General features: G+C 44.7%; 1 long non-coding RNA gene across 1 annotated transcript; it reads right to left on the reverse strand.

Moving 5' to 3' along the window:
* Nucleotides 1-3,960: 3,960 nt before the first annotated feature.
* Nucleotides 3,961-59,603, reverse strand: LOC137434648 (uncharacterized). The gene is made up of 3 exons (XR_010985898.1): nucleotides 59,508-59,603; nucleotides 37,611-37,692; nucleotides 3,961-4,111 (listed from the first exon to the last, which is right to left on the reverse strand). It is a non-coding gene; the product is annotated as an uncharacterized LOC137434648 (long non-coding RNA).
* Between the last annotated feature and the right edge of the window lie 12,486 nt (nucleotides 59,604-72,089).

Here is a 72,089-nt window from a genome sequence, read left to right on the forward strand (position 1 = left end):
TCTATATATTTTCAATTCAGTGGGTCAAAGGGGAAAATCTGAACTTCGTGATAAGTATTTCCGGTTCATCGAAGAAAAACAAATACGATCTCTGCAGCAATAGTAATAGAAGGCAATGCGCATTCATATTATAGTCTAGAATTCTAGTCGACTGGACCAGGTACGTAGGTCCGACTGGCAGGGACGTACTGAAATCGGTGTACCTGGCTTAAATGAAGTCGGTGTAGCTGGCGGAAAACTGAAGTCGGTGTCGATGGTGGAAAATTGAAATCGGTGTACTCACGGACGTATATAAAAAAAACCTGGAGCCGCAATGCGTCTATCGCTCCCACGCGAGCTAATGAAGTCACCGGAAGCAGTCTGGCGGCCATGTTGGTGTGACTCTCCCGCTGCCCCACGAAACTTGAAACGAGTCAGTTCGTTCATCAGGTGTTCAACGTACTTTGACATATTTTATACCATCTTTTCGCCAGAAGTGTGATTTTTTCAAGGATGCCACTGTGTGCAGCATTTAGTTGCACCAATATCTCGGGAAAAGGATCAAAATTTACATTTCATCGGTAAGTAGTTTGGCTGAAGTCAAGTTCATGATAGGCCCCTGTTTGATTTTTACTTCAATACCTGCACCGGCATAAAAGATCCGGAATAGAAAAAAAATGTCAAAATAAGTACTCTCTCTTGGTCATAACCGATAACTGTTTAACCACACGGCACAGCCTCTTGATCTTGGATCAGATCGGGATGGACATGTTCATTTGTTCATCATGTGAAGGTACTCTATATTGTCTCTTTCATCCTTAGACGGGAGTGGGACAACTTTTTGGTTCCGGAAGACTGTCCAGGATGCTGTATTCCTCAAGGTTTGGTCACCTCATGTGCTCCGAGCAGTGTGATTTGAGCATCAGTGTTGTCTACGTAATCATTGGACGGATTTTTCGTTTGTCCTGGAAGCCTGGATTTTGGAAGAGCATGTGTTGGGATTGTGCATGCGGTGAAACTATCCCAATGTTGAATATCCTTGATTCTAGATCCCATTTTTTTATGTTGTGAATGATTACCTGATTATCCAGAGTTGTTGTGCTCTGCATTGTTAACATATGAACTTTGCTTTATGCTGAGTAAATGTCATTTCAGCAAAAGGCTCACTTTTGCTCACTTCCTTTCCACTTCCTTTTTGGCTCACTTCCTTTCCACTTTTGATATTCCATTTGTCAACATGTGCATGTTGTAAAGATCCGTTCTGATACAGGGTAGACCTCCACTCCACAGCAAAAGGCAGCAAAAGGCATGGGCCCTCCTTTGCACTTTTGAGATTCCATTTGTCAACTTGTGCATGTTTCATCGATGTAGTCAACGTGCTGTGTGACATGGCATGGGACAAAGAGTGGATGTATTTGGCCGACGTTCAAATATGATGGCAGTGTCTGGGTTTGGAGAAACTACAAGAACATGTACTCTCTAATCATCAGTCATTAGCAGTTCTCATCCACACAAGATGATCAGCCGATGCTTAGCGGACCTAGCTGTTCTCGTGGATGGTTGTAAAGATCCGTTCTTCGCACACTGCCACACTGCCACAGTGTTCAAAATGTAGTGTAGGTATGTGTGTTCTCTGTCAGTGTTTGTGTTGTTTTTAACTGTCTTCACTGTATTGTCCTGACTGAACTACTGGCTTGCTACAGAACCACCTTGCTAAAGGAGGAAACCTCCACTGTTCGCGACTACCTTGTGTTACATGCTCCTCCCTGACCCCCTGGTCACGGGGGTACCTCTGAGCCCCGAAAGGAGTCACGGCAGAAAAATATGTTATCCTGTGTCAAAAATCAATGGTGAAACCACACCAATTGCAAATAATACAAACACCAATAATACAAACAAATGTTGTATTAAAAATCACACAAGATTAACAGCACAAAAATAATAGGAATCAAGAGTACAATCAATATATCTCCTATGATGGTACCATTAGCTAGTACAAGGTAACTCACTGTGCTTGAGTGGAAAAAGAACATTCCCCAATGTCTCTATACTCCCGACTTTGAGCTCGGAGCCGATCCCCTCCAGTGATCATCGGAACGATGTTGAATCGAAACCAGAATCTCGTTCAGATGACAGGCACAGTCACGCCGCCCAAAACGGCACAAAGGCGCACGCGGCCAAAGTGGAGAAAAGGGTCACGCGGTTAAAGCGGACAAAGGCACACTCTCGGCAACTGGGAAATCCAAAGGCGCCCTCCAGGTATGAACCTTCACTGTTCACAGTCGGCGAGCCACAAAGTAATCGTCAAAAGCCTCGGTGCACACACACACCACAGATACGTCTGAAAGCGGTGGAAACGGCTGACGAAGCAAGGAAAGTTTGCTCGACGTGCGAAGCGCGTGAGTCAAAGTGGCCGACGGCTCACCCTCGAGTCGCAACGACCCGGCGATGATTCTTCGGAATCTAACGCCAAACCTGACACACAGGATGATCAGTCACAGCGATAACAACTTTATCGCAGGAATCCTTTTTCCCAGGAAACCCAAAGTACGTGACTCTTGCTCGACAACGTTCGATCCAGAACGCAATGCAACCCGCTTCTTCTCCGACTTTCTCCCTCCACCTCCTTTCTCCTCCTTCTGCTTCGTCGTCTAGTTCCGGTTTCATTTAAAACTTTAACCTTTTTGCCTTTTGACAACAATAACCGTCATTTCCCTCAAACCACCATAATAATAATACATGGAACCAGAAATGTTTCAAGTGGATGAAAACCACAACAACGGAAGTGATGAATCCGTAACACTTGGTGTAGGACAAACCTCCACTGTTGGTGATTACCTTGATACAGGGTAGACCTCCACTGATAGCAATTACCTTGGTGTAGGTTAGACCTCCACTGATTGCGATTACCTTGGTGTAGGGTGGACCTCCACTGATAGTGATTACCTTGGTGTAGGGTAGACCTCCACTGATAGCGATTACATTGGTGTAGGGTGGACCTCCACTGATATCGATTACGTTGGTGTAGGGTGGACCTCCACTGATATCTATTACCTTGGTGTAGGGTAGACCTCCACTGATGTCTTACCTTGGTGTAGGGTAGACCTCCACTAATAGCAATTACCTTGGTGTAGGGTAGACCTCCACTGATAGCAATTACCTTGGTGTAGGGTGGACCTCCACTGTTGGTGATTACCTTGATACAGGGTAGACCTCCACTGATATCGATTACGTTGGTGTAGGGTGGACCTCCACTGATATCTATTACCTTGGTGTAGGGTAGACCTCCACTGATAGCAATTACCTTGGTGTAGAGTGGACCTCCACTGTTGGTGATTACTTTGATACAGGGCAGACCTCCACTGATATATATTACCTTGGTGTACAGCAAATCTCCACTGATATATATTACCTTGATACAGGGTAGACCTCCACTGATAGCAATTACCTTGGTGTAGGGTAGACCTCCACTGATATATATTACCTTGGTGAACAGCAAACCTCCACTGTTGGTGATTACCCTGAAACAGGGTAGACCTCCACTGATAGCAATTACCTTGGTGTAGGGTAGACCTCCACTGACAGCGATTACCTTGGTGTAGAGTGGACCTCTACTGTTGGTGATTACCTTGATACAGGGTAGACCTCCACTGATAGCAATTACCTTGGTGTAGGGTAGACCTCCACTGACAGCGATTACCTTGGTGTAGTGTAGACCTCAACGTTTGGATGTCTGAATGAGCACATGTTTGATAAGGAGGCAGAAAACAACCACTTCTTCAGTTTAATACGCAGCATATCGGAATGTTACAGCAAAGTGCGCCTGCATCATAGTCAGACTTAGGAATGATGACCTCAGAAGCAACCCAATCCGGAAAAAACTGAGCAAACTAATCCTATTTTCAAGTCAGTAGTGCTACCATACCTTGACTGAGCCTCACGGACTGGCCCCAACACCGAGCTGGACAGGTGGAGCTGGAGTGTACGTACAGTATCGGTAAATATGATTCAGGTTCTGTTGGTTTTGTTGTTTCGTTCAGGTTTTGTTGGATGTTAAAGATTATCTCTTTATAACCGCTCTTTGGTCGGTCCCAGGCCCAGATGAGGCAGCAGGAGTGGAGACCTGATTCACCTGCAAGCATACATCACAGCCCACTAGTCATATTTTGTATGTTTTTTTACGCTTAATGTTTTATTCTAACAACTGACACTTACACAGTGACAGAGCATTATACTTATCTTGACTTCAAAATTCCCTCAAAATGTCCATTCACAAAATGAATTTCATATCTCGTCTCCACTTTTTTTTCTTAATAGGACTTCACAACTTAACTACCAGGTATAAATCTGATGAACAAACACTACTTTCTGATTATTCTTTGCACATAACCTTATAAATGAAAAATTAAGGGACAGCACAAAAATTATGCAATAGGCTTATAATAATCAGAGTAAACCAAAATAAAGTGAGTGTCAGTGATACAAATTGGATGCAATAATTAATTAGATTATAATTTATTCAGCCAACTCATATGATTCGAGAACCAAACCATTTAAAATGAGAAAGTAGCAGTATCTACCAACATACATGTACTTTTAAAGTTGACGAAGTCAAGTTCAAGTTCGACCTGTGTCAGATCAGCACTCGTTTCGAGCGTAATCATCCACAAAATCACCGTTTTTTTTGAATAATTCACTTGGAAATGGAATAAATCTCACCTCAACGATTTTGCATTACTCACGATGTCTGACTCCCGGGCAGGAAACTGATTAATTTGCTCGAAATCGTCGAACATTTTGAAGAAAATATGCTTCCCTGACCTATGCATCCATGTTATCACGTTGGTTTGTTTACAAGCGAGTGTCACACAAACATGGCCGCCGACCTACTCGCTCTGACTTCAGCCAATCAGGCGCATTGCGGGTCCAGGTTTTTTATATACGTCCGTGGGTGTACCTGGCTTAAATGAAGTCGGTGTAGCTGGCGTAAATGATAAGCCGTTTTGAAATCAAAATCCGTTCTGTACAGTACTGCATTGTAATTTATTGATTTTAATCACCAGGTGAAAATAATTTATAGGTCGCGCCAGACCAAAGCAAGATTACGTGAGCAAGATGGCGGATCATGGAAGGGACAAGATGGCGGATCATAGAAGGTACAAGATGGCGGATCAATGGAAGGGACATTTCAAATGACAACATGAAATTTTGTTCCCAAGGGAATGGGAATTTTTTTTTTTTTTTGTGAAATTTTCAATGGTTTTGCATATACATATATACATGCAATTGGCATAGAGGTTCGCTTACGAAGCTCTCTAAAATGAATGAATAAATAAATAAATAAATAAATAAAATGAAGGAAAAAGAAAAAGAAAAATCGAGCTCCGTGGGGCTAGACACATGACATTGGCCTAACCAAATACCGAAACCCTTGTCAGATTCCACCAAACCCCTCAGAGAAGATGTAGCTTGAACTCGATCACCCCCTAAAAAGACATCTTTTTCGGGCGTGGCTCCGCCTACAATGGGCGCAATACGCCCACTCTAGGCAGGACACAACTAGATCATGGTATCAACCTCCCACCCAAGTTTCATCAAGATCGGATGATATCATCGGGTAGTTATGCTGCGGACAGACAGACACACACACAGACAGACGCACACACATGACGAATATAGTGGTCACTTGACAACTCGTGAACCAATAACTAGAAAGCATCTCAAAATGCAAAGCCCATCAGCGTCTGGCTTGTACTCAAACTAAACTTGACAAAAATGACAGTTAAAAAAAATTGGTACATTAATTTGTGTTCTCCATATTCTCATAATTAATAGTGTTTAGAAGATTTTATGACAAAAGCTCAATTGGTAAAAATGTTATGGCCTGGAAAGACAAAAATTAAGGCTCGATGGTAAATTAACAAATGAAGACAGAAGCGATTTTAAAAACAAAACGAGGGTCTCACGCTTGATGGCGGATATTTATAGTCACTATGACTTTGCCCTTTCACGTTTTGACCTAATTTTTAATTATTTTCTGCATATTCTCATAATATGGGTTTGTTTCATAATATATATTCACATAAACACCCAAGTCTGAGGCCTGCCGACCTCTGCTGCTTCATGGAATGGCGGTGCATGGTTTTAATTGGGGTGGAGTCAGGCACGCTGTCCAGCCAATTGGTGTAAAGCAGTGGGTGGAGTCACGACAGCTGAAACTAAGGCATGTATAATATGTGATATTTTCTAAGTTCAAAAGGGGCATAACTCCGTAAAAAATTGAGGAAATGCCTCGAAACTCCGTCCTGTTCTGTAACTTGTCATACTAAAGCTATGTACCAAGTTTCAGTTGGATATATTAAAGGGTAAGGGGAAAAAATAACGAAAACCATAGGTGGGACGGACAGATAGAGAGCAAACCTTTAGTGCCCTCCGAAGAGTGGACTAATAATGACTCCCCTTCAGATACACAGACAAGGACACACAAGGAACTTTGGTGCAGAGGAGGTAATTTGGCCCATCATGCTCCCACTGCACCAACTCCAGTATCGCCACCTATCTACACACATGCTGCCTAAAGTCCTGCCAATATCCCCATACCACTCCATCTCCAATGCATCCAGGTACTTATCTAATTCCCATTTAAAACTATCTAGTATCCACTCCTGCCACTGCCTTTCAGGGAAGAAAATACCATGCATTAACCACTCTCCGACTGAAGGAGCCCTGCCTTAAAACTGTCCTATCATCTTTACCCTAAAGGTATGGTCCCTGATCCTAACATTGTACACAAGGGTGAAAAGCTCTTTCTCACCTGTCTGGTCCACAACCTTCATTGCCATAAACATGTCTATCAGACCCCTTGCAATCGCCTCATTTCTTATGTATAAATACCTGTCTCCTTCAGATGGTCCTCATAACTTAATCTAGCTAGGCCCAGAATCAATCTAGTAGGCTGACGCTGCACCCTCTCTATGGTAATGATGTCCTTCCTCAGACTGGATCTGGTGATTAAAACTGAACGCAATAGTCAAGATGACACTTCACTAGATATACGAGGGAATGTTGAAAAGTAATGCCTCCTATTCTTTTTCTCCAAAACAGGAAAATATATTTGAATGAAACTAACATTGATACTAGCATCAATCTTTATTCTACCATGGTGCACATTTATTTATCAGCATAATCTCCACTGTGGTTTCTGTCAATGTTCACGCAGTTTTGTGATACTGTCACGATAGTACTGGGCATTCTGCTGACTTAACCAGTGCTCAACAGCGGCCTTGACGTCATCGTTTCCAGCGACATTGACAGTTTAGGGAAGAGATGAAAATCTGACTGAGCCAATTCAGGGCTGGTGATCATTTATGCTGTACTCCATCAACCGTCTCTTACTCTCAGCGTTGTAATGGTGCATCCAACTCTCATCTCCATTAAGTCATCCCAACTCTCATCTCCATGAAGTCATCCCAACTCTCATCTCCATTAAGTCATCCCAACTCTCATCTCCATTAAGTCATCCCAACTCTCATCTCCATTAAGTCATCCCAACTCTCATCTGCATTAAGTCATCCCAACTCTCATCTCCAGTCATCTCATTTCCATTCAGTCATACCAAGTCTCATCTCCATTAAGTCATCCCAACTCTCATCTCCATTAAGTCATCCCAACTCTCATCTCCATTAAGTCATCCCAACTCATCTCCATTAAGTCATCCCAACTCTCATCTCCAGTAAGTCATCCCAACTCTCATCTCCATTAAGTCATCCCAACTCTTATCTCCATTAAGTCATCCCAACTCTCATCTCCATGAAGTCATCCCAACTCTCATCTCCATTAAGTCATCCCAACTCTCATCTCCATGAAGTCATCCCAACTCTCATCTCCATAAAGTCATCCCAACTCTCATCTCCATTAAGTCATCCCAACTCTCATCTCCATTAAGTCATCACAACTCTCATCTCCATTAAATCATTCTAACTCTCATCTCCAGTCATCTCATTTCCATTCAGTCATACCAAGTCTCATCTCCATGAAGTCATCCCAACTCTCATCTCCATCAAGTCATCCCAACTCTCATCTCCATTAAGTCATCCCAACTCTCATCTCCAGTCATCTCATTTCCATTCAGTCATACCAAGTCTCATCTCCAGTCATCTCATTTCCATTCAGTCACACCAAGTCTCATCTCCAGTCATCTCATTTCCATTCAGTCACACCAAGTCTCATCTCCAGTCATCTCATTTCCATTCAGTCATACCAAGTCTCATCTCCAGTCATCTCATCTCCATTCAGTCATACCAAGTCTCATCTCCATTAAGTCATCCCAACTCTCATCTCCATTAAGTCATCCCAACTCTCATCTCCATTAAGTCATCCCAACTCTCATCTCCAGTCATCTCATTTCCATTCAGTCACACCAAGTCTCATCTCCAGTCATCTCATTTCCATTCAGTCACACCAAGTCTCATCTCCAGTCATCTCATTTCCATTCAGTCATACCAAGTCTCATCTCCAGTCATCTCATCTCCATTCAGTCATACCAAGTCTCATCTCCATTAAGTCATCCCAACTCTCATCTCCATTAAGTCATCCCAACTCTCATCTCCATTAAGTCATCCCAACTCTCATCTCCAGTCATCTCATTTCCATTCAGTCATCCCAACTCTCATCTCCATTAAGTCATCCCAACTCTCATCTCCATTAAGTCATCCCAACTCTCATCTCCATTAAGTCATTCTAACTCTCATCTCCAGTCATCTCATTTCCATTCAGTCATACCAAGTCTCATCTCCATTAAGTCATCCCAACTCTCATCTCCATTAAGTCATCCCAACTCTCATCTCCATTAAGTCATCCCAACTCTCATCTCCATTAAGTCATCCCAACTCTCATCTCCAGTCATCTCATTTCCATTCAGTCATACCAAGTCTAATCTCCAGTCATCTCATTTCCATTCAGTCACACCAAGTCTCATCTCCAGTCATCTCATTTCCATTCAGTCATACCAAGTCTCATCTCCAGTCATCTCATTTCCATTCAGTCACACCAAGTCTCATCTCCAGTCATCTCATTTCCATTCAGTCACACCAAGTCTCATCTCCAGTCATCTCATCTCCATTCAGTCATACCAAGTCTCATCTCCATTAAGTCATCCCAACTCTCATCTCCATTAAGTCATCCCAACTCTCATCTCCAGTCATCTCATTTCCATTCAGTCATCCCAACTCTCATCTCCATTAAGTCATCCCAACTCTCATCTCCATAAAGTCATCCCAACTCTCATCTCCATTAAGTCATTCTAACTCTCATCTCCAGTCATCTCATTTCCATTCAGTCATACCAAGTCTCATCTCCATTAAGTCATCCCAACTCTCATCTCCATTAAGTCATCCCAACTCTCATCTCCAGTCATCTCATTTCCATTCAGTCGTACCAAGTCTCATCTCCAGTCATCTCATTTCCATTCAGTCACACCAAGTCTCATCTCCAGTCATCTCATTTCCATTCAGTCATACCAAGTCTCATCTCCAGTCATCTCATTTCCATTCAGTCACACCAAGTCTCATCTCCAGTCATCTCATTTCCATTCAGTCACACCAAGTCTCATCTCCAGTCATCTCATTTCCATTCAGTCATACCAAGTCTCATCTCCAGTCATCTCATTTCCATTCAGTCACACCAAGTCTCATCTCCAGTCATCTCATTTCCATTCAGTCATACCAAGTCTCATCTCCAGTCATCTCATCTCCATTCAGTCATCCCAACTCTCATCTCCATTCAGTCATCCCAACTCTCATCTCCATTGTCATCCCAACTCTCATCTCCATTAAGTCATCCCAACTCTCATCTCCAGTCATCTCATTTCCATTCAGTCATACCAAGTCTCATCTCCAGTCATCTCATCTCCATTCAGTCATACCAAGTCTCATCTCCAGTCATCTCATTTCCATTTAGTCATACCTAGTCTCATCTCCAGTCATCTCATTTCCATTCAGTCATACCAAGTCTCATCTCCAGTCATCTCATTTCCATTCAGTCATACCAAGTCTCATCTCCAGTCATCTCATTTCCATTCAGTCATACCAAGTCTCATCTCCATTAAGTCATCCCAATTCTCATCTCCAGTCATCTCATTTCCATTCAGTCATACCAAGTCTCATCTTCAGTCATCTCATCTCCATTCAGTCATACCAAGTCTCATCTCCAGTCATCTCATTTCCATTCAGTCATACCAAGTCTCATCTCCAGTCATCTCATCTCCATTAAGTCATCCCAATTCTCATCTCCAGTCATCTCATTTCCATTCAGTCATACCAAGTCTCATCACCAGCACTGACAACGTCATGCTGCCTTCTACCATCTTGACTGACGTAGCTCCGAGACATTGTCAGAATCACGAAACTTCCCACCCAGTGGCAGGAAGACGTAATATGTGGAATGCACTTTGTTTCCTTCAAATATCTTTACCTGTTTTTGAGAAAAATAATAGGAGGCATTACTTTTGAACACGCCCTCATATTCTGCCCACTGCCCTTCTCTCATCCACCCAATCAGAAATTACTTCATAAAACCCCAAGAAATTTGTTGAACATAATCTCCCTTCACCCATTAAGTCATCTAATTAAGATGATCTAATTAAGTCAGCAAATCAATGCTGACTGCCTTTAGTTTGTATTTGTTGAAATGTTCCCCCATCCATTCCTTAATTAATGCCCCCATCATCTTCCCGAAACTGAAGTCAAGCTTACTGATATCAGCTGTTAAAGACTCCAACAAGCAGGTAATGATAGATGTTAACATCTCGCTTATCTGCTCCCCACCTCCCTCAAAACTCTAGGATGCATTTTGTTATGTGGAAAGGGGGATCCTTAGCTAGATTGTGGTAAGTGTAGTATTAGGCTAGTGGCCAAATTTAAAAAGGGGCCTAAAATCTGAGAAACCCCTACCCACGGTAGAACAAGTCACAACCTATTTTTTCTTGAAGAGGGATGTTTGGGGAGTTAGAAAATCATGGTTGTGAACCTGAGATCATTGCACAACATTTTGAAAATCACGTTTACATGTGTACGTACCACTGCAGACTGCAAAAATGGATTTAATCGCCACAGATTTTGGCTCATATATTTGTTAATACTGGTGCTACAAACACAAATTTGGTACCAAAATGTGCGGAATGATGACATATATATGTGTAAAAACCATTTGTGATGTAACAAAGGCTTTTGTGTGACCTACAGGCAAAAATAGTGGAATTTTGCGCAATAAATCAGCTTCGGGTTTACCAATAAATATCAACTAAACAATTAATTTCTTCATAAGTATTTGAGTTGTATTACTACATATTACATCAAAATAACCCTCTATCATTCTCCTTTTTAGAAATATAACTCATAAAGATAAATCAGTTGAATTAATAGAGTTATTACCGAAACCATATGTCACCCCCCCTAAAAGTAACCGACATTGATTAATTTATAATACATGTATATGCATTAACCAAACAAGAATGATTTTAAATCCAGTTGCAGAAAATCAATTTTGAGCTTGATTGCCTTTTTCTAAAACGACTGATATATACTTATCTTTAATTATTTCATTTCAGATGCTTGTGCTGACAATTGATCTGCAATTATGGATCTGGAACCACCTGTTGCGAAGCGTCGTAAAATTGACACTGACCACTGCATCATATGCTTTAAACCCCTCGACCCTAAAAAGCAAGAAGTTGTAAAGAACCCAACATTTAATGGTTTGAGTGCAATCTTCAAAGCAAGTCAAATCAGAAAAGATGACGTTTATGAAAGTATCTGGCCTTTGCAACAAGACATATTGAGTCTTGATTTGAAAGTATCATTCCACAAATCGTGTCGGGCCAAGTATACCAGCAAGTCAAATATCTCCACATCCAACCCCAGTGAGAGTGACCAGCAACCATGCGCGTCTGCGGCAACAGAACACACAAGAAGCAGCAGAAATGAAACAGCTGGGTCTGACATCAGGGCTAACTGCTTCATTTGTGGAAAATCCAACACTTCCAGAAACAAGCTTACACCGGTATCTACAGGAACTGGACAGTCCACCAGAGAAAAAGTTCTGGCAGCAGCTGACAAAAGACAAGACAATAAAATACACGTGCGCATGCTTGCCTTTCCAGATTTGTTCGCCTATGATGCCAAGTACCACAGGTTATGCTATTCACACTATATTTCAGAACGGAACATCACTGCTGCAATTCGTAAATCAGGAGAGGAAACAATGGGCACATTACATGATGAAGCTTTTGATGATCTGAAATGTTATCTGGAACAAACTGTGTTCTCCAAAACTAAGACAGTGACACCCCTCGTTCATCTGAAAGATGAATACGTTGGATATTTGGTTTCACTGGGTACCACGAATGCAGAACAGTATAAAACTTGGAAGTTGAAGGAGCGATTAACTAAATATTATGGTGACCAAATAGTCTGTGTAACATTTGATGGCCACACTGACATCATATGCTCTTCTTCTGTGACCTTAGGTGATGCCCTGAGAAAAGCCACGATTCTGCAGAGCATGACTGATGAACCAGAATATGAAGACATCCCGTCTGATGTACCATCAGCCATAGATAGTGAAATGCATACTTTGCATGCTGCAGCTGGTATCCTGAGGAAGCACATGGCTGATATCGAGCATGTTGGAAATATGTATGCACCTGTCGAGGAAACAGATATTCAGCACTGTGCAGAATTCGTTCCTAATACACTCTACGACTTTATTCAGTGGTGCACCAGTGAGAAATCACACACGAATGTAACCAGCTGTAGTGATGAAGGTGTTATGAAGAACAACCTGAGGACGATCGCCATTTGTCACAATATAATATCACAGAGCCGTCGAGTGTACTCCACAATAACGCTTGGTTTAGCCTTGCAGGTGCATCATGAATTGGGAAGCAAGCATCTCATTGACATGCTTCATTAATTAGGACACTGTGTGTCCTATGATGAGGTGAGACGTTTCCTCACGTCTGTGGCTGTTGATCAAACTGCCTCGGAGGGTATTTACATGTCAAAACCCATGAAAACCAACAAACGAGATAAATTGATGGTGGATTCAGAAGTACTTTTCCGGCGGCTGCTTGCTGTCTCAAAGAAACGCGATGTCAGTCTGGAACAAGTCCTGACACATGAACTGGCTCCTGTGCCACCGTCCCTCTTCAACAATGATGGGACAATGCGAAAAACCAACAAGGAGGATCTGGCAAAGAAGTTAGAAGCTAATTGCGAGGATGTCCAGGTGCTCGAACCCTCTGACCAACATGATACTGCTTATGTCATTGATGGGATGGCACTACTTCAGGCACTTGATGAAGCCCAGTTTGACACATTTGACGATCTCGGACGTACCATAATGCAGAAGATTCGGTCACTGCTTGCTAGTAACCAAGGTGTGACATCAGTTACATTGGTTTTTGACAGGTATGATGTACCACTCTCTATCAAGCAGCTGGAAAGAGAACGTCGCACTGGTGGAGAGTCAACACCCAGATATGTCATCGATGGACAACGCACAGTTCCAAACTACAGGAAGTTCCTGAAGAACACCACAAACAAATCAGCGCTTGCCGATTTCCTCTGCAGTTACTTGACAGTAGCCGCCCAATTGCAGCTTGAGGAAAACCAATCTGTCACACTGGCAGGAGGCTTTAACGATGGCCTGCTAGTTAAAGTTGTGGATCATAGAGGCATCCGGGAACTACCTGAATTGTTCAGCACACATGAGGAGGCTGACACACGGCTCCTGCTACATGCTATCCATCTCGCCAGAGCACACTCAAGGGTCATTGTACGATGTGATGACACTGACGTGTTGGTCCTACTCATCTATTACTGTGGGAAAGGCATGTTTGGGGACACCAAAGTGTACATGAATGCGGGTCACTGTACAAAAACAACGAATCGTCAGAGATTCATTCCTGTCAACAGAATAACGGACGACATCGGTCAGGATACGTCAAGTTGCTTGCCAGCATCACATGCTATAAGTGGCTGTGACACAACCTCCTCGCTGTTCAAAGTCGGGAAACGCACTGCATATTCGAAACTCAAGCAAAACATTGCACACTTGGCACCACTGTCACGGTTAGGCCAAACCAGAGATACAACCAATGTCGGCAGCACTGCCACAAAATATGCTCCGTCGTTGTATGGTTCAAAGTCAAGTCACACACTCGACCAACTTCGTTATGTTTATGCCTGCACAAGTGACAAACCAGCATCTCTCTTCCCACCAACAGACGATGCTTTCGAACAACATCTGAAGCGAGCAAATTACCAGGTGGCGATATGGACCCACAGCCATGTAGCGAAGCCTGTACTTTGGAACCCCGATGGTAATGGATGGCAGGTCAGAGACAACAAACTTGAGCCTGTCATGTTCCAAAAGGATGCAGCCCCAAGGGAGGTTCGAGATCTCACGCATCTCTACTGCACCGACGATGACTGTAGGCAGAGCAGAACATGTCATTGTATCTCTGCAGGACTGACCTGCACTGAATTCTGCTCGTGTAGTGCAAACGATTGTCCAAATGTTGATGATTCTGTTGTCTTTGACGACGGCACCGATGAAGAGCGTGACTGAACTTTTAAATGTATTACATGTATTACTTCATGTAATAGATGTACATAAGTTACAGTGCATGTTATGAATTCATTATCGTCATATGTGAAATAGCTTATATCAACATGATGTCTATAAAAGTCACTTTCACAATTGTGTCAGAATCTTAAGTCCATTCTTCATGTTGCATATCTGCTTCGGGATTTCTATCGGTCAGCATCAGTGGGGCGACATATGATTTCAGTTATAACTATATCATTTCAGTGACAATTATATCATTAGATATATTTTTCAAAGGGTAAATAAACTTGGATTATGTTGATGTAACAAGTATGACTGCAAGTCCAATATTTTTGAAGTAATTAATGTTTTTGTTGATATTTATTGGTAAACCCGAAGCTGATTTGTTGCGCAAAATTCCACTATTTTTGCCTGTAGGTCACACAAAAGCCTTTGTTACATCACAAATGGTTTTTACACATATATATGTCATCATTCCGCACATTTTGGTACCAAATTTGTGTTTGTAGCACCAGTATTAACAAATATATGAGCCAATATGAGCCAAAATCTGTAGCGATTAAATCCATTTTTGCAGTCTGCAGTGGTACACATGTAAACGTGATTTTCAAAATGTTGTGCAATGATCTCAGGTTCACAACCATGATTTTCTAACTCCCCAAACATCCCTCTTCAAGAAAAAATAGGTTGTGACTTGTTCTACCTTGGGTAGGGGTATGCCACCCAAAACCTCATTTGGCCACTAGCCTATATGGTGGGCCTTGTGTTTCGAGTACGTTAGATTGCCATGTAACAGGGCCCTGTCGGAGTATGTTGTTTGTTACACGTGATGCTGAGGATGTGGTGTATGCAATTTACAGACAGGTTAGGCATTAATTTTGTGGGTGTAAACACCTCATGTTTGTAGGCAAGGCTAGTAGGTGAGAACTTCCCATGAGAGAGGCACACATGTCATGTGTGAGAAAGGCCATCACAATCTCTCTAGCCTGTATGTGTTTGCCATGGCAGTGTAATGTGCTGTGGAACCGGAAGTGCCATCGCGCATTTATTTTTACTCGTACATCCATTCCATATGGGAGTGGCAGGAAGGGTCATTTCTCTCTGGGGTATGTAGATTACAATAAATAGATCTATGATCGGGCCTCAGGAATATTTACCAAGTATTTGGTTTTGCCAAGGTTTGTTCATTTACCAAGTTTCTTGTAGAGCGCTCGCCATGTGGTTTAAGCATTCGAGCAAGCACTCCATTCAAAACCATTAATAAAGAACAGCTGGCTTGGCAAACACCAGCTAGCTGCTTAGTAACTGAACACCCTGGGTTTCCTCCCTTTCAATTTATTGTTAAACTGCAGGAGCGACTGTTTCAAAAGGTAATCATCTGTGCTTGGTCAAGGAGGAAAAACCCCTTGGGGAGATGGGATATTATTAGTATTAATATTGTTTTGTGGTGCTGTGCACACACAACTCGTTTGCCAAGAAGGTAGGCCACCACGCGTTGTACAAACTGAAAGACTTTATTATCAGCTCGCACGTAAGCACTGGGCGGGCTCGACCTTCGAGCCCGCATATATGTCCCGAGGCCACGCCTTGCCCCGGGGCGTGGCCGGTCGGCCGAAAGGCGGGGCATGTATCTCAGTTCCACCCTGTGCCTCGTGACGCCTTTGCTCCGGGCGTGGCCCGAGCTGCACTTCCACGCCCGGGCGCTCGCGCCACCCACTGGTGCGCGGAATTATTGCCCACTGACATTGTGCCCGCCACAGTTTTGTAATAACATTAATGTTAAACTATTATATTTTGTGTTGTTGTTACTTTTGTTATTAGAAGCAGCTTTGGAAAAACGCTTCAACAAAGCTATTTTAGCACGGATATACAGCTTAACACAGAACCCCCTTGGCCAGGAAAACCTCCTTGGGATGGGGGGGGGGGGGGGGGGAGTTAAATCGCCGCAACCTCCATCGTGTGACCCTTCGTCCTCCTTTCAAATTTTGTTGAGATTGGATAAGAAACGACCGAATGTATCATGGACAAAAATCGTCACACGGACAGATAGACACAAAATTGTATATTTTAGTATGACGAGTACACTCGTTCACCACGGCAGCGGCAGGAAGTGTCATTCCTCTCTGGGATATATAGATTACAGTAGATCTAAGGTCAGGCCTCAATAACATTGGGGGGGGGGGGGGGATTGTTCATTCCTTTACCAAGTTTATTGTAAAGCGCTGCTCCCAAGTGGCTTAAGCATTCAAGCAAGCACTCCATTCAAAACTATTGATAAGGAACGGCTGGCTTGGCAAGCGCTAGCTAGCTGCTTGGAAACTGAACACACCCCGGGTTTCCTCCCTTTCAGTTTTTAAACAGCAGAAGCGACTGTTTCGAAAGGTATTTAAACATGCTTGTGGTTTATAATATTTCTACTTCTCGTAAGGGTGCTCCTATGAAAACGGCACGATAAGATGTTTATACACGTTAACACGGTGCTTGTTAAAGGAGGACACACCCCTTGCGGAGGGGGGCAAATCAATTCGCTACAACATTCATGGTGTGACCCTTATTCCTCCTGTCAAATTTTGTTGAGATTGGATAAGTAACGACCGAATGTATCGCGGTCAAAAATCGTCAGACAGACAGAAACCAAATTGCGTATTTTAGTATGATTGGCGCCACCCCATGGGCAGAACTGATAGAGGAGAACTTCACCCACGAGGAAGAAGAAGAGAACAAGAGAGACTGGAGGATGGAGAAGAAAGGGCCTTGGTGTGAGAGAGATGAGAAAGCCTCATGCGAAAGGAGGACAAACAAGTTCTCACGGAGGAGTTTTGTGAGGAGACTTATCATGGTTCTCTTGAGCTTTGCGTCACCGTCACCATCATCTGGAGTTAGGAAGAATATGAAGGGCAGAGCAGTCGCCTCGATCGCTTGGAGGACAAAAGGGTCCACGAGGGCCTGGTGGAGGCTGATTGTCACTGTTCTTCCTCTGTTTTTCATCATGCTCATTTTGGCTTTTGACATCTTGGGAGCTGCTCGTCACTGGTTTCCGAAATGGGCTGCTTTGAGTCCGGCGGCCACCATGTGTATCAGAGAAAAGGTAAGTCTCACCTGCTTTATGGTCTTGTTGTGCGAGTGTGATCCGTGGCACCTAGTGGGTTAGGAATTGCTTTATTTCCAGTCATTGTGCATATGTTTGAGTGTTTCCATTTACCTGTTTGTGTCAATTTGACCCAATTGGTTAATTCCGTTTTTTTTGTTTATAGCAGCTTGTTTACCCTCTTCCCTGTTTACTTTACAAATAAATCCTTTAAAAGGTAAAGAAACGTGTTGGAGACATGTCTGCTTTTCGTGTGCGTTTGCCGTCAATTTCGGCCCAATTAAAAAATCTTTGGATAACGGTAAAGTTATAATTCATTGAGCGCAGTGCAATAAAAGATCGTTTGGTCTATCTCCCGAGACTAAAGGTCTTGGCGCTGAGGTTTCTGTCTTAACAGGAGCCTCAGACATCTACCCTTTTACATCATCTTTTACATCTACCCTTTGTCTAACGTTTAAAATAAAAATAAGAAATTATTATTATTTCCTTCTCTCCTTGCCCCGCCCCCTTTATCTCCTTTTCTTCCACGTCTTCCTTCCATCTCCAGCCGTCTCGCCTTTCCAATTCTAGTTTCATCCATCTCATTTAACCCTTTCTCCTTTCTCTGATCCACGCCCTCACTTCAGGGACTTTTCCCAGATTGTTTTTTCACGGTTTTGTTTAAATATGTTTAAACTTTCCCCTGCAGTGATTTATTCGATAGTTTATTACAACATGCTGTTTTTTTTCCTATTTAAAAGGCTTTTTTCAATTTCCTCTTCAAATCATTCCACTTCAAAAAAAAATTCAATCTCTCACAGTCATTCCTCCCTACATTCTCTAAACTCACCTTCATTACACCCCTCCTCTATTGTTCTCAAACGGATCTCTGACTTGAAAATCCCAATAGACCCAGGTTGTAATAAATGTTCGTTTATCATCAATCGTCCACTTTCTAAATTCCCCCCTCACCCATTAACTCCTAAACTCCCCCCTCACCATCCCCTTCAAAACTCCCCCCTCACCCATCCCCTTCAAAACTCTCCCCTCATCCATCCCCTTCAAAACTCCCCCACCCCTCCCCTTCTAATCTCCCCCCCCCCCTACAATCTCTCTCCAAATCTCCCCTCGACCACCTCCTCCTCAAAGCTGCCTCCTCCCCACTTCCTCTCCCTTCCATCACATACCTCCACCTTCTCCAACCTTCGACTATGCTCTGCCCCTCTCAATCAACACCTCACTGTGCCTCTTCCCATCACCATCAAACCTTTTGTCCTCCTCATCCTTCCCTTTCTCCTAACTCTTCTGCAATCCCAGACACACTATCAACAGCTCTCCCTACCTCCCCCTCTCACCCCTCATCTTACCCTACCCCTCCCCTACCCTGTCATGTACCCGATGCTCCCCCTCCCTCTTCCTTAATGGTATGGACCTCAAACATCCGCAGCCTACGCTCAAACCTGACTGATCTCTCCATACAGGTTGCTTCTGACAAACCAGACTTGATCTGCTTTACAGAAACTTTCCTCCTTCAAGATGTCTCTGATTCTTTCATATCTCTTCCTGGTTATTCCCTCCTCAGGTATGATAGACCTGAGCCGCGTCCTGGTGGTGGGATTGCTATCTTTATCAAAAACTCTCTTCCTCACTCTCCTTGCACTGCCCTCTCTCCACCTCACCCCCAGGAGTACCTCTGGCTACAGCTTTCTCTTCGCTCCCACCTTTTGTTCATATGTGTTCTGTTCCGTCCTCTAAACAGTGATGAACCAATTTACATTTCGCTGTCTGACAACATGGACCAACTTCTATCAACTCTATTTGGGGTGAAATTAGTGGGGGTAGAAAAGATCAAGGTTTTGGATGGGGGAAGATAAGAGATGGTGGTGAACAGCTGTTTTAAAGACCTGGAGGGTGGAGTGGGATTGAAGAGAGTGAGGGAGTTTGTTCCAGAGGCGGGAGAAAAGAGGAATGAAGGAGTGAAGGTGAGCAGAGAGTCTTGATTTTGGCAGTTTAACCATAAGAGGGTTGCAGGCAGATCTTGTGCGACCTGTAGGAATATTTGGGGGACAGAGCCCAGAGAGAGCTGGGGGGCCAAGGCCAGAGAGGAGTCGGCAGAAGACAGAAAGAACACCAACCTGCCTGCGGTGAGTGAGTGAAAGGCCCTTGGAGTTAGCTTCATCGCGGGAGATTCCAATGATTCTGAACGCTTTGGTTTCAACAGCGTGAAGGTGAGCTAGGTGTGAGGCAGGAGCACCAGCCCAGAGGGGAGAGCAGTATTCCATTGAGCTGCGGATGAAATCCTTGTTTGTGGTGAGGAGCTCAGGTGTGCCAAGGAAGGACTTCGCACGACGGAGGATGCCCAGTCGGCGACTGGCTTTGGAGGTCAGATTTGAAATGTGGTTTTCCCAGGAAAGATCATGGCAGATAGTGAGACCCAAAAGCTTGACTGACAGAACTTATTGGAGAGGATTATTCAGAAAGTGGATGGGAGTGTTCAGTCGGTCTTTTCGGAGAGACATCGTAAGAGGGTGAGATTTGTCAGGATTGAAAGACATGTTCCACTTGTTTGCCCAGTCTGTGATTTTGTCCAGGTCTGCAGAGAGTGAGGAGGCTGCAGACTGCCGATCTGAGGGATGAGGAATGGAGTGACAAAGAGTCGAGTCATCAGCAAAGAGATAGAGAGGATTTTCAAGAGAGTCAGAGAGATCATTGATGAAGACCAGAAAAAGCACAGGGCCCAGAACACTGCCTTGGGGAACTCCAGCCTGAACAGGAGGAGGAGATGAGAGAAACCCATTCAGGGCCACACGTTGACTACGACTAGAGAGGAAGTCCGCCAGCCATGCGTGGAGATTTCCATGGACACCAAAGGAGGCGAGTTTGGTGAGCAGAGCGGGGTGCCAGACTGTATCGAAGGCACGTGATATGTCAAGGGAGACAGCTCTAATTTCCTGTTTGGCATTGAGGACCTCCATCCATTGTTGAGAAAGCAGAAGCAGCATGTCCAGAGTAGAGTGACCAGGTCTGAAACCAAATTGATGATCAGAGATCAAGCCATTGTAGAAGAGGAAAGATTTCATATCCGAAGCAATGATGGATTCCATGACTTTGCTGATAATTGGGAGAAGGCTGATTGGTCTGTAGTTGCTAGGATCTTTTTTGCACCTTTTTTGTGCAAAGCGGTGATGTTGGCTGATTTCCAAGAATATGGCAGATGACCTTGAGTAAAAGAGAGGGTGAAGAGAACAGAGAGAGGGAGTGAAAGAGCGGAAGAACAGGATTTTAGGACCCGTGGGCTGATGCCGTCAGGTCCAGTTGCAGAATCAGAGTCGAGTGTTGACAGAAACTTTTCCACCTTGTCAGGAGGAAAGGACACAGATTCCAGGAGCAGCTGGGTATGACTGGGTACGGTGGGTACAGAGAGGGATGGGTTTGGGACACAAGATTTAGAGGCAAACACAGAGTTGAGGCATTCAGCTTTTTCACGTGCGGAGTCAGCCGTGTAGCCATTTGAGGTGAGGGAGGGGATGGACGGGGAACAAACACCAGAAACAGATTTGACCAGATGCCACCAGGATTTGGAAGAGGGAGACAGATAAGAGAGTTCGGTCTTGAGAACGGAGAGATATTGTTTCCTGGCTCTCCTAAGGGTGGACACACACTTGTTTCGGGCTTTGTGAAAGGAAATGAGATTTCCTTCCATTGGATTTGCTTTCCAGGAGACGAAAGCAAGTTGTTTCTGGGAAACAGCCCCACCACAAGATTACGTGTATCATGGACGGGAGGAAGGGTATGACAACTGAAGACGAGATGGGAAAAATCTGTGCATGAGAGAGAGGAATTTACTTTGGAAGAATTCCCAGGATGAGTTGATGTAAGAGGTGGTAGAGATGGGAGACCAGTCCAGATGATTGATGGCTGCTTGAAGGCCGTGCCAGTTGGCCTGAGTGAAATGCCAGACTCGTCGACGCTGAGCAGGCTCCCTGAGAATGGTCAGAGAGATGTCCACTTTAACAAGCACATGATCAGATGATCCGATTGGAGCAGAAGAAGAGCAGCAGACATTTTCAGGGAAGTTAGTCATAACCAAGTCCAGAAGATAAGATGCTCCGTTGACTGAGATCCGGGTCGGGAAATTGACAGATTGTGTCAGTCCCATTGAGTCGCAGAAGTCTTTTGCTGAAGAGCCATGGCTGGTGAGAGAGGTACCCACACCCAGCCAACTGGCATGGTGACAATTGAAATCACCACATATGAGGAAGCGAGAGTTGGGATGGGTAGATAGAAGTTGGTCCATATTATCAGACAGCGAGATGTAGATGGAGTCATCACTGTTTGGTGGATGGTACAACACACATATGAACAAAAGGTGGGAGTGAAGGGGAAGCCGTAGCCCAAGGTATTCCTGGGGGTGAGGTGGAGAGAGGGCAGTGCAGGGCGAGTGAGGAAGAGAGTTTTTTTTATAAAGATAGCATCCCCACCTCCAGGACGAGGCTCAGGTCTATCATACCGGAGGAGGGAGTAACCTGGGAGAGATACCAAGGAATCAGAGACATCATGAAGGAGAAAAGTTTCTGTTACGCAGGTTACGTCTGGTTTGTCAGAAGCAACCTCTATGGAGAGATCAGTCATGTTTGAGCGAAGGCCCCGGATGTTTGAGGTCTATACCGATTATGAAGAGGAAGGGGGCGCATCGGATACAGAACGGGGGGGGGGAGGGGTAGGGTAAGATGTGGAAGAGGAGGAAGTGGTAGGGAGGGCTGTTGAAGGTGTGTCAGGGATTTCAGAATAGCTTGGAGAGAGGGAAGAATGGGGCGGACAAAAGGTTTGATGGAGATTGGGTGAGGCACAGTGAGGTGTTATTTGAGGAAGGAGAAGAGCGAGACAGAAGGTTGGGGGAGAGGAAGGTGAAAGTTGGAAGGGGGAAGAAGCGGGGAGGACGCTTTGAGGAGGAGGGGTGAGAGGGGAGTCTAGGAGGGGAGGAGCGAGGGAGAGTCTCGGAGGGGAGGGGTGTGGGGGGAGTTTAGGAGGGAAGGGGCAAGGGTGGAGATTTGAAAGGGATGGGTGATGGGGAAGATTTGGAGGGGAGGGGCAATGGGGAAGATTTGAAAGAGATGGGCGATGGGGAAGATTTGGAGGGGAGGGGCAAGGGGGTAGATTTGGAGGGGAGGGGTGATGGGGAAGTTTTGGAGGGGAGGGGTGATGGGGAAGTTTTGGAGGGAAGGGGTGATGGGGAAGATTTGGAGGGGAGGGGCAAGGGGGAAGATTTGAAAGGGATGGGTGATGGGGAAGATTTGGAGGGGAGGGGCAAGGGGGAATATTTGAAAGAGATGGGTGATGGGGAAGATTTGGAGGGGAGGGGTGATGGGGAAGTTTTGGAGGGGAGAGGTGATGGGGAAGTTTTGGAGGGAAGGGGTGATGGGGGAGACTTGGAGGGGAGGGGTGAGATTGGATTTTGAAAATTGTACAATTAATGGGAAACGAACATTTATTGCAAAATGACTTTCTTGAGACCTTCGAGTTAAAAATACGTTTGAGGACGCTGAAGGAGGGGTGGAGTGCAGGAGAGTTTCGAGAATGTAGAAAAGAGGAACTGTAAGAGATGGAATTTTTTTTTTGGAATGAATAGATTTGGAGAGCAAGTCGAAAGCATCCTTTTATAGAAGAAGAAGAAAAAGGTGTTATAGAATACGACAGAATACAGTTCATCAGGGGAAAGTTAAAGTAAAGGTTGGTGGTCTTTCTGTCTTCTACCGACTCCTCTACGTCCTAGCTCCCCCAGCTCTGTCTGTGCTCTGTCCCCCAAATATTCCTGCAGGTCGCACAAGATCTGCCAGCAACCCTCTTATGGTTAAACTGACAAAATAAAGACTCTCTGCTCACCTTCCCTCTTTCATTCCTCTTTTCTCCCGCCTCTGGAACAAACTCCCTCACTCTCTTCAATCCCACTCCTTCCTCCAGGTCTTTAAAACAGCTGTTCACCACCATCTCTTGTCTTCCCCCATCCAAAACCTTGATCTTTTCTACCCCTCCCCACCCCCACCCCCCCCCCCCCCCCCCCCCCCACGTTAATTCACCCCAGATCCACTTTTTTGAAATACCAACTTTTTTCCTGGAAGTCCTAGCTGTGTCTATGTGTTTTATAACTCTCCCACCTCCCCCCCGCCCCCACCTCCCCATGTCTCCCCTCCCCAAGCCCTCTCCCTCCCACAGATCTCCCTATGTCCCTGCTCTCAAATGTTGTACTTGTGTGCTTCCCTCTCTCCCCATCTTGTCTACCGCTCCCTTTATCTTATGTTTTCTGTGTCAGTTTGTGTTTTTGTGATTAATGTTAGCTCTTACACGAGCCTCGATCTTGTATATATGTATAAAAAAAGGATGTGACAATATTATCCAGCCCTGAAACCTTATCACCCCTTAATTTTCTAGCTGTTTCTTCACTTCAACTCCAACTGGAATCTCTTCAAATGTTATTGCTCACCCTCGAGATATATACTCCCAGCATGTCGGAAGTTCCCCTGCCTGTTCCTGTGTAAATGTAAAAGAAGAAAAGAGCTTTTTAATTAGCCTGCCATCTCACATGCACTATGAACTAATGCTGCTGCTGTCCTATTCCTCAATGGGCCCACACTTCTCTTAACCTGCTGCTCCTCCCCCACCTTATGTTACATTTAATATTGATGTCCATATCCTTCTAATATTTATATTACTATTATTACTATTATTACTATTATTACTATTATTACTATTATTACTACTATTATTACGACTATTATTACTACTATTATTAATACTATTATTACTACTATTATTGCTACTATTATTACTACTATTACTATTATTATTATGACTATTATTACTACTATTATTATTATTACTATTATTACTACTACTAGCGGGGTCACCCGTGGGAATCCCACGGGCATGGATGTGTGTGACATTTCGACATATTGAGTTAGATGCTGCACATTCATTTTTACAAAATGGTTACTGGCAAGTCATCAGATCCAGAAATGGTGTGATGAACACTTTATTTATTTCACATAATATGTGACCCCTCACTCCTCTCCACCTGACACTCTCCTGTCTCCACCTAGCACTCCTCTCCTCTCCAAACCCTCACATCCCTCTCCTTTCCAATCCCTCACCTCTCCAATCCCTCACACTCCTCTCCTCTCCAATCCCTCACACGCCTCTCCAATCGCGCCTCACACTCCTCTCCAATCGCGCCTCACACTCCTCTCCAATCACGCCTCACACTCCTCTCCAATCGCACCTCACACTCCTCTCCAATCGCGCCTCACACTCCCCTCCAATCACTCCTCTCCAATCGTGCCTCACACTCCTCTCCAATCGCGCCTCACACTCCTCTCCAATCGCGCCTCACACTCCTCTCCAATCGCGCCTCACACTCCTCTCCAATCGCGCCTCACTCGCCTCTCCAATCGGCTTTCCCCGTCTCGTTTCTCTCGTTTTTCTCCCGTCTCGTTCTTTTTCTTGCTCCAAATCGGCCCATCTCGCCCGTCGGCCCGTCGGAATCGGAAATCGGCCCGTCTTGCTTTCGTGCTTGCACGTAAATAAATTGTGTTCATGACACCATTTCTGGATCTGATGACTTGCCAGTAACCATTTTGTAAAAATGAATGTGCAGCATCTAACTCAATATGTCGAAATGTCACACACATCCATGCCCGTGGGATTCCCACGGGTGACCCCGCAAGTTTGCATTGACGTTCGTCGATGGACTCGTTCGCCCGTCTCATTCGTTTTCTTGCTACATCCTGTTCAAGTCTGCGTTCTTCATCGATCGTCTCATTCATTTTGGAAATATAAGTTTCCACGCAGCGCATGAATTGTCACGATCCTCAAGAGGAATTTGTCTCGTAATCATCAAATGATAAATGGCAAGTAAATTACATTGTGAAAATTTAATATTTCAAATAGACCTATTTAAAGTGTATGCGCAAATAACTAATAAATAAAAAAACGAAGAAATATGTCTCGGTAATTTCCTGAACTCGGTAATTTCTCGGTAATTTTACTTCCGGCTAAAAATGTTGAATGAAATAAAAACGAAGAAATATATGTCGTTTTGTGACGACTGTCATCAAAGGTAAACGGTGAATTCACTCGGTTTATTCGGTTCGGCTCGGTTTAAATAAAAAGCGATAATGTCGAAATGTTGACGTCTGTGTCATGTTGGGCGGTGTATGATACTTGTTGGCTGTTGGGCGGTGATATGGTGTATTTTTAAAAATATATCTCTGCGTTTTCCCGCGTTGCTGACACCGAGTCTAAAACCATGATGGTGAGTTATATTGGAGATAAAGGCGTGAGAGAGACTCAATGGCCTTGAAGTTACAGGCATTTGAGAATTCATTTCGTTCTATAAACGGCAACTTTCATCGGATTTTCTTCTCTTTTTTTTTCAACCGAGTCTAAAACTATGTTAGCGACTGTGAAAAATGAAATGATATATCGAATTTAAAATAGATATCGACACATTGCCGTCGGTGTCATGTTGGGCGGTGTATGATACACCATGACGCGATTTTAAAAAATATATCTCTGCATTTTCCCGCGTGTGTGGAATGTTTGTGGAAAATTAAAGATTTCAAATAAACCTATTTAAAGTGTATGCGCACATAACTAATAAAAAAAACGAAGAAATATCTCTCGGTAATTTCCTGAAACATATTTTACTTCCGGCTAATATGTTGAATGAAATAAAAACGAAGAAATATATGTCGGCATCATTGTTGACGTTTTTGTGACGACTATCATCAAACGAAATAGTAATATATCATAACGGAAAAGCAAAAGCGAATTTTTAATATATATCGACACATTGCCGGCGGTGTCATGTTGGGCGGTGTATGATACACCATGACGCGATTTTTAAAAATATATCTCTGCATTTTCCCGCGTGTGTGGATTGTTCTCAATTATTGCTGACACCGAGTCTAAAAGTAAAACCATCGATAAAAATGAAATCATATGGTGAGTTAGATTGGAGATAAAGGCGTGAGAGAGACTCAATGGCCTTGAAGTTACAGGCCTTTGAGAATTCATTTCGTTCTATAAACGGCAACTTTCATCGGATTTTCTTCCCGTTTTTTTTCAACCGAGTCTAAAACTATGTTAGCGACTGTGAAAAATGAAATGATTTATCGAATTTGATTTGAAATAAAACTGGGAGAGAGAGGAAGACACCACGGGCCTACAAAACAGGACTCAAAGCTATGCGAGTTAATAAAATGGTGGATATTTGTTTATATGAAGCCTCTCCCAGAATGGGTGGAGCTATGGGTGGAGCTACTCTGCAAACCGAGTAAGCCACACCCCGGACAGACACCCAACAGATAGACAGACAGACAGACAGAATCATCTACGGCTATTATAATATAGATTATTACTACTATTACTACTACTATTATTACTACTATTATTACTACTATTATTATTATTACTATTATTATTACTACTACTACTACTACCACTACTACTACTACTACTACTACTACTACTACTACTACTACATTGAGAGCCAAACCTCTCCCCGCGAACGACTCCACAAACAGATGGGAATAATTGGGCCATTAAAGTAGTAATAGTAATAGTAGTAGTAGTAGTAGTAGTAGTAGTAGTAGTAGTAGTAGTAGTAGTAGTAGTAGTAGTATAATTGGTGTTTCTACATCAGTTTGGCTGAATTTATAAATTCCATCATCACAGAAATGTTTTTTTATGTTTACGTTTAAAAAAAAAAGTTTGACCAAAATTTCCGCAAAGTTACGCGATGCTCGGACAGGCAGACGTTGCTGTGCACAGATTTGAGAGGCGCAGGAATTTGTGTGTGCTGGCACACCCAGGATCGCCGCCGCACAGAGAGCGGGAGCGGGTGCCGCCACTCGCCCTGCTGACCTTGCCCGGGCCGCCCTCTCCGCGAGCTGCGGGCGAGAGGGCCGCGGGGCACGTTGAGCGACAGCTGCGCCGCGCTCGCGCTGTTTGGGGGCAATTTGCAGGCGCGAGCTCTTCGTGCGCGAGGCCGTAATTGGCAAGCTGTCGTCCTAAGTACGTTCCGGCACGCGGCGCCTGCGACGCGAGATCGCGTTTCTTGATCTGCTTCGAGGCATTAAATACAATCCACGAAGCCCATAAGCCTGACCGCCCGACCACACTCTCGCCGGAGAGGAATCCGCACATTTCTCCGCTACGTGAGACTCCTGACGCACGTGCGTGCGTCCCGACGCAATCAGAGGACCGCGCGTCCCGCCGCACCCACGCGCCCCGCCGGACCCGCGCGTCCCGCCGGACCCGTGCGCCCCGCCGGACCCGTGCGCCCCGCCGCACCCGCGCGTCCCGCCGGTTCCGCGCGTCCCGCCGGACCCGCGCGTCCCGCCGCACCCACGCGTCCCGCCGGACCCGCGCGTCCCGCCGGATCCGCGCGTCCCGCCGGATCCGCGCGTCCCGCCGCACCCACGCGTCCCGCCGCACCCACGCGTCCCGCCGCACCCACGCGTCCCGCCGCACCCACGCGTCCCGCCGCACCCGCGCCTCCTCTGCCGCACCGCCTCGCTTTTTAAAAAAGCGTTAAAACATTTACGTTTCTCGCTGCTCGTTATGCGCAGCTCAGAGAAAAGCAACGCGATTTATCCCCAGGTTTCCTCCTGCATATTTCCGGGCATGGTAAACACTTTCCACCCTTTACAAGCCCTTGGATATTAATTTTGCCGTCGAAACCTGGCGATGTGCTTTGCCAGTACGGAGGAACGTGCATCTGCCGAGACGATAAACTGCTCCCTGGCTCCGCACTCTCCGCGCGTTAATATTCTACATGGGATGTCTTTATAAATGAGCTACCCTGAACCGAACATCTGTTCCTGCTTAGGGTCTCTCCCTACGTCTAATTTGATCCATCCCTGCCACGAAAACTGTTTTGATAAGAGGGCAGGAAGCGATCGGGAGACGGGCGAAGAACGGCCACGTTGGCAACTCGCCACCCCACGCCATGTGCCTTGGCCACGACCCCGAGCAAATCACTGCGACATTAAGGGCCTTTGCGGAGGCTGGGTGCCTGCAGGCGACCATTAACGGGTGCTGCACAGCAGATGCTGTAGCTTGCCTCGGCCCTGGAGCTGCAGCCTGGCAGCGTTCTCATCTTTCCGAGTCACCAGCAGACAAGGAGAGGAACACACGAAGAATAATACTTCCCACCTCCCTCCATCCCCTTAGTGCTCCTTCCATTGTCCTGTCCCTGTCTGTCTTTGTCTTCAGTTAGACTTTTGAGCTTCCTCTTTCCCATCGTTGACACGTCTCACACATTCATTCATTCATTCATTCACACATACCAACACACACAAATACAAACACACATACATACATACATACATACATACACACATAAAACATAGATACACATACATACAGACAGACACACATACATACGAACAGACGTACACACATACAGACATGTATGCACACAGACATAGTCATACACACAAACATATATACAGACATACATCCACATACATACATAAATACAGACAGGCACATACATACAGTCACGTGAAAAAGTAAGTACATCCCATGTAAAGTTTTGACTTTTTCAACATATTTCAACATACAGCTATTTGATCTTCATTTCAACAATATTGATAGATAAAGGTGATATAATATAACAAATATCATGAAACATTTACATTTTGTAGTCCATTGTATAATTTAAATAAACATAAATGCAAATTTCGCATGTTGAAAAAGTAAGTACACCCTTGGCTCTAATAGGTGGTATTGCCCCCTTTGGCAGAAACAACCTCAAGTAGGCGTTTCTTAAAACTGTCTACCAGTCTCTGACATCGACTGGGAGAATTTTTTGTCCACTCCTCCATGCAGAATTCTTTCAGCTGTGCGATGTTTGAGGGGTTTCTTGCATGCACAGCTTGTTTCAAATCCCCCCATAATATCTCGATGGGATTTAGATCCGGGCTTTGACTTGGCCATTCCAGAACCCTCCATTTCTTTCTTTTCAGCCATTCCTTGGTGGATTTACTGGTATGTTTAGGGTCATTGTCATGTTGCAAGGTCCACCTTCGGTTGAGCTTCAAATTTCCGACAGATGGCCTCACATTATCCTCAAGCACCCTCTGGTACAATGAAGAAATCATAGTGGATTCTATGATCGTGAGCTTCCCAGGCCCTGATGCAGCAAAGCTGCCCCAAACCATAATATTTCCACCACCATGCTTTACAGTTGGTATCAGGTTCTTGTGGTCAAATGCTGTCTTTGGTTTTTGCCAAACATGTCTTCTGGTACTGTGGCCAAATAGATCCTACTTTGACTCATCTGTCCAGAGCACATTGTTCCAGAAGTGCTGGTCTTTGCCTAGGTGTTCATTAGCAAACTTTACTCTTGCCCTGATGTTCTTTCTGGACAGCAAAGGTTTCCTCCTGGCACACCTCCCATGTAGATCAAATGTGTGCAGCCTCTTTCTAATGGTAGACTGATGCACTTTGACATCAACAGTGGCAAGAGCTACCTGTAGGTCCCGTGATGACATTCTGGAGTTCTTAGAGACTTCTTTCAGCATATTGCGGTCCGCTCTCGGGCTGAACTTGCTGGGGTGGCCTGGCCTGAACAAGTTGGCAGTTGTTTGGAATCTTCTCCACTTGTAGATGATCTTCCGGACGGTCGAATGATTGATTTCAAATTGTTTGGAGATCTTTTTAAATCCCTTCCCAGACTCGTAGGCATCTATAACCTTCTTCCTGAAGCCCTCAGAGAGCTCTTTTGATCTAGGCATGGTGATGCTGCACACTTCAACAACAAAGAGCAAACCAAACTAAATGTCTGAGGTTTAAATAAGACAGGTTCCTCTAAGATCCTCTCTAACGATGTTCTAATCATTTGCACCTGAGCTGGTGCACCTGATTATAATATTAGGTATTTGAAGTAGTGATAAATGTAGGGGTGTACTTACTTTTTCCACATGCGAAATTTGCAATATTTGTTTGTTTAAATTATACAATGGACAACAAAATGTAAATGTTTCATGATATTTGTTCTATTATATCACCTTTATCTATCAATATTGTTGAAATGAAGATCAAATAACTGTATGTTGAAATATGTTTAAAAAGTCAAAACTTTACATGGGGTGTGCTTACTTTTTCACGTGACTGTATAAATGGTATTGGGAGGAAGAGGTGTAAAATAATTCATTGATTAATTGCGTAATTAAAATAAATAAATAATAATCGTAAAATAATTGTTTTCTTAATCAATTGGCTAATAGCATACCTAAACCACCAATGTTTCACCTGAAGCTGTAACTTTTTGAAAATTAATTAAATAATTAATGAATCAAGAAATAATTCATTGATTAATTGATTAATCAATAAATTAAAATTAACCTTTACAGCCAAATCACTTGGTCATTGTCATGTCCAAATATCAGCTTCCCAGCTCAAAAGTTGCTTGAGATATTGTCCAGGTGAAAAAGAAAATAATTAATTAATTAATAAATCGATAACAATTCATCAACTAATTCATTCATCAAAAAATAAAAAATTACTGTTTTTGCCAAAGCATTTGCGCACTATTGTGCCCAAATTTCAGCTTCCTACCTCAAAGAATCACCGAGATACCGCCTGGAAAAACAAACAAACAAGAAAACAAGAAAGACGTCATGCATAGCACGATACCTGCAAAATCCCCCCCGCCCCCCAAAAACGGTTGCCATAGATGCATCTAATTGTCCATTTCATTAAGATTAAAATTGACTTATTCAATCAAAGCTTGAGTCAATTGGATTAAAATTAATTATTTTTCAGATGAAAATTGATGACATTAGAAGTTTGACCTTGAGTTGACCTTTGACTTTTTGACCTCAAAAATAATTGGTTCCCCAATTCAGTGATGAACCATGCAATTTTCTTCAATCTCCAGGTTAATGGGATGAAAATTGTTGATTTTTCAGATGAAGATTGATGATTTTAGTAGTTTGACCTTGAGTTGACCTTTGACTGTTTGACCTCAAAAATGGTTGGTTTCCCAATTAAATGAGGGTTTATGCAATTGCTGTTTAATTTTCAAGTCAATCGGATGAAAAATGACAACTTTAGAATTTTGACCTCAAGAGATGATGACCTATGACTTCAAAATCAATAGGCTTCTTCCTTATGAACAATTCTACTTACTAGTTGGTGAAGTTTCGTGAAGATCGGTTTAAAATTGTGACCTGTAGGCTATTGACAGACAAAGAAACAGGCAGACAGACAGAATAACACACAAGACCAACAATATGCTTGAAATATCTTCAATTGTGCAAGTAACAAACAAAGGGAGTGAAAACTGAGTACTTTCTTTCGGAGCGCATCATCGCCGGGCCCCCTTGGGTGCACAGTGATGACGTCATGCAGCACCTGGAGATGGAATAGAAAAGGAGCGGTGCGCAATATGAGACAATAGTACAAAAGGTCAGATTTTATTTCTTGGTAATTATATCCATATATGTTTTACCATTGCAGAACAATTGGTTCACGAGTTATCAAGTGAGCACTATATTCGTCATGTGTGTGTGTGTGTGTGTGTGTGTGTGTGTGTGTGTGTCTGTCTGTCTGTCTGTCTGTGTGTGTGTATGTGTGTCTGTCTGTCTGTCTGTCTGTCTGTGTGTGTGTGTGTGTGTGTGTGTGTGTGTGTCCGCAGCATAACTACCCGATGATATCATCCGATCTTGACGAAAATTGGGTGGGAGGTTGATATCATGATCTAGTTGTGTCCTGCCTAGAGTGGGCGTATTGCGCCCATTGTGGGCGGAGCCACGCCCGAAAAAGATGTCTTTTTAGGGGGTAATCGAGTTCAAGCTACATCTTCTCCGAGGGGTTTGGTGGAATCTGACAGGGGTTTCGATATTTGGTTAGGCCAATGTCATGTGTCTAGCCCCGCAGAGCTCGATTTTTCATTTTTTTTTTTCCCCCATTTATTTATTTATTTATTTATTTATTTCATTTCATTTTTCACCGAATTTTCGGTATTGTGTAGCTAACTAACCTCATAACTGATTATACATTGTTTTCTATCTCATTTCAAGGTCAGTAACCTTCGTTTTGACATTTCAGGGCCTGGCCTGTCCGGGCCTGTTTCGGTTATAGTCCGTCCTTTGTCATTGAATACCGCTCGCTCGTGAACCATCGTCGTCTCCTGACTTGTAACACTTTATTTTCAGTCCCCCATTTAAGGTAAACATAAGTATTGGAACAGATGAACCTAAAGTAAATTAAAGTAGTATAATAGTTAGTATTTGGTTGCATATCGCTTGCATGCAATGACTACCATCCCATCGACATCACCAAACTCTTGGTGCCTTCCCTTGAAATTCTTTGCTGAGCCTTTACTGCAGACATTTTCAGTTGTTTGTTTACAAAGAAAGATGTAGGGATGGTTTTCCATGATCATTTATTGTGACCATTCTTACCTTGTTTCCATCCTTTTTGGAGTAACATCCCTACATCCCTTTACATTCAAAAAAATGTTTTCAGTATTTGTATCCGTAGAAATACCAAGAAATAAAAGCTGCCCTTCTGTACTCTTGCCTCATATTCATATTTTGATGTCAAATCCCAATTCCTTGAGTATATAAAAATAACAACAAATTTCACTTCACTCTTCCAATACTTATGGAGGGCACTGTATATATACAGTATATATGTGTGTATATATATATATATATAATAAAATACCGGACGCAATTTGTTGTCTGTCTGTCTGACGATATTTGACGACGATACATTCGGACGTTACTTATCCAATCTCAATCAAACTTGACAGGACTAAAAGTCACACAATGAATGTTGTAGCGCATTCATTTGACCCCCTTCCCCAAGGGGGTTTTCTCCACCAAGGGGGTTTTCTCCACCAAGGGGGTTTTCTCCACCAAGGGGGTTTTCTCCGCCAAGGGGAATTTTCCCCGCTAATGGGGTTGCGTGTTGAGGTGTATATCCGTGTTGAGATAGCTTTATCGTGGCCTTTTTCCAAGGCCGTTTGTAATAACAAAACTAATGATATTGGCATAATAATGTTATTACAAAACAATGTTAACACTAACAATAAATATTCCACCTTCCCAAAAGGTGTTCCCTCCTTGGACAAACGCCATGTTAACACGTAGAGCTTATGGTGCTGTTTTCGTGGGAGCAACGGCCCCTATCAGAAGTAAAAAATATTATAAACTAGAACGCCACTCAGTAGAGCGCCTACTCCCGCCGTGGGTCAAGTTGGAATAGTACGATTTCACAAAAGTTTGAGGGAGTAGTTCAGTGATAACACAAAACAAGACAACACAAGACAAGACAGACACTGCACAGATATATATATATATAATATATAGAAGATAATGTTAAAAAAAAAAAAGAAGGCAATTTCACTTACATTTTCGGATTCAGCGTTCAATTCTATATAAGTGAGTGTATTTTGAGGCATGTGTGACTTCAAATAAAATTGTAAGCCAGGAAAACGTCCGTTTCATTCCTGAGGGATACAACATATAAAACTGGCCCAAACGTCAAAACAACACTCGCTCATTTTAAGTGGGACAAGCTAATGCGATCCCTCATTCTTCTGGGAAGAATCCCGTGCACATGCTGGTCACACTTATAAGTCACCTAAGTCTTTATAAGTTCATCAAATACTGACACAGCGATTGACATTCGCTGAGGTAAATGTTGATATCTCTTCTGAGGTAAAAAAAATTAATTAAATAAAAACAGTTTTAAAGCATTATACGTATCAAACGATACATTTTATGAAACGGGGAAACCGAATACACACTTTGGTGGTTTTAAAATGACAGAATATGTCTTTATTAGAAAAAAAACATGAACATTGAAGATGACGCTGCTAAAAAATACACCGCTCTAATGCATAACCACGAGTTTAAACTACATTTACAACAAATATGAAAACTATTTTCATATCACAATGTTAAATATAGAATATATAGAAGATAATGTTGAAACAAAATGAGCCCTATCTTCCAATGGTAAAAAAAATCCTTGAAAAAATTCCTGGATCCGGAATAATATCCTGAGCTTCACCAAAAACTAATCAATTCTTCCTTATCCCAAGGGCAATCATCCCACCAACTTTCATCCAAATCCGTTCAGAACTTTCCCAGATAGCTTGTTCACAAACACACGAACACACACACACAGACACGATCGAATGCATTACTCCCTGGCGGGAGTACCTAGAACGGCACTCAGTAGAGAGCATACCTCCGCCTGGTTGGCCATATCCCTCAATGGTGATGAATCACTTAAAAAATTATACTAGCTGGATCTGGATCCGGATGTGGATCTTCACCAAAATCGAATCATTTCGTCCTTGTCACATGCGCTACATCTCCGCCAAATTTCACCTGATACCGTCCACAACCTTTTGAGATATCTTGTTCACAAACAAACGGACAGACAAACAGACAGGGGTGAAAACATAACTTCCATCCACCTTTGGTGGCAGAGGTAACCACAAACATGTATGATTACCTTTTTAAACAGTTACTAATGCTGTTTAACACTAAACTAAAATAAATTTGAAGGAATCCGGACATCAGTCTGTGCTTATTACACCGACGAACGCACCTGATCGTAGATCTACTGTAGTCTATATGCCCACAAGGGTTATTAACAAGACCCTTCCTGCCGCTAACGTGGAGTTCTTCCAAGGAGTTCTTCGTGGCGTTTTTTCAAACCCACTTCACATTACAAATGTTATAAAAACACCGATGATAACAGCATAATATTGATGATATTACGAAACAATGTCCCCACTCCCCAGGGGGTTTTGTGACTTGCGATATTGCTGCTCCTCCCTCCCACCCTCCTCGACACCCTCACAGAAGTAACTTTTATTATCGGGAATTTAGAATGGTGAGGCATGGTCTGATCTTTTTTAATGTGGTGGTTCATGTGCAGCCACCCGGCTGCTGGTTGCATCATTTTTGTGGGCACCTCTGCCGCTGATGCCTCTCTATAACCAGTTATCTGGTACTCATTGCTTGCGTTTGGTGAGGACCCGAAGTGCAGGGATACGGTCAATCGTTGACGTCTTTGGTGTAAAGCCCGACTACTCTGGTCGCTGGTGCTCGAGCAGATGGCGGCGAACCCTCTCAAGAATGATCCAAGCAAAGACCTTGCCCCGCACCGAGAGTAGCGTCACCCCCCTCAGTAGTTGTTGCATTCCTGGTGATCACCTTCCTTTTGCAGAGGGGGACAACAAGGCCCCTCTTCCAATCAGTTGGGATGATGCCTGTGCTCCAAATAGAGCACAGGACTGCATGCAACGACTCCAGTACAGTATTTCCACCAGCCTTGAGAAGCTCAGCATGGATGCCACAAATCACAGGAGCTTTGCCTCCTTTCAACCGGTTCACCGCCGCCTGTGTTTCCACAAGTAAAGGCGGTTCACAGTTAATTGGGGGGTCAGCATTTGGGATAGCAACACCCAACACCCAACTGACATCCAACCCAACAGCCGGTGGATCAGCCTGGTACAGCTGCTCAAAGTAACCGGCCCAGCAGGCCTTCACTTCAGACTCCTCTGTCAAGAGGCCACCACCCTCTGCTCTAACTGCAGTACACCGAGGGACAGGCTTAGAGGAACGCCATGCACGGATTCCTCTGTAAGCAGGACGAGAATCGCAAGTGATGCTCCACCCTTTCACAGATTCCTCGCACATATGCATCCTTGTCGGCCCTCAGCGAACGTACAGTTTTACGCCTCAGCTCCTGGAACAGTTCACCACCAGACCCAAACCGAGAAGCAAAATGTCCGCCGTTCCAAGTGTTTTGTACGCGTGGCTCTGACGTCATCTGTGCCTGCTTCACCAATCCCATCGTCCCATTTTACCAGTCCTCAGTGTCAATCAAATCCCGGACCAATCACTGCTCTTCGGGGCATGGCTCATGGCCCTGCCTGTCCTGTGTGCTTACCAAGTCGGTGTTATCCACGGTAATGCTTTATGCCTGGTTTCCGGTTGCGTTTTAATTGGTGCGGTTAATGGCCAATTTCTGGCTGGGTGTCAAGTGTGGAACATAAGGATCAGAGGAATAAATTAGAGGCAATTACATACAGGGGATTAAAAGTACCCATAATCCCTCGCTAATTAACAAACCCCATCCCTCTGATGGGGACGAAGACACAAGCTTACCCGACATTCAGTCTACACAAATTCCCTACTTATGATACATCGAGGTTTCTTCTTCTTCACGACAGTCGGAGCACACTAATCTATACAATCTACCTGAACTAGGGTATCCATACCCCCCACAAACATAACAATATATATATATATGTCACTATATTCACACACATACATAGTTTTATGCGTGTGTACTTTTTGCATAGTAAACCTTTCACGCCAGCTTTTTCAAACAGACCCTCGCCCCCCTGAAATTCTCTTCCACACCCCTTTGAGGGCGAACTCCCCATTGATTGGCTGAAGAGGCCAAGTTAATGCATGGAATGGTCACCTTGGAGCAGTGGCGGCAGCTGAAACGGTGGAAGGCTATAAAGTGGAGTTAGATAGGTACCTGGACAAATCGAGGATAGGGTAGTAGGTCCACATGGACATTTGTTGAAATGCACAGGCATGATGGGCCAGATGGAATCCTCCTGCATTCCTTCCTTAGTATAAATTGTCGACTCAAACACGAGTTTGTATTTTAATTCACAATCATGGTAATCTCGTTGGTAGTTGCCATGGGAATATAAGAGTACAAAGCCATGAAATAATGAATTAATGAGCAAAGGCAATGACTTTCCTATAACCTAGCTGGGCCATATTCAGACTAAGCATGTCAAAGAAGTTTCTAGATATTCTATTAAATTTTGTGGGGGACAATCTTCCATCCAAAGCATGGCGTCGAAGAGGCCACCCACCTGTGTGCGATGACAGGTAGTCCTGACACGGCTCACCATCTGGATATTCATGCACTCCCAGCTTTTCTTTTCATACTCAGAACTGTGAGGGTGGAAACAAGTCATTTTATATTGCTTGTTGAATGTATCATCAAATTTTGCATAGGGCAGCCATCAATCACGTGACACTTTCCTCCCGTGGAAATGAACTCGAAGAGACCGATGGCGTTGTTTGATATTGGGGCCTGTTCCATGAGAGCTGCAAGTATAAAAACAGGTTTGTCTAAAAAAAAAAAGTTTGTAATGGCTTCTGTGAAAAGTCCTAATGTCTGTTAGATTTTTAATTATTACATAACAAAGAGTTGATTTTAAGACCAGTGGGACTGAAGAGACTGAGGAAGGCAGTTCCACAAGTGCGATAAAATCAGAAGAATGGAGGTGAGCAGTGGAGTGACTGGAGAGTGGAGAGGGACAGACAAATGAAAGAGCAAAAGGAGCAAGAACAGGTGAGAGAAAGTAAAACAAGAATGACGGCACTGTGGACAGTCAGGGTTGCCGAGATAGCTCAGATGGCAGAGCACTGGTACCGTTTTCCAGAGGACCTGGGTTCGATACCTGGTCTGGGCATGTACATTTCCCACATGTATCGCTGCCATGCATTTGACATTTATATATACTAGGGCATGCCCGTACTATATATATATCTAAAATTATATCCCCCCCCTCTATTTACATGAAATGGTTTGGTCCAAAGCGAACGGCTTGCGAGTACGGTGACAATCCCCCCCCCCCCTCTATTTACATGAAATGGTTTGGTCCAAAGCGAACGGCTTGCGGAGTTTGGTAAAGAAATCGCCATAGCTCGGTAACTACTTGTCCGATTAATATGAAACCTTGAAAAGGCACATCCTCGGGTCCCCAGCAATATACCTGGCAAGTTTCAAGTATATCGGACCCGTGGTTGTCGAGAAACAGCGGTCGCATACACACACACAGACACACAGAGATTACTGGAATTATAGATAGATAGATATATACATACACACACACACACAACAACAACAACAGCAACAACATGCATTTTAAGGCCATTTTCCCTGCTAGAGCAATCATATAAATATAAATATGTGTATGTGTAAATGTATATATATATTTCTGTCAGTTGATTGTTTGTTTGACATTTTTATTACAGTGTACAAGAAGGTATAAATAAATGAATGACATGTTTATCTAACCATTGAGACCTTACACTCCCCAGACGCTTACTTATAACGCTCCTTATAATGCTTAAGACTCCTTATAACGCTCCCCAGACCTTACACCTCCAGATTTCTTTCTTTGGGGGCTCATGAAAGACCTTGTTTATTGTGAAAAGCCTCGTACCATTCAGGAATTGAAGGCTCAAATCACTGCAAAGTTTGAGGAAATTGATATCGAACTCTGTAAGCGTGTGTGCCACTCTGTGCCTGCTCGGCTGCAATTGTGCATCGATCACGAGGGAAGGCACTTTGAAAATTGTAAGTAAAACAGCTTGGTACACTTCCGTAATAATTTTCCCCCAAATAAATGGTTAGATAAACATGTCATTCATTTATTTATACCTTATTGTACACTGTAATACAAATGGCAAACAAACAATCAACTGACAGAAATATATATACAGTATATATATGAACAGAAATCGGGCGCTAATTTTGACTCACCCTGTATATATATACAGTGCATTCAGAAAGTATTCAGACCCCTTCACTTTTTTCACATTTTGTTATGTTGCAGCCTTATGCTGAAATCGTTTAAATTCATTTTTTCCCTCATCAATCTCCACCCAATACCCCATAATGACAAAGAGAAAACAGGATTTTAGAAAGTTTTGCAAATTTATTAAAAAGAAAAAACTGAAATATCACATTGACATAAGTATTCAGACCCTTTGCTATGACACTTGAAATTTAGCTCAGGTGCCTCCCATTTCTCTTGATCATCTTTGAGATGTTTCTACACCTTGATTGGAGACCACCTGTGGTAAATTCAATTGATTGGACATGATTTGGAAAGGCACACACCTGTCTATATAAGGTCTCACAGCTGACAATGCATATCAGAGCAAAAACCAAGCCATGAGGTCGAAGGAACTGCCTGCAGAGCTCAGAGACAGGATTGTGTCGAGGCACAGGTCTGGGGAAGCCTACATAAAAAATTCTGCTGCATTGAAGGTTCCCAAGAGCACAGTGGCCTCCATAATTCTTAAATGGAAGAAGTTTGGAACAACCAGGACTCTTCCTAGAGCTGGCCGCCCGGCCAAACTGAGCAATCGGGGGAGAAGGGCCTTGGTAAGAGAGGTGACCAAGAACCCGATGGTCACTCTGGCTGAGCTCCAGAGATCCTGCGTGGAGATGGGAGAAACTTCCAGAAGGAAAACCATCACTGCAACACTCCACCGATCTGGGTTTTATGGCAGAGTGGCCAGACGGAAGCCTCTCCTCAGTGAAAGACACATGAAAGCCCACAGAATCTTGTTTCTCACAGTCTGAGAGTCCTTTCTGTGCTTTTTTGCAAACTCCAAGCGGGCCTTAGGCCTACAGGCCTGATGTCTTCGGCCTACCAGAAAACCCAGATGGCGGTCATATATTTTTTCTGGGTGTCATGGTGGGTGGAGTCGAGCGACAAATGTGGGTGTGGTCCAGAAACTGTCCGAGGTGCACTTTTCATAAATCAACCCCCCAACAAGAACCACCAGCGCAGCAACAACAACCATGCGGAGTTCTTGTAGACACGTCACAGGCAAAAACAGAGAAGCCACAAACCTGTTTGACATGAGACCTTGTGCCTTTACTTCTTTGTGGGAGATGCAATAATATTGAGAGCAAATGGGGAAAATTAGTTTGGTTTGTTTCATAGTTTGAACGAGCAGCTGAGAAGCCACTTCCTTTCAGACAGAATAATGGCTGAAAATATCCTATTAGAAATGGTTCAGTGAATGAAATGAAATCAGTGAATGCACCAATGGTCATCCATTGACTGCATGTCAAACCAACCAATTGGTCTTTCTGCTCATTTCATGTCCTAATATATTGAGTTATCAACAAGGTGTAAGGTTAGATTGTGCCTAACTCTATTGATAATGTACTGGCAAGATGGCCTCGTAGTAAGAATACTCATCCTGACCCAGGTATAAACTGTCATCATGGTGTTGAGCAGGCAGAGCGAGGCATCGACGTGTGTGTCTGCCGTCCCTTAGATAGATGTCAAACTTCGTCTTCCAGAATTAGTTGGTGGACGTTAAAGATCCCACGGCGAAGACAAATTACAAATGAATGAATGACTTTGCCTCTCTATCAATAACACCATAGTCATAATTATACTACCTGAGATGCCAAAATACCAAAAACATCACTGGATGCTCTCTCCCTAGAATGAACCCTCTGAGCATGGTATACCTTCCCTGATAAAGAGAACAACATACCTGTCCAACCAGGTGGCCATGTGCACCTCTGGGTCACCCACAACTGCTGTGCTCCAAATTATTATCGAACTCCTCTTTCTTCTACCCATTTTCCCTCATCTACAATTCTTCTTTATCATTCTTCCAAGAAGCCAGGTATTGTCTTAACGGTTAAGGTTAAGATTTTACGGTCTTGAGTTTGAGCCCTTGTTGATGCATAACACAAGGTGGGTTGACTCAACCTGTCGTCCTTCTGATGTCGGAAAAATGAGTACAAGCTTACTGGAAACAGGGGGAACTGCATCAGCAGCACAGCTGCGCTCCCAGCAATGATGCAACCAGCTGCGACAGGATGCACACGAAATAATAACAAGAAAAATGTCATAGCCCCCTTGGTTTTAGTAATTTTGCTGTACGGAGTTAAAGGTCACCAGTCGGCCATCTTTAGTCGGATTACAAAACAAAATCTTCTGCAAACGTCTTTGCACCAAATTTGAACAAGATCGGTCCATGCATGTCGAGAAACGGTTGGGGACACGTTTAAGTAACAAAATGGCCGCCAGTCGGCCATCTTGGATCTGATCTCGAAAATAAATGACATGCATATGTAACCCATCATTCCTTATCTGTCTGCCAAATTTGAACAAGATCGGTCAATGCATGTCGAGAAATGGTTGAGGACGTGTTCAATATCGGGTTTTTTATGACTAAAATAGCCGCCAGTTTACCAGTCGGCCATTTTTGATCAGATTGCAACATAAAGTGAGGTGCACGTGTATTCCGGTAGAGCGAGGGTATGAAGGAGCATCAGAGCAGGATTTTAGGACCCGTGGGCTGATGCCGTCTGGTCCAGTTGCAGAATCAGTCGAGGTTTGACAGAAACTTCTCCACCTTGTCAGGAGAGAAGGACACAGAGTCTAGGAGCAGCCGGGTACGACTGGGTACGGTGGGTACAGAGAGGGATGGGTTTGGGACACAAGATTTAGAGGCAAACACAGAGTTGAGGCATTCAGCTTTTTCACTTGCGGCATCAGCTGTGTAGCTGTTTGTGGTAAGAGTGGGGATGCCAGGGGAACAAACACCAGAAACAGATTTGACCAGACACCACCAGGGTTTGAAGGAGGGAGACAGTAAGTTTCAATTGAATTTAAATCGCCTTTTTCGCACTTTTAAAATCTTCTGTTGAGCATTACTTGTACAAAATATTACGGCGTTTTCACATCATCATGACCATTGAAATTTGCCACTTGTAGACCCCGCCCATGTCTATGTTTCTCAAGACCGCGTGGTGTAAGGTATCCCAAGAACTCTCCAATATGTTCAGTTTAAGCAGCAGTAGTCATTGGCAATTCCCGGCCAGGTAAGATTTTCCCAGCGGTGGTTTCAGGACGTATTTGACATTGAAAAGCCATGTAGTTATTGGCCTCGTGTTGGTTACCTTTTCCCTGTGGGCTAACAGCAGCACTGTGTGACCCCACATCCCAATATGCACTTTATAGCGGCCTTTGGTGGCCTCAGAATGAACGTCACTGCCAGCGAGCATGCAGGAGCTTCAAACCTTGCCCAGATTATAAAGTATCTGCACCCAAAATTTGGCACCTCTAGGTACTATAATTTGGCCGTGAAAGAGTAACGTACAAACACACAAACACCTGAAAATATTTACAAAACATAACTCGGGTGCCATGCAATAAATCATGTGTATTGCTGTCCAAAAGTCATTCATCATATGTTTTGCTGCCATGTTAACAAATAAAGTCCCTTGAATAACTTTAATCCCTCAGTGCATTCCTAGGTTGGGAACACCTCTGTGACGTCATGGCTCTATGCCAATCCTGCATCATGATGGGCTCTTTACAGAGCGTGGGTGCTGCCGAAGGAGTTTCTTGGCAAGGGTTACACTGGATGGTCTGCCATTGCATAAAGCCGGTTAAAATTCCCCTTGTTGCCATGTAGTTTATTTGTGGTGATGATGAATGTTTGTAGATTAGCAAATTGCTTTGATTTAGTTACATTTTAAATATTAATGTTTAATTTGACAATATAAATTTGTTGTCACCTGCATTTTAACGCAAGATGTGTTCCACATACAAAAGCACCGATGAATTGAAGTTCAGCAATCTGAAGGGTTTTACTGGCATATCCAATGCACCTGCTCATTCTGGAACACATCCTTCTATTATTTATTTTTTGTGTGTACAAGATCGACGCTCGTGTAAGAGCTAACATCAATCACATAAAAACCAACGGACACACAAAACATACAATAAAGGGAGCGGGAGAGAAGATTGGGGAGAGAGAGGGAAGCACACAAATACAACAGCAGAGAACAGGGACATCGGAAGATCCGTGGGAGGGAGACGGCTTGGGGGGAAGGAGCATGGGAAGGCGGGGGAGGGGGTGGATGGTAGAGGTATAAAACACATGGACACTGCGAGACCTTCCAGGAAAGAAGTCGGTATTTCATAAAAAGTGGATCTGGGGTGAATTAACGGGGGTGGAAAGATCAAGGTTTTGGATCGGGGAAGTTAAGAGATGGTGGTGAACAGCTGTTTTAAAGACCTGGAGGGAGGAGTGGGATTGAAGAGAGTGAGGGAGTTTGTTCCAGAGGCGGGAGAAAAGAGGAATGAAGGAGTGAAGGTGAGTAGAGAGTCTTGATTTTGGCAATTTCACCAGAAGAGGGTTGCAGGCAGATCTTGTGCGACCTGTAGGAATATTTGGGGGACAGAGCACAGACAGAGCTGAAGGAGCAAGGCCGGAGAGGAGTCGGTAGAAGACGGAAAGACCACCGACCTGCCGGCGGTGAGTGAGTGAAAGGCCCTCGGAGTTATCTTCATCGCGGGAGATTCCAATGATTCTGAACGCTTTGGTTTCAACCGCGTGAAGACGAGCTAGGTGTGAGGCAGGAGCACCAGCCCAGAGGGGAGAGCAGTATTCCATTGAGTTGCGGATGAAAGCCTTGTATGTGTTGAGGAGCTCAGGTGTGCCAAGGAAGGACTTCGCACGACGGAGGATGCCCGGTCGGCGACTGGCTTTGGAGACCACCTTGGAAATGTGGTTTTCCCAGGAAAGATCATGGCAGATAGTGAGACCCAAAAGCTTGAGTGACAAAACTTCTTGGAGAGGATTGTTGAGAAAGTGGATGGGAGGGTTGTCCAGTCGGTCTTTTCGGAGAGACATAGTAAGAATGTGAGATTTGTCAGGATTGAAAGACATGTTCCACTTGTTTGACCAGTCTGTGATTTTGTCCAGGTCTGCAGAGAGTGAGGAGGCTGCAGACAGCCGATCTGAGGGATCAGGTATAGAGCGGCAGAGAGTGGAGTAATTAGCAAAGAGATAGAGAGGATTTTCAAGAGAGTCGGAGAGATCATTGATAAAGACCAGAAAAAGCACAGGGCCCAGAACACGACCTTAGGGAACTCCAGCCTGAACAGGAAGGGGAGATGAGAGAATTTCATTCAGGAATTCCACACGTTGACTACGACCAGAGAGGAAGTCCGCCAGCCATGCGTGGAGATTTCAATGGATACCAAAGGAGGAGGGTTTGGTGAGCAGAGCGGGTTTCCAGACCGTATCGAAGGCAATATTATATTTCATTCTATTTCATATGCGGCCATGGTTTCATGCGGCATGGTTTCATATATTTCATATTATATTATCGTATATGCCATGATATTTCATTCCAAATTTCCAATCTCTTGAGCAAATGTCCAATTCCTGCAACATTATGTTGGATTCCTACCATTCACAACTACTATTACTAGTAATAGGCGTCCACAACCATCGTTGACCATGTTGTGAAACATCTGCCGCGGCCCTCACTTTTCCACCTCTATTCATTTTTTAATTACTTTTCTCTGCAACCACTTGAGCGATTGGGACGAAACCGTCAACATATGAGGGCCTACCCATAGATATCTTTAAACACATTTTTATGGCGATTGGATGAAAATTGCGGCCAGCATTCCAAAAAGTCTGTTTTCTGCAGGCATGGGTTGCGGGGTGTTTCACATATTCAGGAATAAACGGCCTCGACCTCACTTAACTTGGCCTTGACCGAACAAAAGGTGAAAAATCAAAATATCAGATGAAGTCTTTTGCTGAAATTTTATTGCAGTACTTGGTTATCAATAAAATTATCACAATTAATCAATTCTTCCTCCTAAATAAGTACCAAGTCATGGGTCAGCATCTATATTATTAATAGGCGAAGGTGATTCTGTCCGTCTGTCTGGGGGTGTGGCTTAGTCCGTTTGCAGAGTAGCTCCACCCATAGCTCCACCCATTCTTGGAGAGGCTTCATGTAAACAAATATCCACCATTTTATTACCTCGAATGGCTTTGAGGCCTGTTTAGTTAGGCCCGTGCTGTCTTTCTCTCTCACACAGGTTTATTTGAACTCTAATTCGATATATCATTTCATTTTTAACTGTCGCTAACATAGTGTTAGACTCGGTTGAAAAAAAAACGGGAAGAGAATCCCAAGAAAGTTTCCATTTATAGAACGAAATGAATTCTCAAAGGCCTGTAAACTAAAGCCCATTCATTGAGAGTCACCCTCACGATTTTAGCTCGAATTCACCATCTGATTTAATTTTTATCGATGGTTTTAGACTCGGTGTCAGAAATAATTGAGAACATTCACGCACGCACGGGAAATTGCCGAGATATATTTATAAAAATCGCGCCACGATGATACACGAAAATACACCGCCTAAAATAACATTCGGGGAAAATGTCGACATATATAAAAATTCGCTTTTTCTTTTCCGTTAAGATATATTACTTTTATGAGAGTCGGCACAAAAACGACATATATATCTTCGTTCTTTCTTATTTCATTCAACATTATTATCCGGAAGTAAAATATGTTTCAGGAAATTACCGAGAGATATTTCTTCGTTTTTTTTAAAATTACTTATGTGCGCATACACTTTAAATAGGTTTATTTGAAATCTTTATTTTTCACAATGTAATTTACTTGCCATTTGTCATTTGATAAATACGAGACACTTCCTCTTGAGGATCGTGACGATTCATGCGTTGCGTGGAAATTTCCATTTCCAAAATGAATGCGACGGTCGATGAAGAACGCAGACTTGAACAGGATGTAGCAAGAACCGCTCAGAGACCGCACGAGATGGGAGAACTGCACAGAATGCTGCTGCAACAACGATGAGGAGGGTTGGAGAGGTGCGAGAGGTTGGAGAGCGAGGTGCTAGGGGTTGGAGAGTGAGGAGCGAGGGGTTGGAGAGTGAGGAGATAGGGGTTGGAGAGCGAGGAGCTAGGGGTTGGAGAGTGAGGAGCAAGGGCTTGGAGAGTGAGGGCCGATTGGAGCGGAGAGTGAGGGCCGATTGGAGCGGAGAGGAGTGTGAGGGGGTATTGGAGAGGAGTGTGAGGAGGTATTGGAGAGGAGTGTGAGGAGGTATTGGAGAGGAGTGTGAGGAGGTATTGGAGAGGAGTGTGAGGAGGTATTGGAGAGGAGTGTGAGGAGGTATTGGAGAGGAGTGTGAGGAGGTATTGGAGAGGAGTGTGAGGAGGTGTTGGAGAGGGATGTGAGGAGGTGTTGGAGAGGAGTGTGAGGAGGTGTTGGAGAGGAGTGTGAGGAGGTGTTGGAGAGGAGCGAGGGGTTGGAGAGTGAGGAGTGATTGGAGAGGCGAGTGAGGAGCGATTGGAGAGGAGAGTGACGAGCGATTGGAGAGAAGAGTGAGGCGCGATTGGAGAGGCGAGTGAGGCGCGATTGGAGGGGAGTATGAGGAATTGAAGACGAGTGTGAGGGATTTGAGAGGAGTGTGAGGGATTGGAGAGGAGTGTGAGGGATTGGAGAGGAGTGTGAGGGATTGGAGAGGAGTGTGAGGGATTGGAGAGGAGTGTGAGGGATTGGAGAGGAGTGTGAGGGATTGGAGAGGAGTGTGAGGAATTGTAGAGTGAGGGATTGGAGAGGAGTGTGGGGGATTGGAGAGGAGTGTGAATGATTGGAGAGGAGTGTGAATGGTTGGAGAGGAGTGTGAGGGGTTGGAGAGGAGAGGAGTGTGAGGGGTTGGAGAGGAGTGTGAGGGGTTGGAGAGGAGTGTGAGGGGTTGTAGAGGAGTGTGAGGGATTGGAGAGGAGTATGAGGGATTGGAGAGAAGTGTGAGGAGGTGTTGGAGAGGAGCGAGGGGTTGGAGAGTGAGGAGCGATTGGAGAGGCGAGTGAGGAGCGATTGGAGAGGAGAGTGAGGAGCGATTTGAGAGGAGAGTGAGGCGCGATTGGAGAGGCAAGTGAGGCGCGATTGGAGTGGAGTATGAGGAATTGAAGAGTGTGAGGGATTTGAGAGGACTGTGAGGGATTTGAGAGGAGTGTGAGGGATTTAAGAGGAGTGTGAGGGATTTAAGAGGAGTGTGAGGGATTGGAGAGGAGTGTGAGGGATTGGAGAGGAGTGTGAGGGATTGGAGAGGAGTGTGAGGGATTGGAGAGGAGTGTGAGGGGTGGTAGAGGAGTGTGAGGGGTTGGAGAGGAGTGTGAGGGGTTGGCGAGGAGTGTGAGGGGTTGGCGAGGAGTGTGAGGGGTTGGAGAGGAGTGTGAGGGGTGGTAGAGGAGTGTGAGGGGTTGGAGAGGAGTGTGAGGGGTTGGCGAGGAGTGTGAGGAGTTGGCGAGGAGTGTGAGGGGTTGGAGAGGAGTGTGAGGGGTTGGAGAGGAGTGTGAGGGGTTGGAGAGGAGTGCGAGGAGGTATTGGGGAGGAGTGCAAGGAGGTATTGGAGAGGAGTGCGAGGAGGTATTGGAGAGGAGTGCGAGGAGGTATTGGAGAGGAGGTATTGGAGAGGAGTGTGAGGAGGTATTGGAGAGGAGTGTGAGGAGGTATTGGAGAGGAGTGTGAGGAGGAGTGGCATTGGAGAGGTGTGAGGGTGGAGAGGAGTGAGGGGTCACATATTATGTGAAATAAATAAATTGTGTTCATTACACCATTTTAACCATTTTGTAAAATTTAATGTGCAGCATGTAAATCAAGATGTCCAAATGTCACACACGTCCATACCCGTGGGATTCCCATGGGTGACCCCACTAGTCTATATTATAAAAGGAGCCGTGTCTGTCTGTCTGTCTGTCTGTTTGTCTGTTTGTCTGTTTGTCGTGTTATAACTTGAGAACGGATTAACGGATTTCAATAAATCCAACTATGGTGGATTCGGGTAACTCCCAGGAAGGGTTTTAATCCCAATTTTTTTTTTTTTTTAATGGGCACATGGTCAAAACTGCAAATGTCAACAGGAAAGAAATTGGTTGGAAAGAAGTGACGTTGGTTATCCCTGCACGGAGAGCCCAGGAATCCTTCTCGCCCCCCCCCCCCCCCTATTGATTAGCCATCGCAGCAAAGATTGGTATTTCCATCAGCGAAGCAACGGGTCTTATATTCTTGTATCTCTAAAACCTACTAAATATTGGCACGTAAACATCCTTGAGTCTTTGCAACTTCGATTTTCAACTTTTGAGTTGTTGGCCTGGTCCAGTATATTTAGAAGACGAAAAAAATTGGAAAAGTTAGTTAATCCAAATTTTAATTTTTGGCTTCAAATACAAAGTTTATTATATTTTTTTTTTGCTATGCAAGATCGAGGCTCGTGTAAGAGGAGAGGTATAAAACACATGGATACTGCTAGGACTTCCAGGCAAGAAGTTGGTATTTCAGAAAAGTGGATCTGGGGTGAATTAATGGGGGTAGAAAAGATCAAGGCTTTGTATGGGGGAAGATAAGAGATGGTGGTGAACAGCTGTTTTGAAGACCTGGAGGGAGGAGTGAGATTGAAGAGAGTGAGGGAGTTTCTTCCAAAGGCGGGAGTAAAGAGAAATGAAAGAGTGAAGGTGTTAATCTGTATTTTCTATTAACTTTGCATTATTTGTATTAATTTTGTATTAACCTGGATTTCGATTATTATTTTGGAGGATTTCTATTTGTAATATCTATTAACGTGGGTTTTCCTCCAAAAGTCGCAAATTATCGTGTTCCCAAAATAATTATTCCTTCCAGGAAACTATAATGCTTCGGTTAAAATCTACAACTAAAAATCCTCCAAAATGCCAGTCAATTACAAAAATTACATTAAAATTACAAAAAAATTGCAAGCAACATACTTTACCTGTAGTCGTGTCGCCATTGTAGGAGATTTATTCTTGTTCCGTATGACAAAATAGATCAATGCGAGCTGCTATGTTTGAAAGATGATGTCTACAAGTATTAGTAAGCATTAAAGATCCCACAGTGTCGTTCCATGAAGATTTTTTTTATTTTTAGTTTTTTGGATACAAGATCGAGGCTCGTGTAAGAGCTAACATCAATCACAAAAACCAACAACGAACGGACACACAAAACATACAATAAAGGGAGCGGGAGACAAGATGGGGAGAGAGAGGGAAGCACACAAGTACAACAGCAGAGAACAGGGACATCGGAAGATCCGTGGGAGGGAGAGGGCTTGGGGGGGAGGAGGCATCGATGGTGGTGAACAGCTGTTTTGATGTTCAGGAGGAGGGTGGGATTGGGCCAACACCCTAAAGTTATTGCCAACACCCTAAACAAATTCCAAAAATTCCTGCCATAACAAGTTCCAGTCAAAAGTCATGTCTGGTCATTCGGTTTGTGAAAAACAGGCCAAGAGGGCATGTTGTATGGGCTAGCAATCCCAACTTAATGGGAAAATGGTGTAAGGAAAAAAAAAGAGTCGCAGGACATCTTCTACTGGAAATTGATTTCTCTATTACATCTTATATGTTGCCAGAATGGCAAAACCCAACTTCGCATGGATGTGGCGGAGTAAAAGGTAGGAGCACTTTCACCGCAATAGTACAAAGTTTTGGGAATTTCTGCGCAACTTAAAGCCACCAGATTGGAAGAGAACAGATTCTAAAACTTTAAACAAGGATACAAGAAACTTTGGTGCAGGAGGAGGCCATTCAGCCAATCGTGCCTGAGCTGCACCAATACCAGGTACCATCACCCATCCTGCACATCCTGGCAATATCCCTCTACACCTCAATCTCCAACACATTCTATGTACCTAATTCCAATTTAAACTCATCTTCGCTTTCTGCTGCTGCTGCTACCTTTCCTGGGAGACCATTCCATGCATTAACTACTATGTGTGAAAGATCCTTGCCTCAATACTGTCTTAGCTCTCTTTTTCTTTACGCTCAGGCCGTGTCCCCTCGTCCTACCACTATCTATTCTTCAGAAAAAAACTATTTTGCACTTATTTCTCTATAACCTTCATTATCCTAAACAACACTATCAAATTCCTTCATAAATGTCTCCTTTTTAGCCGCGTCGCAGACGCTGCTCATAGAGTGCCCTCTGCTGTTGTTGTTGTTCTTCTTCTTCTTGTTGTTCTTCTTGTTCTTGCAGAGAAGACAAAACCTCAAAGCTCCACCCATTCTGGGAACCATAGCTCCACCCATTCTGGGAGAGCCTTCATATAAACAAATATCCACCATTTTATTAACTCGCATAGCTTTGAGGCCTGTTTTGTAGGTCCGTGGTGTCTTCCTCTCTCACACAGTTTTATTTCAAATCAAATTCGATATATCATTTCATTTTTCACAGTCGCTAACATAGTTTTAGACACGGTTGAAAAAAAACGGGAAGAAAATCCGATGAAAGTTGCCCTTTATAGAACGAAATGAATTCTCAAAGGCCTGTAACTTCAAGTCCATTGAGATTTTTTTTTTTAAATCGCGGCATGGTCAGTCATACACTGCCCGAAATAACAGACGGGAAAATGCCGAGATATATATATATATTTTGTTTAAATCGCGGCATGGTCAGTCATACACCGCCCGAAATAACAGACGGGAAAATGCCGAGATATATTAAAAATTCGTCCATTTGATGACAATCGTCACGATGAAATATTTAATTTATACGTCGTCACAATAATGTGGAGACAGGAGCATAGCTTCGTTCACGTGTCGCCACATACGGGAAATTGCCGAGATATATATTTTTTAAATCGCGGCATGGTCAGTCATACACCGCCTGAAATAACAGATGGGAAAATGCCGAGATATATTAAAAATTCGTCGCCACACACGGGAAATTGCCGAGATATATTTTCACTTTGCACAAAAATAACATCAAGTAATCGAATCAATAGGAATGTCCTGTGCCTATAACATCGACGTTATAGGCACAGCTGCATCTAGGCATTGTGTAACATCGACGCGGCTTTTGTTTTAATTAAAACTTTTTGTACTTGTTAATGTATAAAGTCCTGTTTCCTTCAGCTGCTCCTCATAGCTTCTTCCAGCTCGACCCTGAATCAATGTAGTTGCTCTACTCTGTACCATCTCCATGTTAACTATCTCCTTCCTCAGATGTGCTGACCAAAACTATACACAAAATTGTAGATGAAGCCTCACTAAATTCCTATGGAGTGTCATCATTACCGGTACCTGTAATAATTTATAATTGATCCCCCTATGAATATAATCTAAAACCCTATTAGCTTGACATATAGCTTCCTGGTAATCTCCCATCTGATAATCCCCCATATCTATTACCACCCCAAAATCCTTCTCCTTTCTGAGATGCTCTAAGATTGCTCCTTTGCTGAAAGATGTTGTCACATTTCAGCTCAATTAGCTGTTTTTCCACCTTCGCTAAGAGATTGGTTTAACTGACAAAGGTGTCAAACAGATCATGAACCCACGAGTCATTAGCTGAAGTCGTCTTGGTAGAAGTTACTGAACTCTTCCTTCAGTCCCATCGCACTTTTTAAAATGGTGGCTCTCAAATCATGTCAATCCATAATGCCGCTACAATCCTGGATGAAATCTGAAAATGTGCGAGGACACTTCATTTCCGTTTTGACGGCCTTATTGTTTGTTTGTTTTTCTTCAAAAACAAAAAAAAGAAATATGAGATGGAGGCTCATGGAAGAGTATGGTGGCATAGGGTGAAAGGACAGCATCCTGACATATTCCACCATTGGATACAACAAGCAAGGGAATAAATGACCAGGAAAATAAACGAGAGAGTGGAGAAACACTGGAGATAATGGGGATAGAAAACATAACTGGTAAGGATTCCTGACCCAGCTATAAACTGTCGTCCCGGTGTTCCTGACCCAGCTATAAACTGTCGTCCCTCGTGTTCCTGACCCAGCTATAAACTGTCGTCCCGGTGTTCCTGACCCAGCTATAAACTGTCGTCCCGGTGTTCCTGACACAGCTATAAACTGTCGTCCCGGTGTTCCTGACACAGCTATAAACTGTCGTCCCTCGTGTTCCTGACCCAGCTATAAACTGTCGTCCCAGTGTTCCTGACCCAGCTATAAACTGTCGTCCCTCGTGTTCCTGACCCAGCTATAAACTGTCGTCCCTCGTGTTCCTGACCCAGCTATAAACTGTCGTCCCAGTGTTCCTGACACAGCTATAAACTGTCGTCCCTCGTGTTCCTGACACAGCTATAAACTGTCGTCCCTGGTGTTCCTGACCCAGGTATAAACTGTCGTCCCTCGTGTTCCTGACCCAGGTATAAACTGTCGTCCCTCGTGTTCCTGACCCAGCTATAAACTGTCGTCCCTGGTGTTCCTGACACAGCTATAAACTGTCGTCCCTGGTGTTCCTGACACAGCTATCAACTGTCGTCCCTGGTGTTCCTGACACAGCTATAAACTGTCGTCCCGGTGTTCCTGACCCAGCTATAAACAGTCGTCCCTGGTGTTCCTGACACAGCTATAAACTGTCGTCCCTGGTGTTCCTGACACAGCTATAAACTGTCGTCCCTGGTGTTCCTGACACAGCTATAAACTGTCGTCCCTGGTGTTCCTGACACAGCTATAAACTGTCGTCCCTGGTGTTCCTGACACAGCTATAAACTGTCGTCCCTGGTGTTCCTGACACAGCTATAAACTGTCGTCCCGGTGTTCCTGACCCAGCTATAAACTGTCGTCCCTCGTGTTCCTGACACAGCTATAAACTGTCGTCCCTCGTGTTCCTGACCCAGCTATAAACTGTCGTCCCTCGTGTTCCTGACACAGCTATAAACAGTCGTCCCTCGTGTTCCTGACCCAGCTATAAACTGTCGTCCCTCGTGTTCCTGACCCAGCTATAAACTGTCGTCTCTCGTGTTCCTGACCCAGCTATAAACTGTCGTCCCTCGTGTTCCTGACACAGCTATAAACTGTCGTCCCTCGTGTTCCTGACCCAGCTATAAACAGTCGTCCCTCGTGTTCCTGACCCAGCTATAAACTGTCGTCCCTCGTGTTCCTGACACAGCTATAAACTGTCGTCCCTCGTGTTCCTGACCCAGCTATAAACTGTCGTCCCTCGTGTTCCTGACACAGCTATAAACTGTCGTCCCTCGTGTTCCTGACCCAGCTATAAACTGTCGTCCCTCGTGTTCCTGACACAGCTATAAACAGTCGTCCCTCGTGTTCCTGACCCAGCTATAAACTGTCGTCCCTCGTGTTCCTGACCCAGCTATAAACTGTCGTCCCTCGTGTTCCTGACCCAGCTATAAACTGTCGTCCCTCGTGTTCCTGACACAGCTATAAACTGTCGTCCCTCGTGTTCCTGACCCAGCTATAAACAGTCGTCCCTCGTGTTCCTGACCCAGCTATAAACTGTCGTCCCTCGTGTTCCTGACACAGCTATAAACTGTCGTCCCTCGTGTTCCTGACCCAGCTATAAACTGTCGTCCCTCGTGTTCCTGACACAGCTATAAACTGTCGTCCCGGTGTTCCTGACCCAGCTATAAACTGTCGTCCCTCGTGTTCCTGACCCAGCTATAAACTGTCATCCCTGGTGTTCCTGACCCAGGTATAAACTGTCGTCCCTCGTGTTCCTGACCCAGGTATAAACTGTCGTCCCTCGTGTTCCTGACCCAGCTATAAACTGTCGTCCCTCGTGTTCCTGACCCAGCTATAAACTGTCGTCCCTCGTGTTCCTGACCCAGCTATAAACTGTCGTCCCTCGTGTTCCTGACCCAGCTATAAACTGTCGTCCCTCGTGTTCCTGACCCAGCTATAAACTGTCGTCCCGGTGTTCCTGATCCAGCTATAAACTGTCGTCCCTCGTGTTCCTGACCCAGCTATAAACTGTCGTCCCTCGTGTTCCTGACCCAGCTATAAACTGTCGTCCCTCGTGTTCCTGACCCAGCTATAAACTGTCGTCCCTCGTGTTCCTGACCCAGCTATAAACTGTCGTCCCGGTGTTCCTGATCCAGCTATAAACTGTCGTCCCAGTGTTCCTGACCCAGCTATAAACTGTCGTCCCTCGTGTTCCTGACCCAGCTATAAACTGTCGTCCCTCGTGTTCCTGACCCAGCTATAAACTGTCGTCCCTCGTGTTCCTGACACAGCTATAAACTGTCGTCCCTCGTGTTCCTGACCCAGCTATAAACTGTCGTCCCGGTGTTCCTGATCCAGCTATAAACTGTCGTCCCTCGTGTTCCTGACCCAGCTATAAACTGTCGTCCCTCGTGTTCCTGACCCAGCTATAAACTGTCGTCCCGGTGTTCCTGATCCAGCTATAAACTGTCGTCCCTGGTGTTCCTGACACAGCTATAAACTGTCGTCCCTCGTGTTCCTGACCCAGCTATAAACTGTCGTCCCGGTGTTCCTGATCCAGCTATAAACTGTCGTCCCTCGTGTTCCTGACCCAGCTATAAACTGTCATCCCTGGTGTTCCTGACCCAGCTATAAACTGTCGTCCCGGTGTTCCTGACACAGCTATAAACTGTCGTCCCTCGTGTTCCTGACCCAGCTATAAACTGTCGTCCCGGTGTTCCTGATCCAGCTATAAACTGTCGTCCCTCGTGTTCCTGACCCAGCTATAAACTGTCGTCCCTGGTGTTCCTGACCCAGCTATAAACTGTCGTCCCTCGTGTTCCTGACCCAGCTATAAACTGTCGTCCTGGTGTTCCTGACCCAGCTATAAACTGTCTTCCCAGTGTTCCTGACCCAGCTATAAACTGTCGTCCTGGTGTTCCTGACCCAGCTATAAACTGTCTTCCTGGTGTTCCTGACCCAGCTATAAACTGTCTTCCCAGTGTTCCTGACCCAGCTATAAACTGTTGTCCCGGTGTTCCTGACCCAGCTATAAACTGTGTTCCCGGTGTTCCTGACCCAGCTATAAACTGTTGTCCCGGTGTTACTGACCCAGCTATAAACTGTAGTCCTGGTGTTCCTGACCCAGCTATAAACTGTCTTCCTGGTGTTCCTGACCCAGCTATAAACTGTCTTCCTGGTGTTCCTGACCCAGCTATAAACTGTCTTCCTGGTGTTCCTGACCCAGCTATAAACTGTCTTCCTGGTGTTCCTGACCCAGCTATAAACTGTCTTCCCAGTGTTCCTGACCCAGCTATAAACTGTTGTCCCGGTGTTCCTGACCCAGCTATAAACTGTGTTCCCGGTGTTCCTGACCCAGCTATAAACTGTTGTCGCGGTGTTACTGACCCAGCTATAAACTGTAGTCCTGGTGTTCCTGACCCTGCTATCAACTGTTGTCCCAGTGTTTCACAGGCAGGGAGATCCATCAATGTCCTAACCTACAGAGGGCATTGCATCTGCGGCACAGACATCATCCAATGACGCCACTCACTGACTCACAGCCTTGCGTTACGTACAAACGAAGAAGAAGAAGTACAAATCTGACTTGAGCAAGCACTTGTGCCAACATCAGCAATGGTGGTTGTGGTGTCAAGTTTGATTTCAAGAAATTGGGTGTTCAGGAGGTGTGGAAGTAGCGCACTTACCTTCGAGCTCCCTATCCCGGGTTCGATTCTAGACCCGCCTATTCCCAGTTTGATTCCTGACCGGTGTGATTGATGCTTGGCAGTTATAAACAGCTGTGTAATTCGTTTCCCTAAACTCGTGTTCTCATACATCTGAAAGAGCTGATTTACATTCAGAGTGCAGTGGGAAGTCCATAACGCGATCCTGCATTCCCACAGGATTAGGCCATTTGCCATTGCTGCTTGCTAATTGTAAACGCAAAAAATAACTGAAACAATGAACTTCGATGAATCTAAATACTCGGACATGTACAGCAAATGATTAGCATTTTGACAAGCAATTAATTAATGAGCATAGAATGCATAATGAATAAAATAGGACGAGCATGATGCGAGTAATCAGGCACATCCCTGAAGATCATCGCCAAGCGTCGCCATTGTAATCACAAGAGTTCCTTTGATAAGATGCTCTTGACTTCAGCGAATAAATGAATGGGAATCGAGCTTTAAGAGAGACTTGGGGAACAATAGATGGAGAGGATTAACGATAAGAGTTGCAACTCAGATACGAGCACTGCGCTCTCTGCCATACCAATCGACCTTGTTTACCCCACTTATACTGGGCTGGCAGGATGGCATCGACCTGGAGGTGCACCCACTCCAACAACCTCTGAGCTCTACAGCCCAGGTGAGAGTCCTGTCAGTTATAAAATGCCATCCCGGTGTTCCACAGGCTGGGTGATATCCATCAATGTGTTCCTCAGTCCATCGTCTTGCTGCCGGCATTAGTTGGTGGACCTTGAAGATCCCACGGTGTCCTTGGTGCACAGATCTCAGGTCTTCATTTCGATTTTAGACCCAGTCTCAGTCCTCATTCTACATTTTGCTTATACACTCCCAACAATGGATGGAAGCCCTCAATCACAGACATGAGATCCGGACCATCTCCATTTACCGATATTGGGCATTTGATACAGTCTGGAATGCCGCATTGATCTCCGAACTCTCTGTTTTTGTTTTTTAAGGCTGACTCCACAAATACTGACCTCCTCAATCCCATACTCAACCTGCAGCTCTTAAGGGTCATCTCATGTCCTCTCCCTGTCAAGGCCGGAGTACTCCAAGGTAGTGCCTTGGGCTCAATCTTGGTTGGAATCTTCAACAATGATCTTACTGATTCCTAGGACAATCCTTCCTGTCTCTTTGCTGATGAGTCCACCCTTTGCCATATCATTTCTCTTATTTCAGATAAACAGGTAACAGCCTCTTCCTTCTCTACAGACCTTGATTGAATCAGGAGCTGGTACAATACTTGGAATACGTCTTCCAAGCCCGACAAATCCCACGCACTCACTCTGTCTCTTCGAAAAGGACAATCTGGCAAACCCTCCCTTCTACTTCCTAACCAGTTATCACTCCAACAGGTCGTCACTCAAACCTTTGGGTCTCACGGTCTCACCATCAGCCATGATCTTTCTTTGGCAGACCATATTTTCAAGATGGCCCCTGAAGCCAGCTGCCGACTGAGTATCTTTCGTCGTGAGGGGTCAATCTGAACAACCTACAAGGTCTTCATGCACAGCTTGATGGAACACTACTCCACTCCCCCCCCCCCCCCCTTTGGGCTGGCACCCCTGCATCACACTCACACCTTGCTATTCTTGATGCCGAAGGAAAGCAAGGCCCTCAGATTCATTGGCATCTCCTGTGACGGAGCCGAGTGTCTAAGTCTGTTCTCTCGCATCACAGACAGGTTGGTGTCCCTCTGTATTCTCCCTACTCCATTTTGGTCTCGCACAAAAAATGATGCCACCAGCAAACACACACACAAACATACACACACACACACACGCGCACGCGCACGCATACGCACACGCACACACACACACACACACACACACACACACACACACACACACACACACACACACACGACTCATCCAATTTTAGTCGAGCGTCAGGCCTGGCCAGCCGGTTCGTGAAAGATTTAGACCAAACACCTGTCCGGCCAACCCCACAACAACGTGGGAATAATTATGGCCATTAAAAAAGAAGAAGAAGAGGTAATGTGCTTGTGCAGCAAGGCTTATTTTTTCATTTTATTTCATATTTTTATTTTCATCTGTGGTCCCTTGACTAGATCTTAGTCGTGACATTGTCCCATCTTGGGAAAACCCTACTCTATCGTGCTCTTCCTGTACCTTTTAACATGGTGTTCCTGTGTTGCATCCCCGCAGTATTAAGGGTACTCGGACTCGCATATCCGCTGCTCGCTCACCTCGTGCACGAGCCTCATCGTGCAGGTGCCCGAACCCTCTACCTTAGTTACACACCTTTGCATTATCATCCACGCTGGTATTCTATTTATATAAGTGGAATTTTAATCACGATCCACGGAATAAGATGATGAATAATTTATTTGAAATATATTTAAATAATGAAAGTGCCTTTCCGGTGCCAAAGCACTTAACCCATAAAAGCGGAGCAGAGATTTGGTTGCAGGTGATCGTCACGGTCCGCTGGGTTACCTGTAATCTTGTCTGATAAATGTTTTATCTTCTGCCGCCCGTGGCACAAGCAGCCCGGCTCTGTTTCATTTCCCCTGCTCACAGACCCTACACCACGACACCTTCCTATATTGCGATCTACACCTTCAACAACCTTCTGCAGATCCTGCGATCTACACCTTCAACAACCTCCTGCAGATCCTGAAGGTCTAAGTTCGAATCCTCACCATCGTCCAAGCTCTTCAGGATTCGCTCATCGGGCTACACGTATCGGTATGATGACTTCGCACATCGTATTGGACAACAAAAACGACAACAACAACAACAACAACAACTAGAAAGCATCTGAAAATCCAGAACCCGTCCACGTCCGTTTGTATTTAGACGTCTTCCTCTTCCGTATGCTCAAAATAACAAGAACAGCTAAATAAAAAAAAGAAAATTGATGATTTTAAGCACTTGACCTTTCAGCTTTAGATCTAAAATAAATAATTAGCTTCTAGCTTTTGATTGGTGACCAATTATGTGACCCAATGTGCAATTCTTCAAATTTTAGGTCAACTGGATGAAAATTGATGATTTTAGGTGATGCTGACCTTCGACCTTTTGACCAAATTATTAATTCATCTTCTCCATATTCTCATAATAAAGCTTTATTTAAAATGCCAAAACCAAAAATGCCAAAATGCCAAAATGCCAAAAATGCCAAAATGCCAAAAATGCCAAAATGCCAAAAATGCCAAAATGCCAAAATTTGGCCAAAACTCAAATGGTAAAAAAAAGTTACGGCCCGGTCACACACACACACACACACACACACACACACACACACACACACACACACACACACACACACACACACACACACACACACACACACACACACGCAAGTGATTACAAAACCTGCTCCTGCTGTGCACGGGACGGAGTTACAACAACAAGCATGTGGAGCTCTTGTAGACCTGCAACACGTCGCAAGTAAAAACAATGCATGTGGTTACGATTTTTAAAATTCTGGCACAGGTAGACCAAACACCTGCCAGGTGAGGCTTCGATAACGGGTGATGTTCATCAGCGGGTCCCAAATACTGACGTAACGATGTGACCGTTTCATTCACCTGTTGTTTACAATACGATGATCATAACCTGACTGACCACCACTGCTCACAGTGTTATTGACCACAGTGTTGTGGGTCGTGGCTATCTTCATGACGTTCGCCTACCTGAGGTTACTGAGTCTAAGAACGATCCTGACGCATCACCTGAGATAGCGGGACTTGGTGAATTGCTCGCCCTCCTCCCCAGGTGTATGCACAGACAGGTAACAGCAGGTCACTCCACCGATTGGCTACCTGAAGTGGACAGGTAAATAAACGATCGCCAGTGCACAAAGAGCAGAAGGCTGCTTGCCGCAGCGAGGGCTGTGGGGTCGTGGACACGGCGTTTCGGGCAACGGAGTTGCGCAGGAGAGGGGCGGGGTGAGTACCAGATGGACGGATGCGAATAACGGTGGCATCGTCGGTCCTGGCAGGGATGCCAGCAGATGCTCGCTGAGCGTAGGGTTATCCGAGGATACGTGCGCCCCGGCTCGGGACTCACGTCCGCGAGCTCTCATCCAACTCTTTTAGATCCAGTGCAGGTACAAAAGCTTTGAGCACGTGGAGAGAACGAGCAATGGGGAGTGATCGGAGAATCGACATATTGCAACAGGAAAGTGAGCAAAAGTCACTCAAACAGAGTTAACCATGAGCAACACGTCCAGATGATCTCTTTTGACCCGACATTCCCAAGTCTGGCCTCGCCTTTGCCGAAAGTTTCTCTGCGAATGTGTCCACATATTACATCATCAGTTGCTATAATTTCCTGTTAATATAAGCGGGTGGTGACTGACAGTGGTAACAATCCTCATCACACAACACGATATACACAACATGACCAAAAGTATGTGGACACCCGAAAATCTGACATCTTTTTTATATATATTTTTCTTTGTGTATACAAGATAGAGGCTCGTGAAAGAGCTAACAATAATCACACAAAAAATCAAACAGACACATAAAACATATAATAAGGGGAGCGGTAGACAAGATGGGGAGAGATGGGGAAGCACACAAACACAACATTTGAGAGCAGGGACATCAGGAGATCTGTGGGAGGGAGAAGGCTTTGGGGGAGGAGGCTTGGGAAGAGGGAGAAGTATAAAACACATGGACACTGCAAGGACTTCCAGGTAAGCAGTTGGTATTTCAAAAAAGTGGATCTGGGGTGAATTAGCGGTGGTAGAAAATCCAAGGTTTTGGATTGTGGAAGATAAGAGATGGTGGTGAACAGCTGTTTTAAAGACCTGGAGGGATGAGTGGGATTGAAGAGAGTGAGGCTTCCAAAATCATGGGCATTAATATGGAGTTGGTCACCCCTTTGCTGAAATAACAGCGTCCACTCTTCTGGGAAGGCTTTCCACTAGATGTTGGAAAATTGCTGCGGGGATTTGCTTCCATTCAGCCACAAGAGCATTAGTGAGGTCGGGCACTGATGTTTGGTGATTAGGCATGGCTCGCAGTCGGCGTTCCAATTCATTCCAAAGGTGTTCGATGGGGTTGCGGTCAGGGCTCTGTGCAGGCCAGTCAAGTTCTTCCACACCGATCTCGACAAACCATTTCTGTATGGACTTTTCTTTGTGCAAAGAAAAGAGAAACTTTGTGTTTCAGCATTGTCATGCTGAACCAGTAAAAGGCCTTCCCCAAACTTGCCAAAAGTTGGAAGCACACAATCATCTAGAATGTCATTGTATGATGTATTGTTAAGATTTCCCTTCACTGGAACTAAGGGGCCATGCCCGAAACATGACAAACAGCCACAGACCATTATTCCTCCCCCACCAAACTTTACAGTTGGCACTATGCATTTGGGCATGTAGCGTTCTCCTGGCATCCGCCTAACCCAGATTCGTCCATCAGACTGCCAGATGGCGAAGCGTGATTCATCACGCCAGAGAATGCGTTTCCACTGCTCCAGAGTCCAATGGTGGCGAGCTTTACACCACTCCAGCCGACGCTTGGCATTGCACATGGTGATCTTAGGCTTGTGCGTGGCTGCTCGGCCATGGAAACCCATTACATGAAGCTCCCGACAAACAGTTGTTGTGCTGACGTTGCTTCCAAAGGCAGTTTGCAACTCAATAGTGAGTGTTGCAAATGAGGACAGATGATTTTTACGTGCTACATGCTTCAGCACTCTGCGGTCCCGTTCTGTGAGCTTGTGTGGCCTACCACTTTGCAGCTGAGCTGTTGTTGCTCCTAGACGTTTCCACTTCACAATAACAGCACTTACAGTTGACCGGGGCAGCTCCAGAAGGGCAGAAATTTGATGAACTGACTTGTTGGAAAGGTGGCATCCTATGATGGTGCCACGTTGAAAGTCACTGAGCTCTTCAGTACGGCCCATTCTACTGCCAATGTTTGTCTGTGGAGATTGCATGTCTGTGTGCTTGATTATATATTCCTGTCAGCAATAGGTGTGGCTGAAACAGCCGTATCCACTAATTAGAAGGGGTGTCCGCATACTTTTGGTCATGTAGTGTATGTTAACGTACCCCGGTGGTTGCTGTTGCTGGAGGGTTTCTGTGCTTATGCGCAAAGCATTCTCAGGGCAGATCGCCATCATTTTGAAAGTTCCGTATTGTCAGGGCAGGAACATGGCCAGGGTGCAGGAACACAATGGTCTACTCTTTACGAAAACCATCCTGGGTCTTTGACTTCCACCAGCAGCAAATGCTCATGGGAGACACGATCCCAGCTTGACATTCTGCGTGTGAAGCATCAGGGGCACACTTTTTATCACCAGGTCTGGAATTGAACCAGGACTGATGGCTCACAGGTGAGTACACTCCCTCTAAGATCTGAGCTTCCCTTTTAGTCCAAATTGGTGGGTATGGAATGAACTAACAGAATCATGCGCTGGCTTCTTCTTGTGGTTTGGTTTGTTGGTTTGGTGTTGTGGTTGTGTATAGCTCTATCTATAATGTAGAGGGTGTGGATTATATTTTTTAAAGAAAATTTAATTGACCTCTCCTTATTAGTTTTTGTTGTCACATGTCGCATTCCTAGTCCACTTGCAGGTCTTGGGGAGCAACAAACACCCCCGTCGTTTTCAGACCCAGTAAATGGGCGTCGCAATACATTGGGCCGAGCGAGCTGCAGAAGGCCCTGCATATCAATCATTCATCCTGGCGGGATCATTCTGCTCCCGCAGCGCCACTCCGGCCCGGATCTCCCGAACACAGTTAGTATGGATCTTCACGGGTACGGTCATTTGTTTTATCCAGCGTGCCGGATTAACCACTGAAAAGGCCGTTCCGCTGAATCCAGGTTCCTTAAACCACCCTGCCAAGTCAGGCCACCCATCTGCCTCCGATTTACCGTCTATGACTCAATGAACGGCAGTTGTGTTGGCGGAGGGAAACAGACACAAGGTGCACCTAATTGATGCAGATAAATCAACAGCAGGCTGGGTGAAGTGAGAGAGAGAGAGAGAGAGAGAGAGAGGGAGAGGGAGACTGGGACGACAGAAGAAAAAAAAAATCCATGCCACGATTGCACCAGGTCCACTAGCACTAGGTGGCTGGCGGTCTATGGTAACGCTCTGTAGAGATCTCTCTGATTCTGTTCATCACACCTTTGTTGGCATGCGTGGCTTAATTCGCCAAGCAGATCTCCCGCTCGGTAACCCGGGTCACCGAATGGATTCAATAGGATATAGATCCGGGTTAAGTACTCCAACGAGGTTAAGTATTCCAGAAGCTCTCCCAGGGGACTCGACTATGTATACAAAAAAACCTTGGATCTTCCCTAACTGTGTCCCTACAGCTTCCGCTGTTTTCTGTCTAAAGTGATCAAACCGCCAAATACATGAGAGATACCGTATGCAGACAACAGATGGCCTGCAACTCCTCCCTTTGGGTAATCATGTACCCTCAGTACATATAAAGGGATCAAGTTTGCATCTCGTGCCCCAAATTGCAAAAGTCACTTATTTATTATGGAGACGCATTACCTCGTTCAACCATTATCTACATTCTCTTGTTGTACATTCTCTAGTCTCTAGTTGTCTGCTTGGCAAGAAGGAAATCCATAATACAGTCGTCTGTCGAAATGATTTTGCAGTTGTAACTACAGAACAATCCTCCAGACAATACTGTGACGACCAGAGATTCTGCAGACAAAGAGGAACTAATTTGAATTTGCCCACATCACTGGCACATAATGGCATTCTCCTTTCGGAAGGCACAGTTGGACCATGGCAGCCATTGCTGCCAGTCGAGAGCTGTACCTGCAGGAAAAATCTGTTTGATTTATCGTTCAGGGACGGATCCCATTTTTTAAGATCGCGGAAGGTGGAGGATCGGGCATCCCAAAGAGTCTTTTCCCAAAACTAGTGAACGGAACTCAAAGCCAACTTGGGGAGGGGGCTTGACACCCTTCCTCTTCCCCCAAATTGTGTGGATGTACACTTCGAATGTCGGGAACCTGGTGCAACCTGGAAAGGAATGTATTTGGCGAAATTAGTACAGCTTTAGCCAATAGAGCGAGACAATTATGCAATGAAGTCAACCAATTAAAACAAAGTTTTCTAAGAAGCAAAGAGAGGAACCTCTTCAATTTGATTAGAACTAAGAGAACTCTTTCAAAAGACTCCATTTTGTGCTGCTGCAACTGTCTGCACTTAAGACTAACTATTGCAGAGCAGAAGAAACTCGGACACAGTGAATGACTGATTGGTATAAGAGCATCGTAAGGTGGTTCAGAACGAAGAAATGGTTCAAGACTGATGAGTCTAAAGGATGGTGCTCCATTTAACATACAAAGGTTCAAATATTTCACACATGTTTAAATCTTGGAAACATTTATTTAAACACTTGGCCTGGCCACAGTTGTGTTCACCGAGTGGAGTTGTAGGTGTGCAGGCGTTCAATTTACCAACTAAAAGGCACTCAGTAGAGAGCATACCTCCGCCTGGTTGGCCATATCGCTCAATGGTGAAGAATCACTTTTAAAATTCTCACATCTGAATCCATATTCAGATGTTCACCAAAATCGAATCGAATTGTCCTTGTCAGACACTCAACCGGTCCACCAAGTTTCGTCCAAATCCGTCCACAACTTTTTGAGATATCCTGCTATGTATGTTTTTTTGCCCTATCTCCAAATGGTGAAGAATTAATTAAAAATTCTTGTAGCCGGATCCGAATCCGGATCTGCACCAAAATCGAATCGTTTTTTCCTTGTCACATACGCTACATCTGTGCCAAATTTCGTCCGAATCCGTCCACAACTTTTTGAGATATTTTGTTCACAGACAGACAGACAGACAGGGGTGAAACATAACCTCCATCCACCTTTGGTGACGGAGGTAATTAGCCCGCGGGAGACGGGGTTTTCTAATCACTTCTGTCTGTCTGTCTGTCTGTCTGTCTGTCTGGGTGTGTGTGTCTGGGCAGTAGCTTTTTACCATGAGTTTTGTCATCAAATTTCCAACAAAGCTTTATTATAACAATATGGAGAAGGTAAATTAATAATTTTGTCAAAAGGTCAAAAAGTGAAAGGTCAGCATCACCGAAAAAATCATCAATTTTCATCCAATTGACCTGAAATTTAAATTTTGCCATTTGAATTTTATCATCAAATTTTCAACAAAGCTTTATGAGAATATGGAGAAGGCAAATTCATAATTTGGTCAAAAGGTCGAAGGTCAGCGCCACATAAAATCGTCAATTCTCACCCGATTGACCTGAAATTTAAAGAATTTGCATATTGGGTCACTGAATTGGTTCACCAATCAAAAACTAGAAACCAATTGGTTTTTTTTAGATCAAAAGGTCAAAGGTCAAGGTTGCCAAAAATCACCAATTTTCACCCGATTGACCTGAAATTAAAGGAATTTGCATATTTGGTCACAAAATTGATTCACCAATCAAAAGCTACAAGATCATTGCTTTTTTTTTTTTAGATCAAAAGCTCAAATTTCAAGGCACATAAAATCATCAATTTTCATTATGTATTCTTTTAAAACTGTTTTTGATGTTTTGAGTTTACGGAAGAAGAAGACATCTGAATACAAACGGATGCCGGCAGCTTTTGCATTTTCAGATGCTTTCTCGTTACCCTCGCCAGAGGAGAGGGTATTGCATTTCAGTCCGTTTGTCTGTCTGTCTGTTTGTTTGTCTGTTTGTCTGCACAGAATAAATATGATTTTCTCTGCAACCATTGGTCCGATTGACAGGAAATTTTCGCAGGTGCGCCTCCTCCTGTAGAATTTTTAATGATAATTATGACGTCATAGGGCACGTGGTACGGGCGCCATCTTGGAAAAACCGAAAAATCTTTGCACCTCGAAATTTCCAAAAGCGCTGAATATAAAAAATTGACAAATGGCTCATTGTAAAGAACTCTCCATGGGGGAATCACATATGTTAATGATGATGTCATAGGTGCCTCCATTGTCATATGTGACGTCATAATTCGACAAGTACAAAACTTCATCCGATCAAGATGAAATTTATTGAGCATAATCTAGGAATAAATTAGTTTAGAAAAATATAATGATGACGTCATCGGTCACATGGTTTGGCCGCCATATTTGTTTTAACACAAAAGCCTTAAAAACCATTGAAAATACATCCGGGCGAGGGTTTGCAATCTCTGATTGCTCTTTTTCTTGTTTCCAGTTGTTTTTGGTTCAGATAGTGGTTTGGGGGCATGGGTGCTGCAACCGCAGTGGCCCCAATGCTGCCCATAGGTCTATCCCTGATTTTGTTTTCTTTGTGATACGCTCCCAGCCCATCAGGGTGATTAATTGGATACTCCCAGATCAAAATTTCATGGAAATGGAAAAATGACTCCGGTTGATGTTAAATGTAAAGCAAGTGACCACAGATAACAGGAATACTTACAAGGCTCTTTTCCAATGCCAAACATGAGAAATGTAAGAATCCATCAGGACGTGCCTAAAGCAAAGTATGAAGAGCCTTTGGTCCCATGGATTTTAATTCCATGGGAGGATAATGGCATGTGCCAGGAAATGGACCAGGCACAGATTTATGAACGCCCGTGAGCTGAAGTCATGCCCAGCGTCACGTTATCTGGACTGGGATTCGGTCTGGGGAAGAGTGGGATAGGAGATGGGATGAGGGTGGTGGAAGGTTTTCTGCTTGAAAACCAAGTTTAAATCGACGGTGATCTCGCTCGAGTGTGGTGGGACACATGACCCGCAGCGGGGAGACCATGTCATACATTGACTTGTATTCCATCACTGGATCTGTGAGGGAATAATTTCCCAAGCGTTATCCTAGGATGTTGGGGTGGGCATGGCTTGATTTATGCAGAATACAGACGGCAGGTGTGGAGGGGAATTGTTCCAAAGTTTTGTGCACAAATATTTTAGTTTCATACCATCCACAGATTTTATAAATGAGGTCGTGATGTAGGAAAATGTCTCCAATCCCCAGGGTAGAGAAGAGGGAAAATGGTGTTGATGGGTTATGGCATTGAATAAAGAGCACTCGCTATAGCACACGCCAGGTTCACCCGAGACAACATTAGATACAACCACAAATGGGCTGTGGGACCACAACCAGTGTTATCGTTTTCAATCGAATCTATTTTTTATACAGAATTTGCAATGAAACAAAGTGAAAGTTACATTTTTATTAGTTCTGTAAAAAATATTTATGAAAAATATCTTTGCTTTCGTATTGTCGTTGCAGTCGAATGGTCGTTGCTCAATACCGTAAACGAATCAGAGCAGAAGGAATGCTTTCTCCTGGTTTGTTTGTCATTCACCAAGTTCAAATCATTATGGCTTTGGATCGGACTCATATCACTGCTCGTCATAATGACAAAGGGCATGCTTATTGCAATAATGCAAGCTTCTTGAATCTACAGAGGAGTTATTGCATGCTTCTTGAATCCACAGATGGGGTATTGCATGCTTCTTGAATCCACAGACATGGTGTTGCATGCTTCTTCAAATCACAGACATGGTGTTGCATGCTTCTTCAAATCACAGACATGGTGTTGCCTGGTTCTTGAATTCACAGACATGGTGTTGCATGCTTCTTGAATCCACACAGAGGGTGTTGCCTGGTTCTTGAATCCACAGACATGGTGTTGCATGCTTCTTGAACCTACAGACATGGTGTTGCATGCTTCTTGAATTCACAGAATTGAATTCTTGAATTCACTTCTTCTTGAATTTAGCTTTCAGGATCATTGGAATCTCCCGCGATGAAGTTCTGAGGGCCTTTCGCTCACTCACCGCAGGCAGGTTGGTGGCCTTTCTGTCTTCTACCGACTCCTCTCTGGCCGAGCGCCCCCCAGCCCTGTCCCCCAAATACTCCTACAGGTCGCACGAGATCTGCCAACACCCCTCTTCTGGTGAAACTGCCAACATCAAGACTCTCTGCTCACCTTTACTCTTTCATGCCTCTTTTGTCCCGCCTCAAGAACAAACTCCCTCACTCTCTTCAATCCCACTCCTCCCTCCAGGTCTTTAAAACAGCTGTTCACCACCATCTCTTATCTTCCCCGATCCAAAACGTTGATCCAAGCCCCCCCCCAAACCCCCCCGAAACCCAGGCGGATGCGTTTGTTTGGCGCATGCGTTGGTTTGGCACATGTGTTTGTGTGGTGGATTCATTGGTTTGGTGGATGTGTTGGTTTGATGGATGCATTTGTTTGGTGCATGCGTTGGTTTGGCAGATGACTTGGTTTGGCAGATGCATTGGATTGGCTGATGTGTTCGTTTGGCGGATGCGTTTGTGTGGCGGATGTGTTGGTTTGGCGGATGCGTTGGTTTGACGCATGCGTTGGTTTGATGCATGCGTTGGCTTGGCAGATGCATTGATTTGGCAGATGCATTGGATTGGCGGATGTGTTGGTTTGGCGGATGCGTTTGTGTGGCGGATGCATTGGTTTGGCGCATTTGTTTGTGTGGCGGATGCATTGGTTTGGCGCATGTGTTGGTTTGGCGGCTTCGTTGGTTTGGTGCATACGTTGGTTTGGTGGATGTGTTTGTTGAGTGGATGTGTTGGTTTGGCCGGATGCGTTGGTTTGGTGCGTGCTATGGTTTGGTGGATGCATTTGTTTGGCGCATGTGTTGGTTTGACGGATGCGTTTGTTTGGCAGAAGCGATGGTTTGGTGGACGCGTTTGTTTGGCGGAAGCGATGGTTTGGTGGATGTGTTGTTTTTGCGCATGCATTGGTTTGGTGGATGCATTTGTTTGGCAGAAGCGATGGTTTGGTGGATGCGTTAGTTTGGCGCATGCGTTGGTTTGGCGCATGTGTTGGTTTGGCGCATGTGTTGGGTTGATGGATGCGTTTGTTTGGCAGAAGCGATGGTTTGGTGTATGCGTTTGTTTGGCGGAAGCGATGGTTTGGTGGATGTGTGGTTTTTGCGCATGTATTGGTTTGGCGGATGCGTTTGTTTGGCGGAAGCAATGGTTTGGCGCATGTATTGGTTTGGCGGATGCGTTTGTTTGGTGGAAGCGATGGTTTGGTGGATGTGTTGTTTTTGCGCATGTATTGGTTTGGCGGATGCATTTGTTTTTGCGCATGTGTTGGGTTGACGGATGCGTTTGTTTGTTGGAAGCGATGGTTTGGTGGATATGTTGTTTTTGCGCATGTATTGGTTTGGCGGATACGTTTGTTGGGCGGAAGCGATGGTTTGGTGGATGCGTTTGTATGGCGGAAGCGATGGTTTGGTGGATGTGTTGTTTTTGCGCATGTATTGGTTTGGCGGATGCGTTTGTTTGGCGGAAGCAATGGTTTGGCGAATGTGTTCGCTTGGCGGATGCATTTGTTTGGCGCATGCATTGGTTTGGCGCATGCATTGGTTTGGCGCATGTGTTTGTGTGGCTGCTGCATTGGTTTTGGCGGCTGCGTTGGTTTGGTGGATGAGTTGGTTTGGTGCATGTGTTGGTTTGGCGGATGCATTTGGTTGGCGCATGTGTTGGTTTAACACATGCGTTTGTTTGGCGGAAGCGATGGTTTGGTGAATGTGTTTTTTTTTTTTTTTTTTTTTTTTTTTTTTGTATACTGAATCGAGGCTCGTGAAAGAGCTAACATTTACTTCACAAACAAATCAACCAGACAAACAAAATATATAAAAAGCGGGAGCGGAAAACAAGATGGGGAGAGTGCGTTTGTTTGGTTTGTTTGGCGCATGCTTTGGTTTGCACATGTGTTAGTCTGGTGGATGCATTTGTTTGGTGGCTGCGTTGGTTTGGCGAAAGGGTTGGTTTGGCGAAAGGGTTGGTTTGGCGGATGCGTTGGTTTGGTGCATGCGTTGGTTTGGTGCATGCGTTAGTTTGGCGTATGTGTTGGTTTGGCGGATGCATTGGTGTGGCACATGTGTTGGTTTGGCAGATGCGTTGGTTTGGCGCATGTGTTGGTTTGGTGGTTGCGTTGGTTTGGTGCATGTGTTGGTTTGGCGGATGCATTAGTTTGGAGCATGTGTTGGTTTGGCGGATGCATTTCTTTGGGGGAAGCGATGGTTTGGTGGATGGGTTTGTTTGGTGGATGCGTTGGTTTGACGCATGCGTTGGTTTGATGCATGCGTTGGCTTGGCAGATGCATTGGTTTGGCAGATGCATTGGATTGGCGGATGTGTTGGTTGGGCGGATGCGTTTGTGTGGCGGATGCTTTGGTTTGGCGCATTTGTTTGTGTGGCGGATGCATTGGTTTGGTGCATGTGTTGGTTTGGCGGCTTCGTTGGTTTGGTGCATACGTTGGTTTGGTGGATGTGTTTGTTTAGTGGATGTGTTGGTTTGGCCGGATGCGTTGGTTTGGTGCGTGCTTTGGTTTGGTGGATGCATTTGTTTGGCGCACGTGTTGGTTTGACGGATGCGTTTGTTTGGCAGAAGCGATGGTTTGGTGGATGCGTTTGTTTGGCGGAAGCGATGGTTTGGTGGATGTGTTGTTTTTGCGCATGCATTGGTTTGGTGAATGCATTTGTTTGGCGGAAGCGATGGTTTGGTGGATGCGTTAGTTTGGCGCATGCGTTGGTTTGGCGCATGTGTTGGGTTGACGGATGCATTTGTTTGGCGGAAGCAATGGTTTGGCGCATGTATTGGTTTGGCGGATGCGTTTGTTTGGTGGAAGCGATGGTTTGGTGGATGTGTTGTTTTTGCGCATGTATTGGTTTGGCGGATGCATTTGTTTTTGCGCATGTGTTGGGTTGATGGATGCGTTTGTTTGTTGGAAGCGATGGTTTGGTGGATGTGTTGTTTTTGCACATGTATTGGTTTGGCGGATACGTTTGTTTGGCGGAAGCGATGGTTTGGTGGATGCGTTTGTATGGCGGAAGCGATGGTTTGGTGTATGTGTTGTTTTTGCGCATGTATTGGTTTGGCGGATGCGTTTGTTTGGCGGAAGCAATGGTTTGGCGAATGTGTTGGCTTGGCGGATGCATTTGTTTGGCGCATGCATTGGTTTGGCGCATGTGTTTGTGTGGCTGCTGCATTGGTTTTGGCGGCTGCGTTGGTTTGGTGGATGAGTTGGTTTGGTGCATGTGTTGGTTTGGCGGATGCATTTGGTTGGCGCATGTGTTGGTTTGACGCATGCGTTTGTTTGGCGGAAGCGATGGTTTGGTGGATGTGTTTGTTTGGCGCATGCTTTGGTTTGCACATGTGTTAGTCTGGCGGATGCATTTGTTTGGTGGCTGCGTTGGTTTGGCGAAAGGGTTGGTTTGGCGAAAGGGTTGGTTTGGCGGATGCGTTGGTTTGGTGCATGCATTGGTTTGGTGCATGCGTTAGTTTGGCGTATGTGTTGGTTTGGCGGATGCATTGGTGTGGCACATGTGTTGGTTTGGCAGATGCGTTGGTTTGGCGCATGTGTTGGTTTGGTGGTTGCGTTGGTTTGGTGCATGTGTTGGTTTGGCGGATGCATTAGTTTGGAGCATGTGTTTGTTTGGCGGATGCATTTCTTTGGGGGAAGCGATGGTTTGGTGGATGGGTTCGTTTGGTGGATGCGTTGGTTTGACGCATGCGTTGGTTTGATGCATGCGTTGGCTTGGCAGATGCATTGGTTTGGCAGATGCATTGGATTGGTGGATGTGTTGGTTGGGCGGATGCGTTTGTGTGGCGGATGCATTGGTTTGGCGCATTTGTTTGTGTGGCGGATGCATTGGTTTGGCGCATGTGTTGGTTTGGCGGCTTCGTTGGTTTGGTGCATACGTTGGTTTGGTGGATGTGTTTGTTTAGTGGATGTGTTGGTTTGGCCGGATGCGTTGGTTTGGTGCGTGCTTTGGTTTGGTGGATGCATTTGTTTGGCGCACGTGTTGGTTTGACGGATGCGTTTGTTTGACAGAAGCGATGGTTTGGTGGATGCATTTGTTTGGCGGAAGCGATGGTTTGGTGGATGCGTTAGTTTGGCGCATGCGTTGGTTTGGCGCATGTGTTGGGTTGACGGATGCGTTTGTTTGGTGGAAGCGATGGTTTGGTGGATGTGTTGTTTTTGCGCATGTATTGGTTTGGTGGCTGCATTTGTTTGGCGGAAGCGATGGTTTTTGTGGATGCGTTAGTTTGGCGCATGCGTTGGTTTGGCGCATGTGTTGGGTTGACGGATGCGTTTGTTTGGTGGAAGCGATGGTTTGGTGGATGTGTTGTTTTTGCGCATGTATTGGTTTGGCGGATACGTTTGTTTGGCGGAAGCGATGGTTTGGTGGATGCGTTTGTATGGCGGAAGCGATGGTTTGGTGGATGTGTTGTTTTTGCGCATGTATTGGTTTGGCGGATGCGTTTGTTTGGCGGAAGCAATGGTTTGGCGAATGTGTTGGCTTGGCGGATGCAT

The sequence above is a fragment of the Myxine glutinosa genome, chromosome 9 (assembly GCF_964187855.1).
Source record: "Myxine glutinosa chromosome 9, kmMyxGlut1.1, whole genome shotgun sequence".
Lineage (NCBI taxonomy): Eukaryota > Metazoa > Chordata > Myxini > Myxiniformes > Myxinidae > Myxine > Myxine glutinosa.